We start from the raw sequence: 72,089 nt of genomic DNA, 5'->3' as shown, positions 1-72,089 counted from the left end.
CACATTTTAACATTTCTGCAATCGATATGTGTCTTAAAAATCAGTCCAGCCAGAAAGCAGTTGTGAAAGAATTGTCATTGTCTGCCCATGTGAATCAAAACAAGCAGAAAGGTTATTGGGGTTTGAAAGTCCTAGAAACAATAGAGGAGCACACTTTTTAAGAAATGTTATATCACCAACAGTCTTAATGTCACATAACACAATTGATGTAGAAAAACAAAAACAACTCTGGGCCAAAATACCGTTCAGAATTGTCCAACTTTGAATTTGAAGAAGTTTTACAAATACATTACCTAATTTATTTTACACACACACACACACACACACACACACACACACACACACAGAGGGAGAGGAATTTTAAAAATCTATGTGTAAAAAAATCTAAAAGTCCTTTTTAAGTAAATATAAAATAAGTTGTATAAGTGATAAGAAAGCATTATACATAGTATAATTGACAGCATTTTTTTTTTCTTTTTTAGTGAGAAATAGTAGTGTATCTTTGATACTGCAGACACTTTGGGTACCCATCCCCAAAACTCTTTGACATATTTCTGATTTTAGCTGCAGCTACAGTAGTGGTTTCATGCTCATTGACAATGTTCAACCTAAAGATCCCAGGCTCTATTTTTGGATTAACCCAAACTAAGATAGTACCTTAAACTTGATTCATTATGATAAATGAAATGAACAAGTTTCTTAGACTTGATTCATTATGATAAATGAAATGAACAAGTCTGTTTTTTTTTCTTTTCAAGACAAAGGTAGATACAACAGTTTATAATAAACTAAATATCTCTGAAAATTTTCCATTCAAGTTACTCTCTGCTTATAAAATTTCCTGCTAACAGGAAAATATAAAGCCAGCTTCTATAACCTATTATTTCTACCCTTCTAAATGTCAAAAGTGAACTTCATCTCTGACATATATTACAATCAATATATCCAATTAATGCAATACAGAAGTGATACATAATTTAAAACACTTGAATTTTATACAGCAATAGAATACAGATTTTAAAGCACATTTATATATGTTATAATCACACACGTTTCATCATGAGAAAATGTCTAAAATGGTGAGTCATCTGTAAGAAGAATAAATTCCTAAGTATTGTACATCTTCTTATCTACCTCTACCCTTTCAAACTGGCAAAACATGGAAATCAAAGACTTCTTCAGACATGTTTAGAGTACACACATTTATCCATGGTAACGACAATAAAACATGTGCTGTGCCATTTTCATAATCTTTGCTTAAACAAATATTAAAATCAACAAATTTATTGCACACGTATCATGTTCAATGTACTACCATGTTTCCTGGAAAATAAGACCTAGCCAGACAATCAGCTCTAATGCGTCTTTTGGAGCACAAATTAATATAAGACCTGGTCTTATCTTACTATAAGACCGTGTCTATAATATAATATAATATAATATAATATAATATAATATAATATAATATAATATATAACATAATATAATACCAGGTCTTATATTAATTTTTGCTCCAAAAGACGCTTTAGAGCTGATTGTCCGGCTAGGTCTTATTTTCCAGGAAACAGGTATGTACTTTAGAAACTTCTAAAAAAATGAGGAAGAAGCAGTTCTTATAAGCATTCACGTAGTCCACTGTAGATAAACGGCATAAAAGCTATAAAATGCTACTCTCAAACTACAAATAAAATGTTATCAAAAATCTAAAGTGAAGGTCCAATGAAGGAAGAAATCATGTCTCTTGAGTAAATTAAGGAAGCCTTTCTGGAGAAGACATTTCAGTAGAGGCTTTAAAAATGAGTAGACACTAGCCATGGGAAGATGGGAGAAAATTTGTGCTAGAAAGATGTGAGCCAGGACCCACAGATGATAGCAGCAAACCCAAAGCTGCTCATGTTGCTAAGACATGTAGTGAAGGGAGCACGACATGGTGATGAGGACCTGTCGCAGAGGTCCTGCATGTGGGCTCAGGAGATGGGCATCCTGTAGGTAGGTACTAGGAGGAATGCTGAGCTAATGCAAGATTAAGATGCCAAAGGAGAGGGATATTTGAAGATGAGGAAAATGATAATGTCAAATGCTACAGAAAAAGAGTTGAGGCTAAAGATGCCTGACAAAAGGCTTCTGACTTCCATTGTCAGTGTCCTCTGAGAGTATAATGGATTGTGGAATTTTTAATTTAAGGGGTAAAAGAGTGTGAAACCACCAAAAAAGAAAATAAATCACACTTGCAGGAAGTTTTAAGAAGGAAAAGGAAAAAGGCTAAACCTTGCACTTCCTCATTTTTTAGAATTTTGCTGATGGATTTGTCGGTAAGAGGAACCAGTATCCAATATAAAAAATAATATTAAATTATATTTCTCAGTCCTACCTGAGTTCCATTGATGATCGAAAACAATTTAAGCTTTGGCTTCTCAGTTATATCATTTCTCCAGAACCAAGGACTTTTTAAAACATGTAATTGTACTTTCCTGTAGGATAAAAGGAAAGAAAAAGAGTCAACAAATGATTTGGCCAATTTTCTAATTTACAATTGCTGAATATTTGGAATTTTCTTTGTAAGTAACAAATTTAATAAAAAATAATAACAAATAAAAGTAATAAAAGTTCTTTATAGAAAAAGAAGAATATATAGATTAAAAGAGTAAGAATAAAACACTCATAAACTAAGAATCCCAAGAACACTTTTAACATTTTGAGGTATAGCCTGCCAATTATAGGGAAGAGTTAGTATGCCTAAGTTTTTGAATCCTACCTCTGTGACTTACTAGTAATATCATCTGGTGCAAATTACATAATTTCTCCGAGCCTCATTTTGTTTATTTGTAAAATAGAAGAATAATGCATAAGGCATAAGAGTGCCATGAGAATTAAATGAATCATACCCATAAACTTCTTATACCAATACTTGGCACATACTACTTGATGGAAGCTAGTTATTTTGTTTATGAATATGCATGTTTTGGTATACATGCATAGGTCACAGGAGAAAAAGGACCATATGATACAGACAGTCCACTAAAATACAGATACATTTTTTTATTCTTACATTCATCAAGACAAAGGGTTGGAAAACTTTTCCATAAAAAGACATAAAATAAATATTTGAGGCTTTAAGTTCCATATTGATTCTATGGCAACTACTCGACTCTGCCATTGTAACATGTAAGCAGCTAATGTGCATTCAAATTATGTGCATAAAACTTTATTTATAAAAGCCAGTAATGGGCCAGATTTGGTCCACAGGCTATTATTTGTTGATATTGGACCTGGAACATCATTGTATGACTGTGTAATATAATTTTGTATTTTATTCAGCCAACATTCAACTCTTGAACACATAGATTTTTTGTGTGTGAAATTTGCTCTCACAAACAATTCCCATTCTAGAGTATTTCTTTAAGTAGATCATTCTTTAGGTTAATTCCTACATAAATGTGAAATATTTTGTGTGTGTATGCCTTACCACTCAGAAAACCTGTATCAAATTACATCTACACCACAGTGTTTGAGAGGATCATCTTCCTAACACCCTTTCCTAAACTGCACTTTTATTTGGGGGGGGAGGGTGAAGGGGGACATTTCTTAGGCTTTTAAATTTTGCTAAATTACCATTATTAAATTGTTTAAGATAAAAGGAATAAGTATTAATCTTTTTTAAATTTAAATGCTATTTATAAAACAAGTCATTTCTGTGTATTTCTAAGGAAAAAAGCTTGATTAATAATAATTATTAAAATCTTTCTATAAATTAAAAATAGAAAAAAACAGAAAATGATCTGAAACCCTACTTTTCTATAATAACTGTAGAATGTTTTCTCCGAGAAAGTATGTCTTTTCATTGAAATTTGTAAATTTGACACTTAGAACAGTGCCTTGAACATGGTATCCAATGATATCTGCCAAAGGAATAAATAACATTAATTTTATTGAACATTCTTTTGTAGGTCTTTCAATATATATACATACACATATACATATACATATACACACACATAATATAACAAATATCTTAAGAAATATTTGTGTGGATGCCTTTGTGCCTTCCAGCATGTTGTTCTTATTGTCTACTGCACTCAGCACCTAGAGAACACTACTGTACATGGCCTGGTTAGTCTATTCATATGCACATAGTGAGGAGTATGATTGTTTAGTAAAACTTCTTTTCTATTATATAGGATTCTCAGTGTTTTTAACTTTATTTTGGCTCTTCTCTACTTGTTCCCACTACATGCTAATGTTGTTTTACGTATCTGATTGGTCATTTAAATTCACACATATTCACAACTTTCTTGGATATTTCCTTCTAGCCTCATCTCCACAACCTTCCTGAAGGGTGGATGATGTGAGTATATTTACTTCTCAGTCTCCCAAAACTGCCGCTTTGCACAATCCTAGCACACAACATTGACACAAAACACTGTATGGACCGAGCTCCCAGAGCCATACTGCCGCAGTCATGGATTCACCCTTTCCCTTTGAATTATAAGGTTATTCTGTGGAAGCTGTCTTCGGTCTCCCCCTAAATCTTAACCTCTGTCCCCCCTTATCAATCGGTCAAAATTAAGCACATATTTAAATGAAACCAAAATAACTTTTTTGTTTTTGGGGGCTTGTTTCCACTCTCTGGTTTTCTGTTTGTCTTGATGTTTTGTCTTGGTAAAGATTAAGATCCTGCCAGATATTTGATGATGTGAATAAGATTTAAGTAAGATGATATTTACAAAATGCTCCACATCTATCCTGATTCCTGACATCTCTCTTCTTCTTCTCTCCCCCGCCCCTTTTTTTTTCACTCCTCCACCCCTATTAGCTGTTGCTTGGAATTTAGGAGCCTTAAATTCTCATGATTTATCAGTTTTTCCCTTGCAATTAGTTTTGCACTTGTATTTCAAAAATCTTTATTACAACTATAAACTCACAATCACTTTATTACTATTCACTATTCAGATGTTTTTGAAAAAATGTGAAATTACCAAAAATATTATAACAATCTTCATGAAACTAGTACCAAAATAAATTAAGTATTAAAGAATTAACTATTAAAGTAATTAAGCATAAAATAATATCAATTTCTCTATTTTAAAAAACGTAAATAACACAGGCACATTTGGAATCTGTAATATGACCCTTATAGGTCCAGTCCTTGTCCACTATTTGCAGAATAGCTACTACCATTAATTATCCAGATCATTGTTTTTTTAATTTATATAAGGGTATCCATAAATAATATGTCATTATGTTTTGTATCATATACTATGTAACACTCTTTAATCTGTTCGTTATTTTTTTCTTTTCACTCAACATTATTTGAGCTTTAGCCATGTTATTAAATATAAATCTTATTTATTCATTTTAATTGCCTTGGAGTGTTCCTCATACAAATTTACTATAACTTATACATTCATTTTTTTATTGATGACATTTGAAATGTTTCTCATTTTTCACTGTTATGTGCAGCAAGCTTTCAATAAGAAGTCTTCATAAGTATATTTGCCAGAATTTCTCTTGGATTTAAACCAAGGATTGAGATCACTGGGTCACAGAGTGTGCACATTTTCAGTATTTGTAGCAATGCCACACTGAGGCCCATAATAATACCAAGTATGGTGCAGGAATAACTTGTTTCCCCATCCTTGCTTTATTTGACTTACGTTTTGAAATTCTCATGAGCGTTAAGTGCTTTGTTGATAATTTTTCATGCTAATTATCTTTCAGATTTTCTCTTTTATGAACTGTCGATTCTACGTCTACAGTGACTTTGGGACTTCTAAGTTATTTCTTAGTTATACACATTAAGTCCCATTGGACTATCTTAAATGGATCTTGAATAACATACCTGCTGTCTTGGTCCATTCAAGCTACTATAACAAAATACCACAGATTGGGTAGTTTATAAACACCAGAAAGTAATTCCTCACAGTTCTGGAGGCTGGGAAATTCAAGATCAAGTTGCCAGTATGGTCACAGCCTGGTGAGGGCCCTCTTTCTGGTTCATAACTGATGACTTCTCCCCTTCACATGGTGGAAGGAACTAGGGAGATCTGTGGGGTCTCTTTTATAAGAACATTAATCTCCTTCACGAGGTCTCCACCTTTATGACCTAAGCACCTCCCAAAGACCCCATATCCTCATAACATCATATTGGGCATTAGGATTTCAACATATGATTTTAGGGGGCACACAAACATTCCGACCATAGTACATGTTTTTGCAACGTCAACTATTGAACAATTGGAAAATATTGGTTCACTGAGTTATACTCATTTTTTTCAATTTCAATGTATTGCATTATACAACATAAACAATAAACATACTAGTACTGCAAATTGCCACCAATTATATCATAAAATGCTTTAATTGTGGAGAAGCTCTAGAGCACAAAGTGACAGGAACAAATTTTCCAAAATTCTAATTTTCACTTAAAAGTTTATATGTTATTGGCAAAAATGTCAGTTGTTTTTCTTGAAAGGATAGGTGTACTTTGTTATTTTAGAATTTTGAAGAAATATCTGGCAAATACCAAAATATTCTTATCAGCCACTTTTTCAAGTAAAAATGATGTCCAGTGGGGGGAAAAAAAGGCTAGTTTAGATGACAACTCAATCACAAAAGTACTTTTCCTCAATACAAACCCTGCACTTCACTATACAACAGAAAGGCTCTATGTATACTTTATATTCTGTCATAAAGAATGTCTAAAAGACCTGTGCACTCCAGCGTTGAAATTTAATAATTTAGTATTTTTTACTGCTTCATCAAAGATCTCCTTAAGTGAAAATATTATTTATTACTGTGAATGCATGGCACTCACGAATACAATGACAAGTTCAGTTTGGTGCCACTCGTGGAATTCCAGAGGTCCATGGAACATTCTTTGAGAATTACTGTGCTAGACTGACCACCTCTTTTATTAGAACTCCTATTAATATGCCAAAGCATTGGTTTTCAAGGTTTTGAGAAAATTGGTAAGATGCTAGAGAAAAATCTATAGATATAAATTCAATTCCCTGATCCTTTAGTAACTTTCCTTCTTAAACATAGAGTGTTAATAATTTGAATCCCTTGTTCCTAAGGGCTATGTTTAAATTTTATGTTTACTTCTCCAGAAGTACTGAGGGGTATTTAGCAACATAAACAATCCTTATTCAAAGGTCTTTAAATTTAGGAATCCTACCAAATTGCCCATTTCATATGTGTGTCTCCCTTATATTTAGGGAAAGTTGTGTTCCTCTGTTTTCCAAAATTTACAAAACAAAAATCAAAAGATCTAATAACACTTACTCCATTAGGAGCCCAAATGCAATTTTGTCAGACTGTTGTCATTAGACTGTAAGTTTTATTTGGATCTAGTGAGCTCTTGTTTATAAAAAATTACTTTTAAAAAGGACAGAGGCCTTTCCACTCACTCCATTTGTTGGAGCTCAGAAATTCTCTGCAGAAGTTGGGCCATAAATAGCAGCCACTCACCTTTGACATCAGCTTCCCATCATAGGAAATAAATGCCAACTTAGTCCTTTAACTCTTTAGACAATTGACATTTTTAACCGTGAAGCAGGTGGCTGAAAGTTAACATCCACATATTATTTGGAGGTCGTAAAATAGAAGGAATGAAAGTCAAGGGAAGAACTCTTCAGCAGGTCTTAGACTTTTATGTTTCCTGAAATTCTATACCATTGTAAGTAAACATGTTAGATTATAGTATGTCCTAAGATGGCAGATCTTAAAAATAACAAACTTTTCAGAATTGGGTAAGAGTATGAGCAAAGATGTCAGGTAATTTTTTTTTTTTTTTTTTTTTTTTTGGTTGCAGTGTTTTCAAGGAGAAATGTTGAATATAAAATTAAATTGGGCCAATAAGTGAATTCATTCCATAATTAAATAGTCATTTCTAGTTAAAATTTTGATAATGTGTTTTACTTTTGTTCCAGAACAAAAGTCATAAACAAGCATCATTTAAAAATATAAACTCAATTTTAGACTTGAGTAACCGAAATAAAGGAAGACAGTACCATTTAGATTGGAAAATATGGGGAGGTTCAGATTTAGGATATGTGTAGATAGGGTAAATAGGGGTTCTACCTAAGATGCCTGGAGAAGAAGTGATTGAAAATGATTCAGTTCAGAGAAAATAGGTGATTCCTAGAGATACAGAATTGTAAGGTATAGATAGCATTGCATTCATAGAACTGGATGAGAAGAAAAGCACTGGGGAAAGTTGGGGAGACTAAAGAGGCTCCAAAAAGAAGCCTGAGAAGGAGCAGACAATATGGTCAGTGGATAATCAGGAGAACATCAAGCAAATAAAGAAAGCTTTTGGGGAAGGTAGAAATTATTAGCTAAGAAGTTATATAAGATGAGCATTGACAAATATTCATTAGGTTTGACAAAGTAGAAATAATTGTTGATAGAATAAAAATTCGATTTTAATTGCTTTTTTCAGAATCAAAAGTTTTATTACTAATGTATTCCTTAGAGAAAAAGTGAAAACAAAGAGGATTCAAATGGCTGCTGACCCATAAGTAAAGCCAATGCATTTAACTACGAATGAAGTTAGAGAAAAATATCAGTAATGTTGATTTCAAGTTAACTACAGAGGGTGCCAAAAAAAATGTACATACATGTTAAGAAAGGAAAGAACTGTACTAAAATTGTAATGCTCAATATGTACCAATAACAAAAGATGAATACAAGTCATGTGTATACATTTTTTTGGCACAACCAGTGCTATAACCTCCTATAACAAACATAATTACAATCTAAATCAGCAAAATATTTTTACAGACATATTTTAATAAAAGTCATTTCTTACAACTAATCTTAACAGTTTCAGATATTACGACAGTCTTTAGAAACAATAAAATAACCCTGTTAACATTACTTGAAAGTTTTTTTCCTTCTTTATCAAACACACTTAGAAACTCAACCTATGAAGATACAGAAAATATAAATTTAACTTAAAATTTATAAAACAAAAACATATGCAATGGTTTGCTATTTTTTTTTCCATTGTCTAGTTAAACCAAATCTATAGGCTTTGTGTCAAGAGCTTTCAAACTCTATTCAAGGTCCATCAATAAAATGTTAGCTGAAGTCTGTTGTCTGTGGTTTCAATTATAATTTTTAGTCAAGGATAAATTAATATCACAGAACTTACACAAATTCTTTTCCAGATTGGGGGATTTGCCAAGAGAAGGTTCAGTAGAGCAATGCAAGCAAAAGCCTAACTGAAGAGGGATATGAAGAAATTGGGAGGAGAAGAGGTAGACTCAATGATTATATACATCTTTTGAAGTTTTGCTTTCAAGAGGAGCAAAGGGAAAGTGGGATCAAGGGAGTTTTTTTGTTCTTGATGTTATTGTTTGTTTTTGCTTTTTAAAGATGAAAATATGACACATTAATAGATACAATCATGTAGAGGGGAACACAGGACAAAGACTGAGTGTCCAAGTGGAACAAAGTCCTTGAGTAGGATGGGTTTCTACAGGATGGGTTCCAGTGGGCAAAGGGTGTGTTTAATATGAATATAGAAGTTTGCCTTTGATCAAACAAGACTTTGCAGAACAGGATAAGGAGTTCGAATTTAATGGACTGGAAATCAGGACAAATTTTGAGAACTAATCAGAAAGTGTCATGTCATTTTTGGAAAATTAAGTTATGATGTATCTTTTGGTAATCACAAGTTCCAGAAGGTCACAACCATGGGGATAGTCGAGAGAGCAGAAGAAAATGCCTATGCAATGGGGAAAATAAAGAAAATGAAAAACATCATGCTGGATGGGCCAACCACATGGATGTTGATATTGCCAAGAATGATCGGTGTTGATATTGCCAAGAATGATGGACGTTGATATTGCCAAGAATGATGGACGTTGATATTGCCAAGAATGATGGAGAACATATTTATAAGACAAAAGGTCACATGAATAGGAAGGTTGAGAGGTTAAGAGAATGATTTAATAGATACACCTCAATCTGATATGTATGTTTCAAGGTGGAGGAGATGGAACATGATGGAGGACTTCTTCTGGCTCTGAGTTCAAGGGTTGATCTTTGAAACACAAAATCCAGAGCACTGGAGTGTAAAACAGTCATAGCTTTGGTGGCATATTGGGGCACTTCCGAACTCTAGTAAGAGATCTGGAACAGCGAAGCATGTGCTCATAAATGGAACAGAGTCCACAGTAATTTCCAATGCCTGGTTTTAACAGGCATGGCAGTGACAATGAAGTTTTGTGATATGTAAGATACTTGGGGATGGGCAAAACTGGGGAATTCTTTGAGGTGAATGGAAATCTCAAAAGAGAGACACTTCTTCCTGGTAATAGTGCAAACAAGATCTTTAGTATTAATTTATCTAAATTAATGAGTGTATTTCTAAGCCAATTTTAGTATTGCTTGTTAAAAATCTTATGTATAGATATGTACATGTATATAGATAGATATAGATATAGATAGATAGATATGTACATATCTATGTACCTAAAATAGCCACAGGATCAATAAGCCTTGGCGACTGCACGTCTTTGTCGGACAAAAGTATATCTGTGCTATTTCAAGCAAAATGGTCAAATATTACCCATCATAACATTCATTGACATACCATTCATTATTTTCATTTTTATCAGTTAATCTTAAAGAAATATCCCAATTAACGCTTTTGATTTTCATTTTCCTCAAGACTTAGGGATTACTTATTTCAATTTAGGCCATTTGATACTAATAATATTTGTCACTTATACTTTATTATTCATGTTCTCTTGGTATATCTGGGAGAAAATACATTATGCATTTGCTATGAACTACTTTTCTTATTTCCAGAGAATAATTTTTTTTGGTTTTATTTTGACATATATACCTCACATGCTTCATTTTAGAATGTTTTACTATTTTGTAATAAGTAATATAGTAGATCTAAATTGAACATAATCTCAATATTTACCAAGAATGACAGAATTAAATTTAAAAGATGACTCCTTCCCCACATTAGAGGGACAATGCTATTAATCTTGCTGGCTTTTAAGGAGAGATCTTAAAACGGATTTCACAATCAAGTTTGGAAAACTGGGAAGTAGATGTAACTTTGTATCTTCCCAGGAGAACTTTATTTGAGAACCAAAACTTTGCTGAGCATCATTTCATTGGTAACAAGATGACAATGGAATTAATGAAGAGGACAAAGGTGACAACTCTTAAGTGTACTTAATTTCCTTTAGGAAGCAGACTTTGCCTCTGCAAACATATAAATGTTGGTTTTCATTATTTGTGTAATTGTTAAATATATTATTGTTTAAACTCATCTAATTTTTCTACATGTCAAAAACGATTTGTATTTTTCAAGTAATCACTTGTCACTCAGTTGTAGAAGATGCAATAAATCCCTTCCCCTACCCTCTGTTTTTACAATAAATCCTCTTGTCTTGAGTATCTAAAGATTAAGAACCTTAGAGAGGGTAGATCAGTCTAAAGGGGCTCAGGAGAGCTAATGTTTGGCCATTCATTTTTCTGAGCTTATTTTCTGACATGTTGCCTTTAACATTTCGGAAGGGCAGACCCAAGGCTCTGGCCCATGGCTCAGAACACAGATGGGGCTTCTGCTCCTCTTGTCAGACGTAATTTGTCTCCTAGTTTCCTGCTGTTCTCTTCCTTAGCATCACGTTTGACATTACCCAGTCTGCCTCTCTGGCTCACCCATTTGGATATAATCTATTGCCCTGACAGTTTAGATCCTCAAATTCTCCCAGTTCTCCCAGAGTTTGCCTTCCTTGGCAATAACTCAATTGGAACAATACCAACTTCACTTTTGGCCTCTACGCTCGGCAAACTTGAGTTTCCTGCTTTCTGTAGATGGTTTTTCTGAAACATGATCCTGGCTTGAATGCAGACTTTGTGCTTGTAATTATCTGAAGAGTTTGCTCTCAATAAGGTATGCTACCAACAAACCACGCAGCAGTCTGGTGCCCCTCTGCAGTTGACACAGTCCTTATTTCTGGGCCAAACTAATCAAGATGTGATCTGATGCCTGCCATCTAAAGGGTGTAAAGAAAAACTTTACATCATTTTTTTTTTTCTTGAACTTATATCAGAACTTATCTGCTGACTGACAGACAAAAAGAATTCCTTTTTAAACCTTTAATATATGTGTATCACCCCAGTTTGTAAGGTCTATATCTCTCTCTGCTTCTTTTCTCCACATTCACCCTTTCAACTCTACAGTCCACGTTATGTCAATGAAACTATTTTCTACAAAGCTACCAATAATGGCCTCTGAAGAAACATAATCAATAGTTTGTAGTCCTTACATTCCTTGACTTCTCCGCAGTATTTACCAATTGTTCTTATAAAAGAAACGCTGCAGAGCTCCCTAGACCCTTCCTCCATTTGAGATACAATAGGAAGTCTGCAAGCAGTAAGAGGACACTTATCCAACCATGCTGGCATGATTGATCTTGGACTTCCAGTCTCCAGAACTGTGAAAATAAATGTTTGTTGTTTATAAACCACTCAGTCTGTGGTATTTTGTTATAGCAGCCCAAACAGGCTAAGACACCTTCTTTTTTTTATAAACATTTTAGTCTTCCTCTTATTTATTTACTTATTTTTAATATTTCACAGTCTCCTAATTGTCTTCCTATTTCTGTGGCACCTCCTTACTTTTTCCTCTTTCTATTCGACTATTATTTGGGTTCTTATAGAGTTACACTTATCTTCTCTTATGTTCAAATTTTATACAGAATCTCTGAGCAATCGCATCCATTCCTATGCTTTAAATTGCCATAGTGTTGCTAAATGTGTATCATCTCCCAAACATTCTCCATAGGAAGTATTTATATCCAATTGCATTCTGAACACCACAACTTGAATGTACACAAGAATCTTTGAACTTCTCTTCACAAAACTGCTTTTCTTCCAGCATTTCTGGACGCAGAAATTTGGCCAAATCAGACAACAGGTAATTACTCCTTATTTACTGTTCAGTCCACTAATAAATCACCAAGTCTCGCAAATTTTATTTCCTCAATTCCTGAAATTTATCTCTCTCCCTTTCCTTGACTTTTGTGCACTGCCAAACCCAGGCCCCCATCACATTTTTCCTGAATTACTTCAACAATTTGATAACTTCTTTCACTTATAACCAGTTCTGTAAACAATATGATTTTTCAAAATGAACATTTAACCAGTCACTTTTCAACTTAAAACCTTTTGAATTTTCTGGTAATGGCAGGATACAGTCCTTAATCAGGGAAACATAGGCCCATCCTGCACAGCTTTCCAGTTCCATATAGCTCTCTACACTCCTCCAAACTCCAGAACACTCTACGTTACCTGCATGAATATGTACACTATCATATGTAATCTTTCCAACGTGATGCACTCTCCCACTCGTGCTCACTTCCCCCTTTACAAGCAGCTATCACACACACACACACACACACACACACACACACACACACTCACACACACACACACATACACACACACACACAGCCTCTCTCCCTCCTCATTGTGCTGGTTAACTTCTACGGATTCTCCATGTCTCAACTTGCATGTGACTTCCCTTGAGAAAAAATTCCTTAATTCATTAGAGGCCCTTCCTATGTACTAAATAACCATGTAGTAATGCCTTCATTCATAGAACTTACTTAAATAATTGTGCTTATCTTAAATTGTTACCATCCAACCAGTCTGTTCACTCTCATTTTTTCCGGTTTCTAGCTCAGTTACAGACATATTGAACACTTAACAAAGTCACTTTTTTTTTCTGTAAATGGAAGAATTGATTTACTTTAACAAATAATTATGATTTATATTGAAGTCCACAAAAGTCTTCCCTTCTTACTAAGAAAGCAAAAAAAAAGCCAAAGTCCTTAAATTACAATCTCTTACAAGACTCTACATGATCTGGTCCTCCCATTGTTTATCTATCGCTTTGCTCTTTTTGAATTATTTTCCTAGAACTCCTTCCTTTGCTTGTTCCCAGAGCAGCCTCCTTGCCTTTCTTAAATACACTAGGCAATGATTTTACGGTGGCCTTATCTGTCTTTGTTCGCTCGGACTGGAATGCTGTTCCCATACATGTCCACATAACTTTCTCCCTCGACAACTTAACATCTCTACTCTGATCTCAGGTTCTCAATGAGGTGTTTTCTGGTCCACTATTTAAAATTGCAATTCATCCCCACCAAAAGTTCACACAAATATATACAACATCTCTGATTTATTTTCCACACTGACAATTATAAACCTCTAATTTATTATATCTTGTTTATTTTCTATATTCTACCATTTCTTTTAAAATGTGAGCTCCATGAGGGCAGTGGATTTCCTTTTTTTGTTCACTGCTATATGTCTACATGAAAAGATACTCAATGTCACTAATCATCACGGAAATGTAAATCAAAGCCACAATGAGATACCACCTCATACCTGCCAGAGCAGATACTATAAAAAAAAAAAAAAAAGACCACAAACAAGTGTTGGGGAGGATGTGGAGAAAAGGGAACCCTCATGCACTGTTGGTGGAATGTAAATCGGTGCAGCCATTATGGAAAACAGTATAAATGTTCCTCAAAAAATGAAAACTGGAAGTACCACATGACACAGCAGTTTCACTTCTGGGTATGTAACTATCTGAAGAAAATGAAAATACTAGTTCAAAACAATATATACACCCCTATTTTACTGCAGCATTACTCACAATAGCCAAGATATGGAACCAACCTAAGTGTCCATGGATAGATTAATGGATAAAGAAGATGTGATATATATAATGGAATAATACTCAGTCATATAAAAGAATGAAATCTCACCATTCGTCACAACATGGATGGACCTAGAGGGTATTATGTAAGTGAAATAAGTCAGACAGAGAAAGACAAATACCATATGATTTTACTTATATGTGGACTCTAAAAAAACAAAAAACAAAAAACAAAAAACCACACAAAAAAAACACACAGAAACAGGCTCATAGTTGTAGAGAACAAAATGATGGTTGCCAGGAGTGGGAAGATGGAGGGATAGTCAAAAAAAGTGAAGGGGAGTAAGAGGTACTAACTTCCAGGTATAAAATAAATAAATCACAGACATGCAATGCACAGCATAGGGACTATAATCAATAGTATTGTAATAACTTGTAATGTGATAGATGGTTACTGGATTTATCACGGTGATCACTTCTAAGGTATGTGAATGTTGTACACATGAAACTCATATAATATTGTATGTCCACTACACTGTAACTAAAAAATTTCATCGGTGTCTGCCACATGCTTGCCCTTGTTGAATAAAATGAATAAGTTAACAATAAATAGATATGCTAGGAAAACAAGTAATAAGTTGGTAAAACTAAATAATTACAGGGTAGTTATAGTCAGTATATAGATATGATCTTTAATACTTTTAATACTATTCACTTTTAAATACAATTTGTGCTATTTGACTATTTCAGGAAACACTGCCACAGGCCGTGTGCTAGTTTCTACTGTTTATTATTCTACCTACATTGGTCAATTTTTATTTCTATATTCTATTATCCATAGATCACACTAAGATGCAAGAAATAACTTTACTCATGGTTTACTTAGTGTGTTCAAATGCATTCTTAGTGAGTATCACTATCTGAAATTGCTTGATGGTATTCCTGCTCTTATTTTTGAAAATCTGGCTTTATTGATACATACTTTCCTCTAATTAGAACAGCATTTTATCAAAATGTCTTTCTTAGATCCTAAATAATTTACGCAGACACTGTATCAGAATTTTCCACTATCTGAATATCATCAAATTACTTCCAGTAAAATTGGCCATTCATGAATTTGGCTATTTTTAATGATTTCACATGATTATAATATGCCTGTTAATGTTAGCAGAATAGAGACTGGTCAGCTCTCTTTTCTTCCTTATAATGAAAATATAGAGTTCATCTTTTAACCGGGACTCGCTGTATATCCACTGACCATCATGGTGGGGCCAAAGGAGCCCAGTATATTTCACTAGTACAAGTCTTGCTCTTACTCTGTTCCACACATGGCAAGTAAACAGAGCAATACGGTTTCTAGGTCTTATTGAAACATGATTTAGTTGGGCAATGGCTTGTTTGAATTCATATTTACAACAAATGACACACAGAATTGGCAGCAAAGAACATCCATAGCCCCACTGACATATATTGTCCTTGGGCAATAATAAGTAATAATGCAGTGTTTCAAAGACTAAGAATGCTCCAAAACATCTGATTGGGTCGAATCTGTATTTAACATACATTTGCAGTTTGTTGCTCTGGATTCCTTTGACTGCTGCAGCCAGTGCCTCTGTCCTGCCACATCTGCTTAGCTGATGTTGCCATCAACATTCCAACAGTCAGTGTAACCTCAGGATGGACTTTCTGGGTGCTGCACAGCAGGTGTGTTCCACTTGACTGCTACCATACATCCATCAAGAGGTGAATGATTAATGATTGGACTCCCAGATGACTTTACATGTGTGTTTTAAGTAAATGTGTCTCCTACCTTTGGCCCTGGCACCTCACAGGCTTATAGCTCTTTAATTAACATGCATCAAAAGAGCCCTGAATCTCCATAGGTCCACATGAAGTGTACTACTTAAGTCTGATCGAGCCTACCTCCTTGTTTAGTATTGAAACGTGTGCACATCTGCTCACTAGCCAAAATCATGTAGTTACAGACATGCCCACCAATGTTTACATTTGTAATGCAAGAAGTGACTTCACAGGATTTCTGTCTACTTGGCAGACTCTATACAGGAATTCATATTTTTTTCTGATCTATTTAGATCTTCATATTGGAGAAAAATTGTTAAATTCAAATTGCAGCACTGTACTCTATTTTTGCTAAGTGTGATCCATGGGCCAACTGCATTAAAATCACCCAGGGTATGTCATAAAATTTCAGATTTCTGAAATTGACTCAGTATTTACTGAATCCCTAGATTAGAGTCCAAGAATCAACATTTCTACTAATGACAGATTATTTTAAAGTATACAGCAGTTTGAGAAGCCATGGGTAAGAAATGCTTGCTGGACACTCTACATCAGTTTTTTTCACCAGGTATGTAAGTTTATAATTGTAAATTTTATTTTTGCAACCATTTCAAGGAATAGCAAAAGGCCCTACCAAAAAATTGTTCTTTATTCAAACAAGAAGCTATACAGTTCATTTTGAAAATTCAAGAGAACATTTTACCTAGGAAAGAAAGTTATCTCATGGCCCAAAAAATGTAGCAAAAATTATTCTTAATATTTTTCCATAGTTCTCCTTAATGGATTCCAGTGACTACAACTGGCCATTCCTGTTGGTTACTGCTATATAAATCACAGTTTCTCCAACTTAAGTTCATGTGTGCACACTATTTGTAAACAGACATGCACACAGGTGCATATACCCTTGCATAACTACACAAGAAAACACACATGGACACACAGATGCACTGATACCTTTTACACATACATGTATGTACATGGATAAAAACATATACATGTTCACACACATTTATACATGCACCTGTGCAAATGCATGTATACACATCAATGACTACATGTACAAAACACACACGTATGTACATGCTCTTGTATACATACATATGCATATACATATACATTTGTGACACCCATACTTTATACTGGAAACTTTGAGAATATTATGAAAACCAATGTTTACTTATCTTTCATAGTTTACTTTCTAATTTATGTTCTTTCCTTAAGTCTCAAAGATTTGATAATGTTAGAAATGTCTGTTTACATCTTCCTTATTCCATTTAGTAGCTAAGACCTCTAATGGCTACATAGACTACATATTCTACTTTAAACAGGGTAATAACTAATATGCCAGCAAATGTGTGGGAAGTAGGGACAAAAAAACAAGGGGCAGAATAGAATAAAGAAGTGAATCAGTGAATTGGAGGGATAAACAGAAAGGCAAAGCAGGATAATGAACAAATGTACAGGCTTAAAGCCAAAAGCAACAGACTGACAGTGGAGAAAAGGTCACAAAATATCCTTTTAAGAAGAAACTTGGAGAGTGTGGAATAGAACAATTGTACATAACCCCGATTTTTCTTGGAATTCGTTTTCTTTACTTTGGATACTGATTTTTGAAATCTGTCATTTTACAAATAAATACTCTAAAAAGAGTCAGATCGATCGCCTCCTTTCAGCATATTCTTGTTCATTCATTAAAATAAGAAGACTCTTTATGAGTATATTGTATTGTGTGAATTTATTTTTCTTTCCTCTAACTCGTCTCAACCTAGGGTAGAAATAAAGAAATGGCTTCCTATTCCATGTACTCTTATTTTATTTTGATGAGTTCTTGAAAATATTTGAGTATATTCCTATAAAAATGTTTGAATTCTTAAGTAGAGTGATGACTTTAGAAGATAAAAATCAAGATTTCTTATTCTTCTATAATATCATAATATGTAAACTTTGGCCAAAATATTAAGGGCAATCGATACATTAAGTACCATTAGTTACTATATTGAAAAATGCTATTATTTTTGAAAATTATAACAAAATACTTCCCTATTTACATGTAATTTTCTTACTGTAATATTCTAATTTATTGAAAGAAAGCCCATGGACATGAACTATTATAGGAAATTAAAAAAAAATTGAAAACAAATTGAAAAAAAACTTGTTATCAAGGGTGCTTTCAAATCTACCTCACTGATATAATTTTAACATATCAGTAGTTTAACAAAATTAAAATAGTCTGTAAGAAACCTATTCTTGCCAGCTTTGTGACACTTTTAAAATGAGAAGAGTACTCAGTTACAAATTACTGTAAGTATAATTTTCATTCTACTTATAGTCTTGGCACGTTATATTTTGATATTTGGATAGTCTAAGACCCTTCATACAGGTAATTTCAGAACTAAATTTCACTATTTATTTACCGAACTTGGTAGATATATTTTTATTTTTGTTTTCCTGCCTCAGATTAACAATTTGTCCAGCAAAACAGTAACAGTAACAGAATCAGGCTATAGATTTTTTTCTTTTAATTTTACATTGCTGTTATTTTTTTCTCATATATTTACTTTAACAGAGTTATTTATGATTTGTCTTGTAGTATATATACAAAGCACTACAAAGTCATACATTAAGACATTTACATCTTGTAATCAAGTTAATCCTCCCAATGGAGAGAATTCCATTCATGGGGAAGTGAAGTAACTTTCCCATGGTTACATAGCAACTAGTTAGATCAGCCACGAGATAAACTGAAGTAGTCTGACTTAGGGACATCGTTTTCCTTCTCCTATTCCATAAGCTAGTCAAAGTGGTCTATAAACTCCACAAACAGATTATTATTATTTTGTTTTAAACTGTCATCTAACATTTTTAACTTTATATTTTGAAACGATTTTAATTTACAAAAAAGTTGCAAACATAGTATGGAGAGTTCTTACACCTTTTACCCTGCTTCCCCTAATGTTAACATCTGCATAACTACTATACAGTTATTGAAATAAAAAAATTAACATTGGTATAATATTAATTAAACTTTTTCACATTTCACCAGTTTTTTCACTAATATCCTTTTTCTGAGATCCAAGCCAGGATCTCAGATTGTCTTTATCTCCTGTGTCAGTTCTGCAATATTTCCTTAAGGACCTTACCACTTTTAAAGAGTAATCGCCAAGTATGTTGTAGAATGTCTTTCAACATATGTGTGTTCGATGTTATCTCATGATTATATTGAGGATATGGATTTGGGGAAATAATACCATAGAGGTGATGTCCCTTCCTAGGCATAAAATTGGGGGTGCATGATATATATATGAATATCACTAGTTATGTCAACATTTACCACTTGGTTAATGTGGTATCTGTCAAATTATTTCACTGTAATATTGTTTTTTTTCCCCTTTGTAGTTAATAAATATTTGGGATTAAATATTTTGAGGCTATAAAGTTCTGTTTCACCTTAAACTTTTGTCTTCTTATTTTAACATGCATTGGTAGATTTTGTCATCAATAATTAATGCAGAGTTCTAACAATGATATTATAGATATTTTATTTCCCTCATTATTTTTATATTTACTAATTGGAAATTGTTTGTAATAAAGAGTTGTCCCTATTATCTCTCCCTATTATCTTTAAATGAATTAAACATTACAAAAAAATGCCATCCACATTTTTATCAATATTGGCACTCTCATAGATCCATATGTCCATCTGGAATAGCTTTTCTTCTGCTTGAAGAAAATCCTTTAACATCTATTACAGCACACTTCTGCAGACAACAAATTCTTTTAGCTTTGTTGGTCTGAACAAGTTTTTATGTGGCTTTAATTTATGAAAGGCATTTTCATTGTGCAAAACAAGTCTTAGTTGACAGTTTTATTCTTTCAGCCCTTTAATGATGTTTTCCCCATTGTCTTCTGAAAATGCTCTTGCATAATTCCTGAAGAAAAGTCAACAATGCTACTTTATTTCTTCATACTAGGAGTAAATATTTTAGGTTTTGTGGGCTATGTATTGTCTCTGCTGTATATACTTCTTTAAAAAAAAAAAAAAACATGTATAAAAACTATTCTTAGCTTTTGAGTCATACAAAACAGGCCACAAGTCAGGTTTGTATAGGGGCCATAGTTTATTTAGCCCTGCTTTATGTCTTTTTCTCTTGCTATATTTAAGTTTTCTCTTCATCATTATTATGTTCAGTATTTCAATTGTGAATTGCTCTGGTGTAGTTTCCGTCATGATTTTTTTTTTCTTGGTGTTTGTTAAATTTCTGGATCAGTGGGCTTATATTCATCAAATTTGGAAAAAACTTTGGCCATAATTTCTTTTGTCTTCTTTACCCCCTCTTTTGGACTCCAATTTAAAATATATTATACCATTTTATCTTGTCCCCTAAGTTTATTTTTATCCATATTTTTTTTTCCAGTCTTTTATATCTCTCTATTTTGAACTGTTTTGTTTTTGGTACTATGTTTTCAAGTGAACTAATACTGTTTTTCTGTAGGGTCTAATCTGATAATAATCCTATCCAGTGAGTTTTTCATTTCAGATATTTGTATTTTTTGTCAGAAATTCCTTTAGATTATTTTACGCATTTTCCATTTACCCTCTCATTATGTTCATATTTTCCTTTAAATCTCTGAGCATGTTTAAAATTGATTTTATAGTCCTGTTGACAAATTCCCCCATTCCTATCATTTTTGAAAACGTTTACATCGATTAACATCTCTCCTGGTTATAAGCCTCATTTTTCTCATTCTTCACATGTATAATTTTTTCATTAGATACTTTCATTAGATGTTATTAGTGCTGACATTTGTTCTTTCTTTGAAGAGTGATGGACATTGTTTTGGTAGACAGTTACTTCTTGACTTGTTCAAACCTTTCAAATTTTTATTTATTTATTATTTTTTATTTTTTTAAGAGCAAATCTAGAGCAGTATTTCCTCAAATGCTAACTTAGCTCTACTATTGTTCCACGTATTAATTTCAGTCTCCATTCTAGATAATTAGGACTTGAGTAATTCCCAGTTTTGTGTGATCTTGAAGAACTATTTGGTTCCTGGTAATTGTTTTTTCCTTAGAAGAAGTTCTTTGTCTGCCATTTGGAGTTTCACCCTTAATGAATGGTAATTACATATATTCACTAAATGTATGGAATTTAGTGAATACATTTAGTGAATGTATGTAATTACCATACTGGAAATTCACTAAAACCTGAGGAAGGCCCTTATATAGAGATTGCTGGAACTATGTCTCTGTGTATCTCTCTCATCTCATGTTTTCTATTAATTTCTAGACATCTCAGCATCCTAAAAGTCCAATCCCCGTATTGTCAGAAACTGACCTCCGTTTGGGTTCCCCCTCTCTGTATTGCATTCCAGAAATTTTCTCCAAGCGTAAACTATTGTGATTTGTTTTTGTAATTCCGGGGATAATAGTCCTGTACTTATTGCTGTCTAACAGCTGAAAATGTTTGTTTCACATAATTTGTCGAGTTTTCTAGGTGTTTGTGAACGAAGGATGAGGCCCTTTATAAACCCTATTACACACTTGTATTCTAAGCACTGGAAAGTTTTGAGCAGAATAGTTACACAGCTAATTAAACCTGACCCTTTTTCTGCAAGTGTCCTCTCTCCAGCATGTCAGTGAAATCCAGCACTACCTGCTGTGTTTATGCCCAGGTGCTCTCTGCGACTTTTCTTTCCCTATTCTTTTGATTACAGCTATCATTCAATATTTTACTTTTTTGTGTAAAGAGAGCTGTCGGCCACTCTGTTCCATTTTTTTCACACTCTGTATGACAAATGCATTAAATATGAAATGATATAAATGAATTATCGAGTTTTTACAGCATCCCATAAAACTGATAATCTTGGTATTTATGTAAGTGTACTAAGACTGAGCCTAGAAGACCTTAGCTGAAAAAATTTAACACCATGATGTAATGGAATTGTGGCTGGCACTCAGCGACTCAGTGTGTATCTATAGAACGTATAAATGAATGAATGCCTATAGTCGTTTGCAGATGCTGTAGTACTGCCTCTTACTTACAAACCGTAATTTTCTCTGATTTACAAGTCACCCAATGTTTTGCTTTTTTTCTCTCCCTTTAATATCACATTCCCTTTCTCAAGTCCAGCCGTAGAATGAACTGGATCTATAAAATTCTTGGTATATAACTTAGAAGTTATTTGTCCATTAAAACATGCCATCTTAGTATAGTATAGTGTACTTGCTAGCCCAGATGGACTCTTAAACCAGATTGCTGACAAAATGAAGAAAAACGAGGAAATAGGTGGAGAATGTGAGTGAGGAGATAGAACGTTTTTGGTAGACAAAATTACAAGTACAGATAAGATATGTAAAGCATACATTGTAAATATGTAAAGCAGAACATTTTCATTTTCTGTGTTCCTATAAACATTTTTCCCCCTTTTAAAGCCGCAGAAAGCAATAATCCCTGTAGCCTCAAACCAAGCTTTTAAGTACTGACATCTGTCTTTTTGAATTGAGGTGCTCACAAAATTGCAGTTAGACACATAAATGAGTAGAAACACTCACACGTTCCACCCATAAAGATTAAAGGCAACTTGGTGATTATTATACTCCTTTATTTATCCTGAAAGTCTCAGGAATTTTCCAGTTACAAGTTGTAGATCTTAACATGGTAAGCATGCTCAGAAAAATATGATTAACTTCTGATATTTCTGTTTTTAGTCTTCCTTGGTTATTGAACACATGAATTTCTTGTCCAAAATATTATTTTGCCTCGTTTAATCAGACATCAAAAAGTAATGATAAAATTCACAGAATAAGTTTAATATGTGCTGATCTATTGAGAGAGTCCTGGACCCAAATCTATGCTACTATACTTAGTCACTTAGCAGGATCTTTAATTATTTTGCTATAACATTAACTTTCAAACAGCAGACAGTAAATCAAATGTCTTAATGTCATACTAAAAAGAAAATGTCAGTTAAAATCTTTAATTTTTTGTGGTATGAATTTCACAAACCACATACTTTGATGTCAAATAAATGAAACACACACACACACACAGAGGGTGCCAAAATAATGTTTACATATTTTAAGAAAGGAAAAAACTGTATTAAAAGTACACTGATGGTAACCACTTTGAGCACCTCTTGTAATTGCAGAAGTCAAACGTGACTTGTATTCATCTTTTGTTATTGGTACATATTGAGTATTACAATTTTCATACAGTTCTTTCTTTACTTAAAAAGTATATACATTTTTTGGTACCCTCTGTATATATAAATGTACACCCATATATACGCATATAGAAATCACACACACACACACACACACACACACACACACACCTGAATTTATAATTCTACCTGGTAGCAGAAATCTGAACCTTATCAAAAAGTCCCTTTAAAATTTTCCCAGTAAATTTAGGGTTGTTTCTTATCCCTAACCCAAAACCCAACAGGGTATAAGTTCCAAATTTCAGGGTATATAAGTAGTCTAATAGAAGGTTGTGAAAGGGGTGTAAGAATCTGTTCCTTATAGTGCATCTATCGATAACTTGCAACTGAGAATGACCATTAAAAATAAAAATAACTAACATTTAAGTAACATTCATATAGCTCTATCGTAGGCACTCTATTTATCTACATATCTATCTATCTATCTATCTATCTATCTATCTATCTATCTATCTATCTATCATCTATCTATCTACCTACCTATATGAATTCAGCCAACCTTCATAACATCTCTATGGAGTAAGTACTATTATTAGTGTCCATGTTTTATAAATAGGAGAACATACACACAGCAGTTAAAAAGCTAGGCCAAGTTTATGCAACAATTAATAGACAGGGCTGGGGTTTGAACACAATAGTGGAGCTCCAGAACTTAAGCTTCAAATCATTGTGCTCTGTAGCCTCTCACCGCTGTTTGCTCCTTGGCTGTAATCAACCTTCCACCTCAGCACAAGCTGAGGCTGCCATGTTATATTTGGAAGACTTTGTGCCACATTCTACAAAAGCTTCCTCCTCTCTGCCGCTGTAGATTTCTGGCTTTCCAACGCACAGCTGTGCTATTCAGGGAATTACAAAGGCAATTAAATAATGGGACTGCTCACTCCTGGGACCAATTGGGACTCACAGGGACATGTATCCATCAGGCAAATGACTCAATTCTGTATTCTCAAAACCGCAGTCTGAAGATTTTCCTAAGTCTTAATAGTATCCCAAACAGGAAGTTGCATGTTCTCTCATTCTGTCCAGGGATGCAGCAACCAGAGAATTTTTACTTCAAGAGGGTACTAGTCCATGGCCATCTTTCTCTTCTCACTATCTTATTTATCCTACTCCCAGAATCTTTATGGAAATTCACACGGTAAGAAAAAAATCATTCTAATAGAATATTTGTTTTTCTATGGCAGCTATTTACGTTAGGCCCTTAGCTTTTAATGCTTAAAGATCCCTTATTATGGAACTCAAAAGCTTTTTTTGTCAGGACTAGTGTGTCTCCCTTGAACTTAAAAATATATTTTGAAATTTAGAACATAAGAGCAGACTTATATCTCAATTTTTTTTCTTGTATGTTCCCTTTCCTGAGGCAGTAATCCTAAAATACTCATATTCTCCCTGAAAGGGGGGGGGAAGGGTAATGTGTGTGTGTGGGGGAATTCAAAATTAAAAACACATTGGTGAATACTTCAAAATATTTTTCCATCAAGACTTCAAAGCTCTATAGTTATCTCTCTATAGTTATCTCCAAGTATCTTATATAGACAGCCATGTAGTGTTCTATTCCTTTTGAAAAACCTTGGGGATCCTGGTGCAAACCTAAAGAATCATAATGTCTCCTCTGGCTTTTAAAAGGTAGGAGGAGAAGTGAAAATACTTGAGAGGAGCCAGAAGCCTGTGATTCCGGTCTCAACTCTCCCGGTGAGCAGCTGAGCTGCCAAGGACTAATCACACAAATCTTAGTCTGTGAACTACCCAGCTAACATTTCTGGAGCATCATCTATGGGTAGGATACTTAATGTATGCTATTTGTTAATTAACACAATTTTAGCACAATTGGAAAGTTGAAGTAACTTGTCTAAGATCTTAGAGGAATTAATTGGCAAAATTATGATTGAAGGAAGCTATGTATTATTCCAGTATAATATTTCCTGATCTCTAAAGTCCCATCTAAGTTAAAATACTCTACAATTCTAAGTGGGAGTTGGCAGAAAAGATTCAATCAAAGAAAAGATTTTGTTGGGAGGTTTTACCTGTCATACATATTTCTCTCTCTCTCTCTCTCTCTCTCTGTCCTCCCCCCCCCCATGATTTGATGGAAAATATTATCTTTGGATGACAAAACTGGATGCTTATTAGCTAATACTCTTTCCCAGAGCTCTTCTGTCTTCTTCGCACCTCATTTTGTATCCAGTGCCTGGATTTTATCATGTCTTTTTAAAATTCTTACACATACAAAGCTTACTAAACTCTACAAAATTTATTAATCATATTCATATTCCTAGCAGTGGTTGTCATGGACCCAAAGGGTGGAATTCATCTTTAGCTATCTCTTCAAGGGCTAACGTTCACTGTCATGTTTTCTCACCATGAATGTTGTCAGGCTGACATCAATAGTGAAATATGTGGATTAATACTTACACAAGCTAACATAATTTTTGCATTACAAAAATGTAATTTTAAAAAGGACAGTATATGATAAAAAAACCAACAACAACAACGTGCGGGCCTGTATTGCCAATCCAATAATATGCAGGTTTTTCTAGTTCCCTTGGAGAATATATTGATTAAGTGAACTATATTACATTTGATTTTGAACTGAGATACTGGGTTGATTTGCAAACATTTGCGAATTCTCTTCCAGAACTTGTGAATGATGACTTCTCGGCTAATTGATAGCTGAAGAGATGCTGCACATACTTCAATTTCCCTAAACTCAGAGCTTAGAGATCTGGTAGTTTGTATCTGGAAACTGGGTGTTTTTTTTTGTTTGTTTGTTTTCCCTTATCTAAGTGATAGAGGTGAAAAGTTTAGTTGTGAGTTCTGTCAAAATAAAACAAAAACAAACAAAAACCACTTTTAAGATCCATGAATCCTCTATCTTGTGATTTAATTTTTCAGGCCCATTTTCATTTTTTTAACCACATTTTTCTAATTTTTCTGTCTTCACTGGTGCAGTCTAGAAAATAACGTGGATAAGAATCATGGGTCTAGAGCAATACTGGAGAACCCTAGCAAAACCCCGTCCTCCTACTACACACAAGACTCAGAATACTAATAGGCATGACAACATCATAAAGTTTACAAGGAATGTGTGTCCACATTGAAAAGAGATTATGACAGCTTAATAGCCCCTATTTTCACAAAAGCATGATTTCCAGTCTCCTTTTAGTTGTCTCCTCCCCACGCAGTGCTTATCAAATGTGGCTGCACGCTGGAATCGCTTAGGGAATTTTAAAAGTATGAGTTCCATAACCAGATATTCTGGTATAATAAGGTATTGCCTGGACACCTGGGTCACTAAAAGCTCCCTCAAGTGATTCTAATGTGGAGCCAAGGCTAGGAAACCCAGACTAGTAGCTCTTTATAAATTCTCGAGTCATTCTCACTCATGTTTTTGAGCTGCTGACCCTGCCACCCCTCCCAGCTGGCTGCCTCACTATGCTTTTGTTTTAGGTAATAAACCAGGTGTTACTCTCAAGGCCATGGTGCTCTGTTCTGAGTCTGTTGCATCTGATTTTCTGTTTAAGATATGGTTTATGCATCACTGGTCTACAGTGTTGCCTTGCCCTGGACATTCCAATAACAGGTTCATAGCATATCTGTTTCTGCATATACTTTACCTACATTCCTGGTTTCATTGAAACCCCTGTCTATGCCAGGAGAAGACTGGTACTAGATCTCTTGGCAAGTCAGGAGAAAAGATCGCCAACTATTTTTGTTCCCCTTACTTATCACATCAAGCACAAGCCTGGAGGACCCATCTCCTAGAGTTCCTTCATACGGTAAAAAGTATATCGTAGCTCATTTAAGGCTTACACAGAGTCAGAAAGAAGGATTTAGGATCATAGAATGTATCCCTTTTCTAGAACTAGGGGATATTAAAATAGAAAACAGAGTGAGAGGAAAATGAAACTGCTAACTTTCTCTGGGTCTTTGAAGCTCTTTAGTGGGGAAATTAAATGAGCAAGGATAATATGTACCACAAAGCAAAAGGACTTTAATCCATTTCTGGATTCTGGAAAAAAAGTTTCCTCTTTATCAACCTGGCACATGGCAATTGAGCAAGTTTTGCCCAGATCAAAACAAAGAAAAAAACCAACAAATAGGATGTGAAGCAGGTAATCTTGCCTAATTCACATTCAGTTCCTGGGTCCATGAACTCTAGAGACTGAATAACTGCTTTCAGGCCTCCAAGGGACAACATGATGACCTCACAGCAGAAAGTGGATATGGGTGGCTGAACCTGGGTCCACAGCTGGCAAGAACTGAGTGGAAATCAAATCAACAAAGAGAAATGCCCAGTTCTTCTCAGTACCATGGCCTGAACAAATGAATAAACTTTAAGTTCATCCACTATGGACTTCTGCATCAGAAGCCAACATCACCTGCAGGAATGGACTAATGAACAACAGACAGCTCAGTCCCAAGGACTAACATGACAGCCATTTTCCCTAACTCTACAAGGAGAAGAAGCTCCTGCATTCCTTCCAAAACACATTCAGGTGCCATCTAAGATCACAAGCATGGGAAGGGCTGAGTCATTTTATATAAGATAAACTGAAAGGACTGCTTAAATTTTATGATTCTGATTAAGCTTTCACAGGATTAGGTGTTTAGTTTATTTTTCATATAACATCTGTATGTGAACTCTGGGGAATCAGATCGATAGTAGTTTTTTTCTAAAGAAAAGCACATTATGCTTTCTCTATATACAATCATACTGTATCACGATGGAGTCACTCACACTGAGAAGATAGAGCCATCAAACAGGAACAGGCATATGAATCTCCCTTCCCAAACAATCCTGGGTTTCACCTAGCTTTACCTGCTTCCTTTTCACAATGGAAGACACATCATACCCCCTAGATCCCAATACGGCCTTCACTACCTGGATCTTACTCCTTATCTTCTCCCTCCTGTGACTTCATTCTGTCCTTTTCTATTGGCTCACTCACAATAGCTTTTAAACATGCACAAACATCTCCCACCATTAAAACATTAAGCAACATACATAAGGAAATAAAACACACAGCCCTCCTCAACTCTACATATTCTCAGCTACTACTCTATTTCTACATACAGCTAATATAACTGCATTAGTTCACACTCATTGATTACACTAGATTTCACCCTGAAAATATTTTTTGCCAAAATTGCTAAGGTTTGATATATTCCCAAATCCAAAGACCCTCTGCAGTCTTGTCTTACTTGCCTTCTGCAACATACTCTTTATTTTTTTCTATTTTGTGATGTCTTTTCACTCCTGGTTCTCTTTATCTCTCTTGCCACTTTGTTTTATTCTCCTTTATTAACATTTCTTGTTTAGCCACTCTTTGTAAATTCAGTGCTTCCAGGATTTCTAATTGAGTGGTCCCATCCATTTACATGGCTTGAACACTTTCTTATATATTTTAGTTACTTAAATTAATATCCTCAGCCTTATTCTTATTCCTGAGTGCCAGAGATATTGATTCAAATATATGACTATCTCCAACACTTAACTTCAATGTCCCTAAAAAGAAATCTCCTGAGATTTCAGTTCTATTACACTTCCGGAATCCCACGTGCTGCCTCTATCTTCCTGGAGAGTCTTTAGTTTGTAGTATATTTTACTTCTCTTTCTCAATGGTCCACCCACTCACTCAGTCAATTTGCTCAAAAGCCATTGTATCCAGGCCATCAATATTTTTTACCTTAAGCATCATGAGTAACGTTTGAATTAATATTATTATATGTGTACTGTTAATACCCTATAGAAAACTTATACTCTTATCAAAGAGTGACTGTTTTTAAATGCAAATATAAATATGCTACAGCACTAAATAGTATCCAGATTAAAGAACAATATCCTTAATGTATTACACAAATTGTACCATCGTCTGTTCTCAGCTGTGATGAAATATTTCCACTCTCTGGTCCCACTACATATGTTTTTGTTGTTGTTGTTTTTTCTTGGTGTTTGTTTTTTCCTCAACATAAGAGGTCTTCCTGCCTCCCTGATAAATTCCTTAAACTACAGAACCCATCTCTGGTGTCTCTTCCTCCGAAAAGCTTTCCAAGTAGTAAGTGTAAATTAGGTACCTCAAGCGATAAATGTGAATTTGATGTGTTTCCTTTCTTTTTAATTGAAATTTATTAGGGTGACAATGGTTAGTAAAATTATATATGTTTCAAGTGTACAATTCTCTAATACATCATCTATATATCACATCGTGTGTTCACCACCCAGAGTCAGTTCTCTTTCCATCACCATGTATTTGACCCCATTTACCCTCATCTACCACCCCCACCCCCCTTACCCTCTGGTAACCACTAAACTATTGTCTGTGCCTATGAGTTTCTTTGTCTTGTTCCTTGTTGCTTTCAGTTTTCAATGCACCCAGTTTCTGTTTGTACCGTGATATAAAATGAATCATGGTGTATTTAATGGTTTGTATTTTCCCCCCACTGAACCATAAGCTTTTGAAGGCAAAATACTGTCTTATGCATATTTGGATTCTTATTTCCTGGCAAATTTCCTAGAATGAGCCTAAATAAATGGATTTTGTTTTTCAAAGGAAAGATAAACAAGTACATCTATTTCAGGATTCTGTCATCAATTCCATGTACCTGTTATACACCAGTGTATAACTTTGAATGCATAATACCTATGCATGTTAACTCATCTTTCTATGAAGAGTAATGTTCCTTCAAAACCAACATTAACCCTTCAGAAATATTGCCCCTACATCTTTTTAAGAATGTCAAAGATAACAGCGGAGCCCTGACTTATGTAGAAGAATGTCTGGGATTGATATTTCTTCTTTTTTTTTTTTTTGAGTATAGTTGGTAAGCAATATTATATTAGTTATATTAGTTTCAGGTGTACAATATAGTGATTCATCATCTTAGTTTCGCTTTCTTCCTTCCTGCCTTCCTTCCTTCCTGCTTGTCTTCCTTCCTTATTTCCTTCCTCCCTCCTTCCTTTCCTCTTTTTCTTCCTTCTGACAAGAAAAAAACAATTCTGAGACGTTCTAAATAACATTACCGAGGGCCAGATAATAAGAGACAGATTCGTTAGCCTGTTAATAGCTGAGATCAGCTGACAAAAGACTGATCACATCTTGAATGCATATTGGAGCTTTGAATCGACATCCAGGCATATATTAGCATACCACTAGATGGGCCAACAAATCCTGCATATGCACGGACTTTCAGGACTGTTATCTGTAACCAATCAAAAGTAGTAAATATTTCTTCCTTGCATACCTTGCTTTTACGATAGAACAGACCTCAGTTCATGTTACTCTGCCCCTCCTTATCTGTAGCCAATGTAAATTCTTTCAAAACAATTTACATCTCTCTTGCCCCTACTTGATGTGCGAAAAAAGCCTGTCAACTCCAGGATGATGGACATGTTGCCTTTTCCACCCAGTTCGGATACTGGTGGTTTAGACTTCATGCCCAGGACCTTGTCTTTCATGGTTCAGTAAAACCTTTCTTTCAAAAAGTCTTAATTACGGAAATTAATTTTTTGTTTAACACTTTCTTCATGTTTTTCTTTTCTCTCTTGTCTTCTTTCCTTCCTTCCTTTCTTCTTCTCCTCTTCTCTCCTCTCCTCTTCTCTCCTCTCCTCTCCTCTCCTCTCGTCTCTCCTTCTCTCTTTTCTCCTTCTTCCCCCTCCCCATCCCCAGTTTTATTTTACTTTCTTTGTTTCTGACTCATTGTAAATTCCCACCCACCTAAGCACTACCTGTAAATATGGGGGACAAGAATATTTTACTATAGAATTAGACATATTTATGAGCTCTTACTTCATCTGTCAATTAAGAATAAAGAAGCAGATTAGGAAAGACTGAGATGTCAATTAAGAGGGGCATGAAAAAATCAAGTATATATGGAAGTCACCTGCAGACTCATTTTTTTTACTATAAAGGGAGCATGTTTTGAGGTATATTACGTAATAATATGCACTGCTGGTTTAAAGTCTAAAAGACCAAACATCAAAGCATCAGTGAAGTTTTACATAATTTCACATAAAGTCTTCAGACCATAAATGCAGGGGAATTTGATTTGTATAACATTAGAGACAACAATGAAGTTGAACCATCCTATACCCTATACAAACTTTCACTCTTCATATAAAAGTAAACACCTTACTAAATTAATTTTCAGATAGTCATCTAGGGCCTACTTTATATTCAGCATTGAAAAATGGATAGTAGATTTATTTAGTGAGTTACCCTATAAATATTTACAAAGAGATAATATATTCAAGACACTGTGTTAAGTGATAGTTATATGTAGGTGAGAAACATCCAAACAAAGATTTGATCATAATTGAGAAGCAACAGAAGATAGTTAAAATGAAGATGTTATCATAACAATAAATTACACAATATTTAGACAGATAAATGTAAACCTATTTTTAAAGGACTTTTTAGTCCTCCTGAATACATAAATATAATAGGTGTATAGAGACATGAGCTTCTAGAAAGAAATGATCTGGTTTTACTAATACGTATTTTTTAAATGGCCAGTCACATGAATTAAGGTAATGGAAAAATCAAGCAGCTGAAATTTTGTTTCCTATTTGTTTACAAATCCCAGGAGACCAGAAAACAAAACAAAACAAAAAAAGTGGTGCCACTCACTAACCTTAATCAGCCTTCTGTTTTTTTTGTGTTTTTTTTTTAAATTTATTTATTGCTCAGGAACAGAGCTATTTTATTTATTTTTTCAAATTTTTATTAAATTCATTGGGCTGACATTTGTTAGTAAAATTTTATAGGTTTTAAGTGCACACTTCTATAATACATCATCTATATAATGCCTTGTGTGTTCACCACTCAGAGTCTGTTTTCCTTCTATATATTGGACTTCCTGGAACAGAGCTCTTTTAAATAAATGGTATCAAACTTTCTTCTAAGCATAATTAGAAGGGGGTCTCCTTTGTAATTTTATCAGGTTACACATAATACCATTAAAATTGCTGTTTCCATTTGAGTATGAATAACTATATAGCAAACTATTACTTTTAGCTTGGTTTTCAAAAGAAATATTGCTAAGTAAAAGTATTATTAAATATACACATTTTTTTAAATTTTAGAAATCTATATAAAGTGGTCAAGACACAATCTAGTTGATCATCCTCTGTGCCCTATTTATTTGATTTTGAAAATTTAAACGGACACATCTAAAAAAACAGTGATAATACTTATATAATTCTCATACCAATTAGGTAAAAACAATAATATATGATTTCTGATGGAGTCCTGCTAGCATGGTGGAGTAGGTAAGTGCTGTGCTTATCTCCTCCCATGACATTAAAATTACAACTAAATTATTGAACAATCAACCTAGAGAACCATCTGAAGACTAGCTGAACAGAAGTTCTATAAATAAGGACATTGAAGAAGCCATGGTGAATCTGGCAGGAGTGGTGGAGACATGAAAGAGACGATCCCATACCCACATATGAGAATCTGGAACTTTATCTCAGATGCAGAAGTCCTCCCTGAGGAGCAAGGTGTCCTAACTTCACATTGGGCTCCACATCCCAGTGCACCAATGACAGAAAGAGGAGTCCCCACAACATCTGGCTCTGAAAATCAGTGGGGATTCCATCCATCTGGGTGAGATAGAAGGCTGTGGGAAACCTACATGTCCTCTTAAAGGGCCCACACACAGACTCTCCCAAGCAGGCACCCTAGGCTACAGAAGACTGACAGCAACTTAGAAGGTGACAGAGACATACAAGTAGAGACTGAGTTGTGTGGCTTTATGGTGAAGGCTGGAGAGGGATAGCCACCATTGTCCCTGTGTTGAGCCCTTCTCCTGTGCAGCCCATGGGCAGGAGCCATCTTTCCTGTGTTGAGCCCACCTCACACATGACCAAATCTGGATCTGCACTAACCGGGTGAAATCTGCTGGCTCCACCCTGGTGAATCCCTGGGACCTCACCCTACCCAACTCATGCATCACCAGAGACATTTTCAGCAGCAGGCAGTCAGCTCCAGACCACATTTAAGTCTTCCATGGACAACTCTTGGGTATTCTTGGTCCCAGGCAGGTAGCAGCTGTGCTCTGACCCTTTTACTGAGTGGCCCCAGGCTCAGCACTGGCACCAAATATGAATCTGCATTAACCTAATATACACCACTCACCTCACCCTGGTGAATCCCTGAGAACCCATTTCATCCAATTTCAGTGACTCCCAAGGTTCTTTCAGTGGCTGAGCCTTACAGGAAGCAGGGAGGAGTCAGCAGGCCTCAGGGTACCCTGGAACTTTTGCAGAGCTGCCCAGGCATGGTACTCATGGTAGCTGGTCTTAGTTTGTAGCATGGCCTCTCTCACATGCCTCTAAGTCCAGCACAGGTAGTGACCAACTGTGGATTGCTTTGCAGCTCCTACCAGGTATCACTGGGCTAGTCAAAGGCAGTGGCTGACCTTGGCCAGCATTGGAGCCACATCCAAGATATCCCAGAAACCAAGACACCTGGAAGCCAGCTTCACACAACTTAGCACCACTCAATTAGCCCCACAAGCAGCACACATAAAAGATGGTCTCAGGAGGCACCAGAGCTCAAGGTGGTAAATCCAGCTCCATGAAATCAGCACTCCCTCTCTTCACACACACACAGCAGCCCTTATGCTGTGTGTATGATCAATTCTCACCTCCAGTCAGCCTGAGGATCAATCCCACCCAATGATGTACAAACAGCAATCAAGACTCAACTACAATGGGAGTGCACATACAACTCACACAAGGCACAATCCTGATGCACCTGGGACCAGGGAGACTGTGTCACTGGGCTTCACAGGACACATACAACATAAGTCCACCTGGCAAAAACTGAGAAATGTACAAATCTACCTAGTACATTGAAACAAACACAGAGAGACAGTCAAAATGAGGAAACAAAGAAACATGTCCCAAATGAAAGAACAAAAGAAGCCTCCACAAAAAGAACTAGGAGCAAGGTGTCCTAGTTGAACAGAAGCATAATGGAGGCAAACAACCTGCCAGATACAGAGTTCAAAACACTTGCTACAAGGATGCTCAAGGAACTTAATGAGAACTTCAATGCGAGAGTAAGCATGAAAAGAACACCAAAACCATAAAAAAGAACCAATCCGAATGGAAGAATACAATAACTGAAATGAAGAATATACTAGAAGGAATCAACATCAGATTAAATGAAGCAGAGGATCAAAGCATTTTAGAAGTCAAGGTAGCAGAAAGCACCCAATCAGAACAGGAAAAAAAAAAAAGAATAAAAAGAAATATATATAGTTAAGAAACCTCTGGGACAGCATAACAACATTTACATCATAGGGGTACCAGAAGGAGAAGAGAGTGAGGGATTGAGAACCTATAATATTTGAAGAAATAATGACTGAAAATTTTCTTAACCTGATGAAAGAAATAGACATACAAGTCAAGGAAGCACACAGAGAGTCCTAAACAAGGTGAACCCAAACAGGCCCACACAAAGACACATCATAATCAAAATGCCAAAAGTTAAAAACAAAGGGTGAATCCTATAAGCAGCAAGAGAACGGTAGCTAGTTACTTACAAAGGAGCTCCCATAAGACTGCCAGATGATTTCTCAGCAGAAACTTTGCAGGACAGAAGGGATTGGCACGAGATATTCAAAGGAGGAGACACCCAGCAATGCTATAATTTAAAATGGAAGAAGAGATAAAGAGCTTCCCAGACAAGAAGAAGCTAAAGGAGTTCATCACCACCAAACCAATGTTACAAGAAATGTTAAGAGACTTCTTTAAAAAAGGGGGGGGGATATATAAACATGAATAATAAAATGGCAATAACTATGCATTTATCAATAATCACTTTAAATATAAATGGATTAAATGCTCCAATCAAAAGACACGGGTTGACTGAATATGTAAGAAAACAAGACCTATACATATGCTGTCTACAAGAAACTTACTTTGGAACAAAAGACATACATATTGAAAGTAAAAAGATGCTAAATGATATTTTATATGGATGAAAATGAAAAAAATTTTTGAGTAGCAATACTTATATCAGACAAATAGACATTAAGGCAAAGATTATAATAAATGACAAAAAAGGACATTACGTATACATAAAGGGATCAATTCAACAAGATGATATAACACTTGTAAATATTTTGCACCCAACATAGAAGCACAATATATAAAGCAAATATTGATAGACATAAAAGGAGAGATCACCTGTAATACAGTCATAGCAGGGGACTTTAACATCCTATTGATACCAGTGAACAGGTCTACCAGCCAGAAAATGAACAAGAAAACAGCAGCCATAAATGACACTTGATCAGATGGATTTAAGTGATATTTTTAGAGTATTTCATCCCAAAGCAGCAAAATATACATTATTTTCACAAGCACAGAGAACATGTTCCAACATAAGCCACATGTTAGGCCACAAAACAATTATCAATAATTTTAAGAAGACTAAAATCATATCAAGTGTCTTCTCCAACCACAATAGTATGAAATTAGAAATCCATTACAAGAATAAAACTAAATAACACACAAATACATGAAAATTGAATGACATGATACTAAATAATAAATGCATTAACAATGAGATCAAGGAAGAAATCAAAAGATACTTTGAGACAAATGAAAATGAAAATATAATGACCCTAAATCTGTGGGACATAGTGAAAGGAGTTCTAAGGGGGGAGTTAATAGCAATACAGGCCCATTTAAAGAAATAAGAAAACTTTCAAATAAACAATTGAATTTTACTTAAAGGAACTAAAAAATAGCAGTAAATAAAGCTCAAAGTGAGTACAAGGAAGGAAATAATAAAGATCAGAACAGAAATAAATGAAATAGAGTTTTAAAAAAAATACAAAAGATCAATAAAACCAAGAGTTGGTTCTTTGAAAAGTAAACAAAATTGATAAATCTTTAACTAGAATCACGAAGTAAAAAAAAGAGGACCCAAATAAATAAAATCAGAAACATAAGAGAAGAAGTGACAATGGACACCACAGAAATACAAAATATTATGAGAAAATATTATTATACACCAACAAATTGGACAATTTGCAACTTTACTGTATCCGTACATGGTTTATAAAGTTGCTGGCTACAAAATCAATGCACAGAAGTCCATTGCATTTCTATATACTAACAATGAAATCTCAGAAAAAGAAATTTAAAAAAAAAAATCCTTTTGCAATTGAAACAAAAAGAATAAAATGCTTAGGAAAAAATTTAACCAAGGGAGTGAAAGACCTATATACTGAAAACTATAAGACATTTTTAAAAGAAATTGAACAAGACATAAAGAAATGGAAAGACGTTCCGTGTTCGTGGATTGGAAGAATCAACATAGTTAAAATGGCCATATTACCCAAAGCAATATACAGATTTAATGCAATACCCATCAAAATCCCAATGACAGTTTTTAAAGAAATAGAAAAAAAAAAATCATCAGATTTGTTTGGAACCACAAAAGACCCCAAATAGCCAAAGCAATCATAAGAAAAAAGAACAATGCTGGAGGTATCACACTCCGATTTCAGCTTGTGCTACAGGGCAACAATAATCAAAACAGCATGGTATTGGCAGAAAAACAGACACACAGACCAATGGAATAGAAATGAGAACCCAGAAATAAACCCACATAAATATGGACAGATAATTTTCAACAAAGAAGCCAAAAACATACAACAGAGAAAAGACAGCCTCTTCAATAAATGGTGCTGGGAGAATTGGAAAGACATGTGCAAAAGAATGAAACTAGATTGCTATCTGTCACTATGTACCAAGATTAATTCAAAATGGATCAAAGACCTAAACGTAAGACCTGGAACAATAAACTGCATAGAAAAAAACACAGGTAATAAACTTATGGACCTTTGGGGTCCTTTGACTTATGGTTCAAAGAGTATTTTATGAATTTGTCCTCAAAGGCAAGGGAAATAAAAGCTGAAATAAATGAATGGAACTATATCAAACTAAAAAGCTTCTGCACAACAAAAGAAACCATCAGCAAAATAAAGAGGCAACCAACCGAATGGGAGAAGATTTTTTTCAAGCAACACTCTGATAAGGGGCTAATATCCAAAATATACAAGGAACTCATGAAATTCAACAACAAAAAAACAAACAACCCAATTGAAAAATGGGCCGAGGACTTGAAAAGACATTTCTCCAAAGAGGACATACAAATGGCCAATAGACATATGAAAAAAATGCTCAACATCACTAATCATAAGAGAAATGCATATAAAAATCATAATGAGATATCACCTCACCCCAGTTACAATGGCTATCATCAACAAGACAAATAGTGACAAGTGTTGGAGAGACTATGGAGAAAAAAAGAACCCTTATACAGTGTTGGTGGGAATGCAGATTGGAGCAGACGCTATGGAAGGTAGTGTGGAGATTCCTCAAAAAATTAAGAATAGAATTACCATATGACCTAGCAATCCCTCTCCTGGGTATCTACCCAAAAAATCTGAAAACATTTATTCATAAAGACATGTGTGCTTTAATATTCATTGCTGCTTTATTTGCAGTGGCCAAGACATGGAAAACAACCAAAGTGTCCTTCAATAGACAAATGGATAAAGAAGCTATTTATATATAATGGAATACTATTCTGCCATAACAAATTATGAAATAGTACCATTTGCAACAACATGTATGGATCTTGAGACTATAATGCTAAGTGAAATACTGTGTTTCCTCAAAATAAGACATAGCCGGATGATCAGCTCTAATGCGTCTTTTGGAGCATAAATTTATATAAGACCCAGTATTCTACTATATATATTAATTATATTATATTATATTATATTATATTATATTATATTATATTATATTATATTATATTATATTATATTATATTATATTATATTATATTATATTATACCAGGTCTTATAGTGAAATAAGACCGGGTCTTATATTAATATTTGCTCCAAAAGACGCATTAGAGCTGCTTTTCTGGCTAAGTCTTATTTTCGGGGAAGCATGGTAAGTAAGACAGAAAAATTCAAGAACCATATGATTTCACTGATATGTGGTATATAAAACTGAAAACAACAAAAGAACAAGACAAAAAAATGAAGAAACAAAAACTCATAGACATAGACAATAGTTTAGTGGTTACCAGAAGATAAGGGGGGGTATTCAAGAAGAGGGTAAACGGGGTTAAATATATAGTGATGGAAGGAGAACTGACTTTGGGTGGTAAACACACAATGTAAGATATCGATGATGTCTTACAGAAATGTACACCTGAAATCTATGGGACTTTACTAACAATTGTCACCCCAATAAATTTTAATTTAAAAACCATTGGACTATTTGGAAGAAATGCATAAATTTCTAGAAACATACAATCTTACAAGACTGAATCAAGAAGTAACAGGAAATTTGGACAGACAGATTACTATAAGCGAAATTGTATGCATAATAAAAAACTCACAATGAACAAAAAACTGTAGCCCAGATGGCTTCACAGGTGAATTTTACCAAACATTCAAAGAAGAATCAACACCTATCCTTCTCAAACTATTCCAAAAAATTCAAGAGGGGGAAAGGCTCCTAAACTCATTTTACAATACCACCATTTCCTTTATTCCAAAACCAGTCAAAGACTTTAGAATAAAGGAAAATTATGGCCAACATATTGAAGACCATACATGCAAAAATCCTCAAAAAATATTATCAAATTGAATTCAGCAATACATTAAAAAAATCATGCACCATGATCAAGTGGGATTTATTCCTCAGATGCAAGATTAGCTCAATATCTGCTAATCAATTAATACAATACACCACATAAAATTTGAAGATAAAAATCATATGATCATATCAATAGATACAAAAAAAAAAAGCATTTGACAAAATCCAGCATCGATTTATGATAAAAACTCTCAGCAAAGTGGGAATAGAGGGAACCTACATCAACATAATAAAGGGCATATATGAAAAACTCACAGCAAACATCATACTGAACAGGAAAAAGCTAAAAGTGTTCTCTTTATGATCAAGAACAAGACAAGGATGACCACTTTCACCACTTTTTTCCAACAGTTTTGGAAGTCGTAGCCACAGCAAGACAAGAAAAAGAAATAAAAGGCATCCAAATTGGAAAGAAAGAAGTAAAACTGTAGTTATTTGATGATGACATGATACAATACATAGAGAACCCTGAAGATTCCATCAATAAACTTTTAGAATGATAAATGAATTCCATAAAGTAGCAGGACACAAAATTAATTTTCAGAAATTGGCTGTATTTTTATACACCAATAGTGAACTATCAGAAAGAGAAATTAACAAAACAATCCCATTTACAATTGCATTAAAAAAATAAAATACCTATGAATAAAATCAACCAAGGAGGTAAAAGGTCTGTACTCAGAAAATAATGACATTGAAGAAAAAAACTGAAGAAGACAAAATAAATCAAAGCATATTCCATGCTCATGGATAGGAAAATTAAGATAGTTAAAATATCCATACTACACACAGCTATCAAAAGAGTCAATGCAACTCCTATCATAATACAAATGGCATTTTTCATGGAACTATAACAAATAATCCTAAGATTTATAAGGAACCACAAAAGATCCTGAATAGCCACATCATCTTGAAAAAAAAAACAAACAAAGTTGAAGATGTCACGCTACCTGATATTAAACTATGATACAAGGCTATAGTTGTCAAAATAGCATGGTATTAGCATAAAAATAGACATATATCAATGGAAAAGAATAGAGAGACCAGAAATAAACCCACGCCTACACGGTCATTTAATCTATGTCAAAAGAAGCAGGAATATACAACGGAGTAAAGACAATCTATTTAATAAATGGTGTTGGGAAAACTGGACAGATACATGCAAAAAAATGAAACCAGACCACCTTCTTACACCATACACAAAAATCAACTCAAGATAGATTCAAGATTTAAATGTAAGACCTGAAACCATAAATCTCATAAAAGAAAGCATAAGCAGTAAACTCTCAGACATTGCTCTTAGTGATATTTTTTTTCCCCTAATTTATCTCCTTGAGCAAGGGACACAAAAGAAAAGACAAACACCTTGGACTAAAAAGTTTGTATAGCAAAGGAAACCATCCACAAAATAAAAAGACAGCCTACTGAATGGGAGAAGATATTTGCCAGTGATACATCTCATAAGGGGTTAATATCCAAAATGTATAAAGAACTCTTACAGCTCAACACCAGAAAAACAAACAATCCAATTTAAACAATGGGCAGAGGACCTAAATAGACATTGCTCCAAAGAGAACATACAGATGGCCAAAAGACATATGAAAAGATGTTCAATGTCATTAATTATCAGAGAAATGCAAACTAAAACCATAACGAGGTATCACCTCATACCTGTCAGAAAGGCTATCATCAATAAATCAACAAAAAATCAACTGTTGGCAAGGATGTTGAGAAAAAGGAATTCTCACTCACTATTGGTGGGATTGCAAATTGGTGCTGCCAATATGGAAAACAATATGAATTTTCCTTAAAAAAAATTAAAGATATAACTACTTATGACCCAGCAATTCCACTCCTGGGTATTTATCCAAAGATATCCAAAACATTAATTTGAAAAGATGTATGCACCCCTATGTTCATTGCAGCTCTATTTACAATGGCCAAGATATGGAAGCAACATACACGTCCATCAATAGATGATTGGATAAAGAATAAATGATACACATATACAATGGAATATTACTCAGCCATAAAAATAATGAAATCTTACCATTCAAGATATATCAATGGACCTATAGTGTATTATGCTAAGTAAAATAAGTCAGACAGAGAAAGACCAATACCATATGATCTCACTTTTCTGTAGAATCTAAAGAACAAAATAAACAAAGGAAATAGAAACAAATTCATAGATATAGAGAACAAACTGATGATTTCCAGATGGGAGGGGGTTAGGGGCTGGGTGAAAATGGTGAAGGGATTTAGAAGTACAAATTGGAATTACAAAATACTCACAGGGATGCAAAGTACAGCACAGGGTGGGTACTAGACTAATAATGGGATCACGGCATAAATTATATAAATGTCTAACCACTATGCTGTTCACCTGAAACTAATATAAAATAATATTGAATGTCAACTGTGATGAAAAAAGTTAAATATATATATATGTACATATATACATATATATGATTTTTATGCATATTAGAATTAGAACTAAAAGTAGAACATACATGGTGTAATTTTTTATAAATGAAAGAAAGTCTTTGTTAATCAAAGTAGTGGAAAATATTGCTCTAATTTTAAATTTATTTAAGGTATATTTTTTAATTCATTACATTAACAAGAGGTTTGAAGAAGCAATTATATATATTTTATTATATACTATGTTTTCAATGACCAGAAATGAGTGTATAATCAGATTGATACATACATACTATTACACAAAACATGACATGGATATTTAGGTGAACCTGAAGAATAACTACTGTAAAGTTATAGATTGGATTACCCTTTTTCCACAAGAAGATTTTACTGTCATTTATTCAATAATTTTTTTCTGTCAGAATTATTGACGGAAAGCCCAATTCATAAAGTAAACTCAGAGCACCTGGATGAAGCCATGATGGTTGAGGACCAACTCTGCTTTCTAGTAAACCTGGCTGCACCACTAACTGGGTGCATACATTTGAGCAAGTCTTGTTTCTCTATGTCTTATTTCCCTCATCTGTATCATGGGAGTCATAATAGAACCCAATTTACACTGTTGTTGAATAATACCTAAAATTAAATATGTAAATGGCTAGTGGCTGGCCCTCAATAAATGTTAACTACATAAAGCCAAATGCATCAAAATTTAAATTAATTCTTTAAAGGAGATAAAGCTTAATCAGATGACTAAAGATAATTGAAAGAATTACCAATTGATGCAGTCTGACTTTAGGACTTCATCTGTGTCATCTCTTACTTCAATCCTGTTTCTCTACCCATGATAAATTAAACTTAACAAAAAGTATCTTTTCAGAGTCAACACGAATGAGGCAAAATGATATGGTATAAAGAATATGGACTTTGCAGACATAGTGAGCCTAAATCCTAAATTTAATACCAATTTCAATACTGAAGAATTTTAAATTTCATTTAAAATTTCTGAAGTCATTTGAGATTTAAATGCCTTTCTCATAGAGTGAAAAGAGATTTTGTTGTATTGTCTCCCAGTGATATTTAAGATTTAAATAAAAAATATATATGAGAAGATGTGTAAGTCATTGTTGTTATTAGTTATAGTTTTCCATTAAAATGAAAATTCAGTATATACCTACTACACAAAAGAAACACTAATTTCAAGGTCCTTGAAATACATTTGTGAATTTGTTTTTCAGGTCAATGATAATTTTATATGTTAATTAACTTACACAAACAAAATATTTCTAGTTGTGGGGCTTGCTCAGAAAATTATTGAAGAAAAATTCTACAGTTTAAACTTTTACAGAAAACATTCAGAAAAACTGAGTGACTAAAAATGATGTAGGATGCATATAATTATGATACTTTGAAACAAAGTTTTGCCTAAATACAGATGTCATTATTTTCAATTTAGATTTAAAAGAAAAAAAATATTATTAAAATAAGTAAAATGTGATTTAAGTTTATATAAGGAGAAATCCAAAAAATATACCCACAAAAGTCACTTCAGATGTATAACATATACAATCATTAGTTTATTAGCTCTAATTTACTGAATACAAAATCTATTAAAGAATATTCCAAAGTTCTATTAGAAACATGCTACTTAAAGAAACTCAGTAAAGTTATATTAGTATGTAGAAAATTAATATTTATTCTTTATTTAAACAAAGGTGTTTTTTTGTTGTTGTTGTTTGTTTTTTTGAGTTGTGACTTTGGTCTCTTTTCACCCTTTATTGGGACTACAGAACAATATTAGAATTTTCGATCATTAAATAAAAAAATGTGGTGATACAGTATTGATAACAAGATGACCTGAATTAAGGGAGTAAGAGGTTTTCCAATTCAGGGGGCAGGAGAGAGAATAGGTGCAAGATCTTCAGAGAAGAGAACCATATTACTCAGTCACCAAAGGGTTTTGGCTTCAACTCATTAATGGCTAGAATGAGAGTCAGCCCTGGTCAACCATCAACAATCTTCATCTCAGCAAATCGGAATCTCCCCAGCTTTTCACACTAGTTGTAGGTAGAAGAGAGAACTCCAGACTGACTTATAAATTGATCTGGATGACTATTAAAGTGTCTTCTATTCAGAAATTGGCAAAATCTTCAGTGTAACTGTTGGAGCTCGGAGCCTTTTATGTGCTCCCAGGTATTATATAGTGAGTGCATAGAGGCTAATGTTAGTCCTGCTAGGTGACAGTGTGCCAACCCTGAAGCACCACCTGTGCATTTATACAACATACAGGACATGCTCCAGCTGCTGCTGTATGAGGTCATCTTCATCACTTCGTGTTTTCTCAATGATGACAGAGCAGAGCCAGAGAACCTACAGTATTGGCCCAAAGTGCCCCTTGCCTGGTCACCCTGTTCAAAATCTGTAGATTTCTTGGTTTCCACCAGGACATGCTCTGGGTTTCCTTCATCCTAGCCGTTGACAGGTCATTGCTCCAAGTGCAGCCCCTGTCATACATCCTCCCATGGTAAAGAAGGCCAGTTCAGATCTGCCCTGGGTTTTACTAGCAACTACAGTGTGTAGAATAAACTCATTTGTATCTTGCATCAGATATCATGGACACACATTTGAATAAGGAGACAGAGAGTTCACACCACTTATCAAGACACTGGCCAACTCTGTGACTAAACAGGTCTGCCAAGCTACAAAAAACCCAGCCAAGCCTCCTGTGGTTTTATTTGCACTTCCCCGGGCCCTCCAAGTTGTCACAGCAAGGTCAACTTCTCATAGCTGCCTCAGGGTGTGGTCATCTGAATGGCCGTGGCTCCTCAGTAACAGCGGGGACACCAGCATTACCATGGACCCAGTCACACACTGACCTTCCGGGCGTCTTGCACCTTGAGCCTTGAAAAATAGTCTTTAAATAAACCTATTCCATTCAAAACTGAGAATCTTAATGGATTTAGTACCATTTTTGAAGATTAAATTCTTTTCTCATTTATAGACTTTTTGTTAAAATGTTTACAATGATCTTGTTGCATGCGTTTTTTAGGCAATACTCTTTTTGTCAATGACTAGAGCTAGATATATGAACATATGAGGTCTGACAACTATGTTTGCGAACTTGTTGCAATGATGTTGCTAATCTTTTTTGATATCAGAGGGATTACTCATTATGAATTTGTACCAACTGGACAGTTAACCAAGTTTACTATTTGGAAGTGCTGAAAAAGCTGTGTGAAAAAGACGACCTGAACTTTTCACCAACAATTCCTGGCTCCTGCATCACGACAATGCACCAGCTCACACAGCACTGTCTGTGAGGGAGTTTTTAGCCAGTAAACAAAAAACTGTATTGAAACACCCTTCCTACTCACCTGATCTGGCCCTCAGTGACTTCTTTCTTCACTCGAAGATAAAGGAAATATTGAAAGGAAGACATTTAGATGACATTCATGACATTGAGGGTAATATGACGACAGCTCTGATGAAGAAAGAGAGTTCCAAAATTGCTTTGAAGGGTGGACTAGGCGCTGGCATCTGTGCATAGATTCCCAAGGGGAGTACTTTGAAGGTGACTGCAGTGATATTCAGTAATGAGGTATGTAGCACTTTTTCTAGGGTGAGCTTGCAAACTTAATTGTCCGACCTCATATGCCTTCAGTAAAATAAATGCCAACAATTTATTAACCTGGAAAAAGACAGTGTTCCAGAAGATCTGTGTTATATGAAAGATTTTCAAACTCAAATGTATAATAAGTTATTCTGAAAAACAGAAAGCATTACCCCATAACATCCCTATGTGCTTTTAACATCTCCAACCTTCTTTAAAAAGGTAGAAAGGTTAAACTTAAAAATAAAATTAGACCACCATAGCTCAGTGATGAATCTTAATGGACTTCATATTTATTTAATCCAAACACCCTTTTGTGAAGCAAATGTTGCTATGAGGTCCAATATTTGCAAACGCAAGGTCAGAACTTCTCCAAGAACACTTGTTTGATTATTTGTGTCCTAAAGATTCCAAGTTTTCCTTTCTTCTTTAAATATCACATACTCATTCATTCATTCATTTATTCGATAAGTACTTTTTGAGCACTAACACATGTGAGGATGTGTTCTAGATGCTGAGGTTACAAAGACAAATAAGACACAAAACTTACTCTAAAGTTATCTCAAGGATTTAAAAAATATTTATAATCATCTTACAATATCATGATATGAAATAATTATATCACAAAATAGTATATGCAGTGACCATAACTAATGGAGGCAAAGCCTGAGGTGAAACATAAAGGTAGGACAATCATTTAATTCATCACCCAACTGGAACACCTATTCCGGAACAACTGGCTTGTTCCAAGACTATCTGAAACTAACCAAGATTTATGATCATCCTATTTAAAAGAGAATAGGATTGTGGGGGATGACAGAAGAGGGGTGGCTAAGGAAGCCTGTGGAATGAACTTACAAATGGACTAAGACTATTCCCTACTGAAATAACACAGCAGCTACCAGAGAGCAGAGACTGATTTTTATGACATTATTTACAGATAACGACACATGAGCTGCTAGAGTAGAACTGCTTCACTTTTTAATGAACCTATGAGGAAAAAAATGCATGTAGTTATTGACCTATTAGTGACTTTGAGAACTCTAAATCTATGTCATCCATGCTGTGGCAATTCTGTCTGATATTCTGTTTCCAAGTTGGGATGCTGAATGCTCTATTACTTTGTATGCAGACCACACAGTACAGTCTGGTTTTACCTCAGGGCTGCTATCATATACTGGAAAATCACATTATGAAAACATTGTGTTTTTTATTTGCTTTTCCTTCAGAAGTAACCTAGAATAAACTCAAGTCTACCGTGGAAAAATAAAGAAAAAATGTATTCCGAATCAAAGAATGGAAACTACTTGGAATCTAGGAAACAAAATAAACAGTCATGTTATTTATTATGCTAACATCAGCTTTTTGCTTCTATGAAAAATTTTAATGACATGATAATGTTTGTTATATGTACATATAATTTGCTTCAAAGAATTTTGGGGGGGAAATATATCTAAAGTTGATTAAATACACATTTGATGAGATAATCAAAATGAGTTACCACTGAATCATAATGAAGTTTCATAATTCAAATTTGCATTTGTCAAACATTTTTTTTCCCATCTCAGAGCATCCACACACGATAACAAAGCACAAAAAGAATGTTAGCTATAACTGGTGCACGTTACTTCTATTTATGTTACAATGGTTACTAGCATACCTCACCATGAAGGAGCTTTGGAAAAGACCTTTGGCTGTATGCTCCAGAAGAAAAGGAAAGAGTTGTACAGGAAGCTATTTCAAGCAATCCAGGAGAAAGGAGAGACAAACTTGGACCAAGATGGGTAGGGAAATGGGTGGAATAAATGGAAAATATTAGAAAAGATTAATTGCTAGAGCTTGGTAATTGATTCAATATGAGGGTCAAAAGGAGGAGAAGACATTCAAATTTAGAGGCTGCACATATGGCTTGATATTAAATTAAGAATGCTATTAGTCAGTAACATGAACTCCCAGGCAAAAGTTCTAATGCCTGGGAGTTCTAAAAGTTTTCAAAGTTTTGGGGAGAGGTACAATACACACACACATGCACATACACACACACACACACACACACACACACACACAGGTTTACATAATATGTGTGTTTTCTGTTTTAAAGAAAAAATTGCTATGGAAAATTATTTTTATTTCAAGGCTATTAAATAATATTTGTATTAATAATGCATTTCTAATAAAGTTAACAATGTCCCTAAAGTTATTTCATTTAAATCCCTTGAACTCAATCCAAAGGTTAAACGTATCCCTTGCAGTCCAGGTTAAAATGCAGTAAGTAAATTAAAACAGAACCTTGAATCCTGAATTGCAAAGTTTATATATCTAAGGGACTGTATCTTCAATGAGAACACACCTTAAGTTTAAGCTGCCAAAAATATTTTGGCAAAGCCAGTTTCAGTAATATTATCTCTGGCAAACCACACTTAAACTCAAACTCAGACTTTATCTTTGGCAACGTATGCCTGGGCTAACCACCTAAACTTGAGAGACTTAACCTCTCTGGTAGTGTTCATGCAATATAATTTTTATAACTTCATCTTCAGCAAATTGATTTTAAAACACTGTAGAAATCCTTTACTAAACCAATAAATGTGACAGAAGTAGAAGGAAACCTGCATATTTATTCAGCTTTAGTTTTCCCTCTTTTACTGAATATTGTCTCAGTGTCTAATGAAAGCAACAAGACAAAAACTAGAGGTGAAATAAAACCAGGTTCCATAACTACATAGATTGGAAAACTAGTTATGATTTTTGTATTTTGTTATATGGCTGAATTGTTTTATTAGTTCTATGAATAGTATGAAAAAATAGAACATACCATAATATTAAGAAATGTATTTCTACTAATTGAAAAAAGAAAACCAGAAATATTGTCCTAAAATTTCATTTATCAGCTCTGATTATGCAACTCTCCCTGATGTTAATTGTCTTCACATGGTGATTTATCCTGAATTTCTTGGATAAGGGAGACCTTGAGCAAGATCCGAAGTCATTTTTGAATTGTGGACTCTATTCCAAAGTACAGTAGACACAGTTACCAATAACACAAAGGAAACAAACACGGATATCTTGGGAAGCCATATCTTGAATTTAATTGATCCTTTTTTTATTTCTAGTATTTTTCCCTTAAAAATTTTTTTTAATGAGGATCTGTATTTTTTTTTTAATTCACTTGCAGATTATCATTACATGCAAATTTAACTGACAGTAAGTTACAATTTTACCTAAATTTTGCCATACACTGTTGAGGGTGACATTTAGGTAAATTGCTGCTACATACATTGCTACTAAGAATTTATAATATAGCAAACTATGAGGTCTGACAATTAAGTTCATGCACTCATCCTAGAAAAAGTGCTACATACTTCATTGCTGAATATCACTAGGGCCACATTTGCAGTATTCCTCTTGGGAAGCTATGCACCAATGCCAGTGCCTAGTCCACCCTTCAAAGCTATTTTGGAACTCTTTTTCTGGAATGGACATCAGAGCTGTCATTGTATTACCTCGATGTCCTGAATGTCATCCAAATGTCTTCCTTTCAATATTTCCTTTATCTTCAGCTAAAGAAAGAAGTCATTGGGGGCCAGATCAGGTGAGCAGGGAGGGTGTTTCAAAAGTTATTTGTTTACTGGTTAAAAACTCCCTCACAGACAGCGCCGTGTGAACTTGTGCATTGTCGTGATGCAGGAGCCACAAATTGTTGGTGAAATTCTCAGGTCGTTTTTGTCTTTTTCATGCAGCCTTTTCATCACTGAGAAATAGTAAACTTGGTTAACTATCCAGTTGGTACAAATTCACAATGAATAATCCCTCTGATATCAAAAAAGGTTAGCAATAAGAAATATTGTTTTGACTCATGATTTCGACTGATGGAACTTTTTTGGTCATGGAGAATTGACTGACTTCCATTGTGCACTTTGATGTTTGTTTCATATTGGTACTGTCATGTTTCATTAACAGTGATAACACAGCCCAAAATATTGTCTTGCCTCTCCAAGAGGTCTTGGCAAACTTCAACTCTCCTTTGCTTTTGTTCATTGGTGAGCTCCTTCATGACCATTTTTGCACACACCTTTCTTATGTCAAGATTTTCATTTAAGATCTTCCTAACTGTTCCTTTATTAATGTTTACTTGGTCTGCTATGCTTCTCACAGTCAGCCAATGATTTTGACACACAATTTGACAAATTTTTGCAATGTTTTCATCAATTCTACTTGTTACTGGCCGCCCTGACCTCTCTTCATCAGTGACACATTCTCTCCCCTCAGAAAAACGTTTAATCCATTTGTACACTGCCGTTTTCTTCATGGCATTATCCCCATAAATTTGAACTAACATGTCCTTGATTTCACTTCCACTCTTGCCAAGTTTAACAAGAAATGTAATGTTTGTTCGTTGCTCTAATTCAAACTCAGACAGTCTCACGATGGCACACAGAAACACACAACATTAATGAACGCCACTCAGCAAGACACCACCACACATCGACATGAAGATAGCTGTGAGACACTGATATACCAAGGTTATGAAACCTTACTAAGCTGTTTGTACAGTGCTGCCAATGTCAGCGCACGATGGCAAGTTCACGAACTGAATTGTCAGTCCTCTTATTTGTGAAATAACCTATCTCCCATCTCCCAGCTAAATAAATAGCATTTGTTCTTATTTCGCCTAGAAAATGTAGATGATCAAACAAGAAACAGTACATATCAGAATCTATAAAGTTGTCTGTATTTATTGCTGTGTTTTGCTTTTCATTCTGGTCAAAACAGATAAAATCAGCTTCTATCTAAAACCAACATCTCCACTGAGCTATAACTCGCATCTTATTTAATTATTGTTTTGCTCGTATCATAAATTTTCCTTTTCTGATCTATCATTACCATCAGCTTACAATCATTCTGAAATGTCTCTATCTTAAGATAATAAAGTCCCCTAGGCTCCATATGTTCCTTTAGTTAAAACCTTCTCTAATTTAAAATGCACTAGAACAGAACTCTTAAAGGAGATGTCTATGCTTCTTATTTCCAATTTTTCACCTCCAAATTTCTGCTCTAATTCTGAATTTTTATTTTACTAAAACTAGTTTTGGTAATTATTAATGACCTATCGCTTGCCATATTAGATTATCAATTCTCAGTTCTTTTCTTATTTAATCTGTCACCACCATTTGATACTGTTGACAACTTCCTCCTTTTTGAATAATTTCATGCATGATTTCTATGATGCCATAATCTACTAGGTCCCTCCCACATCAATTTTTGCTTTTTATGTCTCCTTTGCTGATTTAACTCTCTTTTTTACTTTGAAATGATGGATTTTCCTCTGTCTAGTCTATTGTATATCCACTCACTTTTATAGCAGTCCAGTGACTTTACAACATCCATAAACTTAGAGCTCCCAAATCAAGCCATTTTCTTGGGTCCAGAGATAAACGTGTAACTTTCTATTTGGTAAACTTGGAAGTATTGAAGAACGGGGACAAGAGATGTGTGAGAGAAAAATGGGAGACAGAAAATGATTAGATGGCACTAGGTAGTCAGAAGGAATGGAAAAAAAAAAAAAAAAAAAAAAGTCCCCATTGCTGTGGAAATATTCAATTCTCATTACAGAGTTCTTCGTGTTTCTGAGATGTCACACCTCCCCCCTTCCCTCCACTAAATCATGCACTCAGTCTATGCACAAGCACTGTTTTGAGTAAGAGAGATTATCTTTGAACATTAAGAAAATGGCTCGAGCTTCACATCTGGGTCCATCTGAGGCCAAATACAAACTACATATGGGGAAAAGCAAGATAATCTATAAACTAAGCTAATTATGTGGAAGTAGAAAAATAGAGCCAGAAGGGACCAGGATGATGTAAAGTCCTCCTGGGATTTTTCAGAGATGTGGGGAAAGAAATGCATGCACTGTGATTTAAACCTTTAGGGGTAGTGATGATAACTAATTTCCAGATTACACGTGTACATTCCCATCTGGAGGTTGTTGTCAACAAGGAGGATGCGTGATATGAAAACCTGATATGAAATAAAATACGTAAATGTTCCCTTTAATTAGTTTCTATTCAACACCTGTGCAAACAAATGGAATCTGAGTATAAAAGTCAATACGGACAAATGGACATAACTGATTTTTTTTTTTTCATTGTGTATCCTTTACCTGGTACATAATAAAACGTGTTACACAAGAATGAGCATCAAAAGCAGCCATCTGAATAAAAATACATGGCCTCAATCACACTTCACACATACCTGATTTACATAAATTAAGGTACTTTAGCTTAAGGTTGAAGGGAATATAAAAGTATACGAGAAACACTTCATGTGAACAGATTTTAGAAATGAGTACACTGATAAATTAATCAACTTAATCTACCTTAGAGTTGACTTGTGTATTATAATTGCAAGAAATTTTCATAAGGTAAATAAATGTCACGTTAATAAAGTGTTCTGTATCTTTTTCTTTTCTAAAATTCTTTATCAAAATCATATTTACATTCAATGGACTAAAGTAATGCGGCTGTAAATTAAGAACACTAGAGTCACTGTCTTCCTATATACCTGTCATCCCAAGGACAGTCACCACATCTGACATTCCTCAGTTAATAAACTACTCAGAGTTGGTGACGTTTACTAACCACAGGCTCGAAACTATAAAGCCAGCAGCACTCCAGAGGCTATTATTTCATAGATGTATTGATCTAGATTTTGGCTTGCAGCCAAAAAATGCATAAGGGTGTCTTGGCTGTAGTTTCAGATTTCAAACCTTTTCACATCGTTTGGGCATTTCCTATGCAAATGGAATTTTATATTAGAACAACAAGTAAAAGAATCAAAGTAGACTATCTGATCACTTACTTAAATACTACTAAACAATTTAAACTATGTGTACACGAACTGAAGTTAGGCTCCGTTCATACTTTTTTCCAATTATTCTTAATTTCTGTAATTTAAATTTGAGATCCTCTCAGGCTTGAGCAAAACTGACTCTCTCTAAATCATTCTTAAAGTCAAGAAAAGACTGTCATATCTCAGCCCAGATTAGCATGTAGTTTCTACAGTGCTTTTTCCAGACACTTAAAATTCCATTTGCTAGTGCATCATCTGCCTTTGTCCTCATTTATGGCACTGTAAACTATATTCTTATTCCTTGCTGGGCTCTGACGTTGCTGGAGATAAAGAGCTGTGTGACATCCCTTACAGCTAAGAGTTGCATTCATCTCCAGGACAGTTTCAGGTTGTCTTCCTTGCATTCTTCATGAAAATTTCTGAGTGCTCAGGGTTCCACATCCCCCACAGATAGAAGAAAAACCACCGGAATGCTGTATTTGCCATTATGTAATCCTCTTATATGTCTGTGAAATTTTTCCTTACTTTATGTAATTATCAAAATTATTATGAGTAAATTGATTACAGAAACTTTGGACAAAATAGAAATGCATACGGAAAAAAAAATTAAAACCTACTTAGAAACAAGCATTGCACTAGTTTCCTGAGGATGCCAGAATAAATTACCACAGCTTGAAGGCTTAAAACGACAGAAATTTATTCTCTCACAATTCTGGAGGCTAGAAGTCAGAAATTCAGCGAGGCCATGCTCCCTCCAGAGGATTTAACAGTGAATTAATTTCTTTCCTCTCCAGCTTCTGGTTTCTGGCATTTCTTGGTTTCTGACCACATCACTCCAACCTCTGCGTTAGTGGTGGCAGAGCCTCCGCTTTTGTGTCTGTGTAGTCTTCTTTTGTTTCACTCTCATAAACAATCTTGGCAATGGATTGAGGGCTCACCTGGATAACCTAGGATGATCTCGTCATCTCAAGATCCTTAGTTATAAATACATCTTCAAAGACCCTTTTTCCAAATAAGTTAACATTTACAGGAACATATTCCTATTTCATTAAACCCCGTTTAAAACAAAATAAAAAAAGAAGAGGCATGATTGAGAAAAATCCAAAATTGAAATTCTCCTGGAAGGGAAGACATGTGGACAAGGGGATGGGATATATCAGGATCATATATGTACCTAGAACATTAGTAATAACAGACCAGTTCTAAAATTGAGTACTGGCTTCATGGACGTATATTTTATTATGTTCCATAATTTACTTATATATTATATACAGTCTTTAAATTAATAATATATTAGATAGTTGAAGACTTTAAAATAATTTTATAGGACGTCTCCAGAATGGTAATATCAATTTATTCTCCAGTAGCCTCAAGAGCACCTGTTGCACTGAAGAACACCATCCACTTTGAGTGAAGTGTTAAAATACACACACACACACACACACACACACACACACACACACACGGTGCCAAAATAATGTATATCCCTTTTAATAAAGGGAAACTGTATTAAAATTGTAATACCCTATACTGATAACAAAAGATGAATACAAGTCACATTTGAATTCTGCAATGACAAGAGGTACTCAAAGTGGTTACCATCAGCGTCCAGACACTTTTGATTACGGCGAACTACTGCTTGAGAAACGTTGACCAAAGTGTCCACTTGCATACATTTTTTTGGACCCCGTGGTGTGTATATATACATATGCATATGCATATGCATATGCATATACATATACATACTACTTGATAAACAAAAAATATAAATGTGTCATATTTTATGTATTTATACCCCTGCTATTTTGCTTCAGGATTGTCTTGTATTTTCTTAAACATTTATTCTTTCCCGTGTATTTTAGAATAAGTTCATCAAGCTTCTAAATATATTTGCATTTTGATTAGAACTGCATTGACTCAATATATAATTTTAAAGAAAATTAATACCATAAAAATGCTGAATCTTTTTACCCACGTATAAATATAAATTTCCATGTATATAGTTCTAATAACATTTATCAAAAATATAAGTTACTTCTCCATATATGTTTTGCACATATTTAGATAGTTTTATCCTTGTTGCTAGTATACATATTATCTTATTTTTCATAAGCTTTTTAAATTTAATTTATTCTATTTTTCTCTTAAATACTTTTCTACTAGAATAATATGTCATAACTTGTCATTTAATAATCAGAAGATTACATGCTTCTAAGTGTTTACATAAACCTATGTTCTACATATATAATCAGGATTATTTAGTTGTAAGTAAAATAAACCCAACTAAAACTAACTAAAGCAAAGAAGCAATCTATTGATTCACGTATGGTAAATTCCAGAGCTACAACTGGCCATGGAAAGGACTGGATCCAACAAATGATGTTGTTGAGTTCTTTTTTCCTATTTCTGAAATTTTATGGATTTGATTTAATAAAATTCTGTTAAGAATTGTCGTGTCTATTTTAATTCCACAGTATTGATCTAGTAATTTTTTTGTTTAATTCCTGGAGCCAATCCTGGCTCCAGAACATTAGGGGTCCATACTGCCATTTTCTAAACTGTTTTGTCATAGACCCCTGTAAGATTCTTATCTATCTATCCTTATCTACCAAGGAAACCTCTAGTTCTATTAGATTTGTCAGGAGGCAGGGAAGTTTACACTGCATTCTGGGCTTTTTGCAGAGCCCTTCCTTGACACTCTGTTTCACTCAAAATTAGTAGCCTTTGGAATCATACAATAAATAGGTCTCAGAAGCATTCTCAAGTAGAGAATATACTTTTCTAAAATCCAAAGAGGTAAAAAAGTACCGTTTTCCTTTCTTAGTGGTAGAGATTCAAGACACAATAACATGTCATTACTTTAGTATGTTTCTGATCATTCGATCCCTAAACAATTCATTGATGTAGCAGGTCCCTGGATCTTTGAAGGGTTCATCTTCTATGCGCTGACATTTATCTTATTAGCATACTCAGAGTACTTGCTATTTCTTGTCTACCAAGTTAAATTAGCCTAGTGTCATCAACATAGTTGATCAGCATAATCTGCAAAAATAAAAATAATTAAGATCTCTAGATTATATAATAACAGAGAGAAGCGAGGGTTAACACAACACTTGGGGAAAGACAAAAATGTATACTGTTGCCCTTCTCAAATAAAAGCAAACTGCTTCTAATCATTTTATTTTTCTGATTAGATCAAATAAACCAAGTGAAGGCTGCTGTGTTGATATAACCCAGAAAAGATATTTACATCTGGCACAGCAACTTTAATTGGAGCTAACACTTTAAGTTTAGGGTAATCTATTATCATTGTCCATATCCATCTGACTTCTTCCAGGGTGGCAGAGGTGAGTTGGCCATTAATATTCTGAGGACAACTAATCTTAATTCTTTGAGACTGACACCAATCTCTATATTTTTTTCTGAATTTTGCTTCTGGTTTACAATCTGACTGGGGTAGAGAGAAGGAAAATTTTAAGGGCTTTCAGATGAATTGTTTACTATCCTAATGGCTCTTATTCCAGAGGCTAGACATGCAATGTGAATGTTCTGCCTGCTGCTTAGTATAACCTTCCATTTACACACTTGTGTCTGGGAAAATGACAACAGCATGACTCCACCATCCCACTGAAATCACAATGAACTGAACTTGGGATACCTGGCCTTTATAATATCCACTTCTAACTGAGGAGCGTGGTATTATTTGAAGTTCATAGGTAGTGTCAGCTCAAACCTTGTGGGTCACAACCTTCAAAAGATGTGAGTGTCTACATCTAGTACTTTTGGGAAGGTTTGGGGGAATATTGTATATGTTTATAGTTTTGACTAAGATTGTGAAGTCCTTCTTCAAAGGAACCCATATTCCTTTGAGAATAATAGGTTTTGAGTTTGTTACTTGGCTCAAATGTGAGGCAAGGGATTGTGATTTTCCTTTGTGGCAGTGGATATAGGCCTTTGTTTATTTATTTTGCTCTTTTTCTAGTTACACAAGTTTTAGCTTGTTTCTTTGTTTGTTTTCTGGTTGCACAAGTCAAACAATACTCTAGCTGCCAACCCATCTCTCTGACTCCTAGGACTAACCTGATCTATTAGTCATCAACATAAAGCCTTGCAGACTGAAGCTCAGAACTGCCAGTCCTTTACTGTCATCATGGTAATTCTATCTTTTTCTCTGATGGTTATGCATCATCACTTGTTTTTTTCTTATTATGGGAACTTATCACCTCCATGGTTAATATGAAGAACAATGTCTCTTACTATCAACATTCTCGTATAGATAGCAACTAACATTGAGCTTTTTAAAGATGCTGGTGCTTGCTCACTAGTGGGTTTCTAATTGCCTTAGGGAAGAAAACTAATTCTGGGCCACCTGGGTAACATAGTGTCTGGTCTCAGAATAATTCCCTTCTACATGCCCACTTTTTAGAGCCCACTGATAGCTACCTTAATACTTTGATAAGTCAGTCTTGGTTTCTCCTCTTCATTTTCACTAGTCCATCATCATGTCCAGATTTCAAAGAACCATTCCAGTAGAACTGTGGTTCTCAAACCTTATCATATATCTTAAATCACTGATTTCTAGACTGACTCCATCCTCCAAATTTGTTTCAAAAGTTTGGGGCAAGACACAAGAATTTGTTTCTAAGAAATCCCCAGATGATGCTAATACTGCTGGTACAGGGACCACACTTTAAGAACCACTAGTGTAATCAGTACTGCTTTTTCCACCCATATCTCATTCCAACTCAGTACAAGTGAGAGTCTTAGGAAATGGGAAGCTGAAGCATGCCAGGGCTTATTATGGTCCCACTTATCAAATGTGTTATCCTTATTGCCATCTGACTGGTGAGTGATCCAATTGCAAAATCCCAACTTAAAGGGTGGCTTTCTAGGCTCTAAACAACCAGCTGTTCTGGTTTGGGTTCCCTCTGAAAGCCAAACTTCAGACAAGGACTAAGAAGGATACAGTTTATTGAAAAGGCAATCTCAAAAATAGAAGTAAGCACATGGGAAAAGTAAGATGAACAGAGTTAATTGAAAATAAAGACTATGTTACCAAGTTGGTTACAGAGCAACTGAGAGACTCTATCCTTCCAGTGACCATCTGACATATAATATAGAACTTGCCAAAGAATCAACCCACCAGAGGATGAGGAGCCTTGGGCACCTAAGTCCCCAGTCCATTTATTATATTTGAAGATTGTCCCATGAATGTTAACTCCTGAATTTCATGGGGGACTGAGTATTTTTTTTATTTTTTATTTTTTGTGGAAACAGAGCTAGATGGGGAACACTGGCAGACGTGCATGAAAATGCCCATCAGGTGCACTAAGGAGATGTGCGATGGCACCTTGCAAATGGGGCTGCAGCATGTTATTTAGACATATGGAGTGAAGGCTGGAAGGAACAGCTAAAAGAGTGGGAAATACTTGAATCTGGGGAATAGTACTTATAGAGTTGGGCTCTAGGAAGGAAGTGGGGACATTAAAGAGCTTCAGTTTTTATCTTATGCTCTAGGGAGCAATTTGACTTATAAAATTATGCATATGCATTATTTCACTTAAAAATTAAACCAGATAGTTGACAAATGCATGAACTATATGGACTAAAACATGGGGTTTTCGTTAAAGTTGAGCTATTGCAGCATCTCCTTCTTAATTTTTTTTAATGTACTTTATTTTTGTTCTCTTTTCTCCCATTGCTTCAGCTGACACATAATAATATAGAAAGAACAGGTTCTTCTTAATTTCTTTTTAACAGATGGCTCTGGGTTGATTTGCCAAAGACCCGCCCGGGGATCCTGACTCAGTCAAACAGGGTGGAGATTTTCTGAGTTAAGGGAGGTTGTTTTTTCTTTCACCTCTTCTGAGGCAACTCCTGCAGCCAAATCTTAAGGCCAGAATCACATGATAGGAATTCAAAATCTGACTTCACTCTGAGTTACAAGGTCCAAGATCTCCAGCGTCTGCCAGTTTCACTGAGTTACTAATAGTTTAGGAGGTAAACAATATTTTTCTGTTTTGCTTTGATAAAGATTAAATGAGAATTGTTGATATCACATTATAAAATGTGACATCAAGTGCATATTTAGTCCTGAAGATTTTCAGTTGGTGGCAAAAATCCAAGTACCACGTCCAGAAGTAATTTACCACAGTATTATACAGCTCTGTAATATTTTACACATACTTCTTTGTGTATAGCTGAGGCTATACTTGTCCTGGGAAGAGGCACTTTACCTCTTTCATCTCAGTGCACCATTTTCTCACCTCAGAATGTTGGACATTATAATTATTGACAATTCATGTCTAATAATATTAATATCTAATATTTTAGGAAGAGTAATGTTAATCAAAGGCCATGTTTTAAAGACAGGAAACTCAAACTTGCACTCTCCTCCTTATACAGGATTCCCTAAGGCCTTTTAGCAAAGCCCCTTCTTGGGGAAAGGTGCCTTAAAATGTGTTTATTACCATACGTTGATTGTGAGAGTTTCAAGCCAACAGTGCAGTTGGGCAAATGAAGAATCTTATTTTGCTCAGCTGGATCTGTTCCACTCCACACAGCTCACACTACAGTGAATATCGCTTGCTTGTTCACGCTGGTGATCACTGTTTTCGAATGGGATCACTTCTTTGTAATTACATTCTTATATATACTTCAGTACCATTGATTTCAATATATGTCCTTCAGAGAAGAGACTGAAATAGTTGTGTGTTTTTTTGTTGCTATACACCTGCAAATATATATCACATTCATAGAATTTCCAAATTGAAATGAAATTTAAGAACCATTGAATCCAACCTATTACTTTTTAAAATTAAACAATGATAGCCTACTTAGAAAGTAAATTTCCCCACAGGTATAGAGTTGATATTTGAAACGGGTCACCCATAGACATATTTTTTTTTCCTGAATTTAACTGAAATGCATTTACTCACTGATGAACATGACATCAAAGCAGACTAAGTGATCTGTGAATTATATTATTTTGTTTATGGTGAAAACATAAAATGTCAATTTTAGCTGCTGGAAAAGGAAGCCAAGATACCAGCTATTCAAAATATTAGAAATTTTGACAATAATAATTTTAAGAAAACATGTGAAATGCATAATTAGATGAAGACTAGGTTCAATCAAAGACACAATAGCAATAACATTTTTATGCAACAGTTCACATTATAACATACCTTCAAGAATATCACCTTAGTTAATCTTTAAAAGTCTGGGAATATTGTTAGGATTTCTGTGTTTTTATCATTTCAATAACCGGAGTCAGAGGTGTGTGGTGGTTTAACCAAGGCAAACAACTGTTATGTGCCAACTGAAAACTTAAAGTTGAGTTTGCCTCCCACAAAATTTTTGTTTTGTGTGTATGTTTATTTATACGTGTTTCATTAGGCTACTTCCCAACAGTTAAATTTTATTATGTTGCATAAGCCTTTCTTTTTTATTATTATTAGTTTCAGGTGTACAAAGCAATGTACTAGTTAGACATTCACAATATCCAAGATACGGAAACAACTGAAATGCCCATCGATAGACAATTGAATAAAGAAGTTGTGATACATTTAGTCAATGGAGTATTACTTGGTCATAAGGAAGAATGGAATCTTAGCACCTGCAATTGAGAAATGCAGATGCATTTCTTAATTAGAAAAAAATCAAGAGAAAAAAATTAAAATATTAAAAATTACTAAAAACATCTGAACTTTCTAATTTTGAAACATTCCAAACAGGCATAACTTGACAAAATATGATAAATATTTAAAATGTAACATAAAAAGGTATTTAGAAATCCTAGCCTAAATATCTCTACTAGTTCTGTACATTTATTTTCAGTTTGATTTCCCATTTATTCATAAATGTTTAACTATTTTAAAGCAAAAGTTGTGACAAAATAGCCAACTTATATTATTTGATTTTTTCAAAGTTACTGAGATCATTCAGTGAGTGAATATATGTTTGTGTTTTGTTGTTGTTTTGTTTTACTTTGGAAGTTAATTACAACTCTTATTACTCAAGAATATCTTAGTGATTTAAAACCATCATAAAGTAGATCATAAGTAAAGTACTTGGGAAGTAATCATTAGCAAAGTAGGAATTTGTTTTATATGTGCCATTAAGAAGCCAGCAAACAGATGCATGCATGCGGGAATCTGTGTTTGGATCAAGCAGGGGTCTTGTTGTGAGGAATAGAAACTGACATCCACAAACAAAGAAAAAAATAATATATTGATATGAAGTAACTCACAAAATTGATGGAGAGACTTGACAATGTTTTAACAAACAGTCAGGCATCAAGAGAGGCTAGATAAAAGGGAGTACAGCCAAGGCTAGGGCCAATAGTCTAAACAATGTGCTATCAGCAGAGGTGACATTTTTGCCCCTGGGCACTCACTGCCTTGCTGAGTCACAAGGCTACCACCACTGCCTTGAATGGTTTTGCAAATGTGTTTACAACTTAGTCTCACAAATTTAAGATCCAAAGTCTCCAATGAGGATGTAATTGTCCAAGTCTAGGTCACGTGTCCATGCCCTAGTATGTCGTTGGTGGGAAGAGACAGCATTTGTCTCCCTTAGCTTACTTATTTAGTTAAGGAATATTTCTCACCAAGACTCACACCAGGGTGTACTCTCTCTAAAACAAAACAAATGTTCATGGGCCTGGTATAAACAAAAAGACAAATGCTTGCAAAGTGTATCTGTAGTAAGAATTATAGCTGAAACTTCATTAATCTCTATCAAATTAAGAATTATTTTTCTATTGGTATGTGTTATATTATTATTTTGGAAGATTTGTAAGTTCTTCTCTTGACCTATGCCATTGACAAATAACCTTTATTTCTACAAATGCTAGTTAAGAAAACATAAAAATGTTAAAAAATCAGTTTTTAATTAACAATGAAATTAGTTTTAGTAATAAGCCTTATAGAGGAAACAGAAGTACATTTTTATATTTTATGGTATGGAAAGATGTCAAGGAGAGACTCTGCAGTATTTAAAGCCATTAAATATTATGTCTGTATAATTGAGAAACAGCAATAGAGATAACCATACAGTCACATATATTATATAGCATTTCTGTATGTAGCACTTTCAACATATTCATAATATATATACAGTTATTTTGAAATTTCAAAGTGAGTTTATATACATTATATATATTCATCATTGAAACAAATCAGACAGCAAATGGAGGCTCAAGAACATGACAGTGTTAACATTTTTGTTTAGGAAAGAAATATTTCATTGTGTCATTTAGCTTGACACTGTGGAAGCAGAGATTCATCAGGTGCAATTCTATCTACCTTGCCCAAGTTATAACTTCATCTCCTAAGGCTGTAGAGCGTTCTTCTCTGAGGATATCAGAGTTCAAATGGGTAATCGGAAGAGCACCAACATGGCCCAATTCCAGCTGTCCCTGGAATTTAGAGGCCTTCTTCTGTTGTGAACTTTTGCCCCAGCTCCAGAAGCAAGGTTCTGTCCTTCCCATGAAGTGATATCCTCCATCATTCCTCAGCCTCTGCCCCTTTATCTGTTCCTACTCATCAGGAAGTATGTGCTTATTAAAAAACTATGTGGTAGCCATAGAGGTTTTTTGTTTGTTTGTTTCTTTTTGTTTTCCTAATTCCTCTGATTTGAATGAAATTTCTGTCATACCTGACGGTCATCACTAGTCTAGATATGGCCATAACTGCTCTCACCATCCCAATTAAATTCAGAATCGGGTCTGTGACAGATACTGTGGATTGGCTGAACCGAATATTCCAATCCAGCTCCACATGTATTTGTCAGACCCTCTTACAATATGCTGACCAATCAGACATCAAATGGAATATGGCTGGGGAGTTGTGTTAAACTAGGTATTTTTCTGAGGGTGAAGAATGTTTAGCATATACAAAGGAGGAGAAACTTCAGATCTTTGGAAATCTGAAACAAACTGTCTCTCAAACTAATTCTTATTTAGCTGAAATTGATAACATTCTTTGATATAAGCAAACAATCTCTAAGGATGAGGAGTGACTAGTCCAATTTGAATGGAGACATGGTCTACATGCCAACATCACAGTAAATCATATAAACAGCTTGTGCCGATACTGTATTATAGCTGCTCAATTCCGTCAGGAATGTAGGGCTGCTAGAAGGATCAAATACATGAATGCATTTGGAAGTTCATGGAGAACCATCAACCTCCAAATAAAAGGCATAATTCTGGTACTATCTTTTCTTCTGGTCACCCTTCACCTACCACACTTCAACACTTGACTCTACTTTCACCAAGAGGATTTCTCTAAGTAAACATTGACAACTGTTGAATTTCCACTTGATCTAAACACAGCATATCAGTGGTTCTATTTGCCTCTGTGTATCTAGACCACATCTTGGCAAAATTGTCCCTTGGACAGGGTTTGCTATGGGCAGCTCCCACTCATCTGCAATCCTAGATTTTATTCCCTGCTAAGTCTTTAACTAGAAAATTAAAAGGTTGTTTCAAACTTCTCAGAAGCCACATTCAGGACAACAGCAAATGATGGTGGTTGACTGATAAGCAGTCACAAGTTCCCTAAAACTCACCATCTAAGTGAACAGCTCCTATGCTGCCATTTCCCACAGCCAGCCCTGCCTGTTGGGCAACACTGCTAAAAGTCACTCATCCCAGCTACCGAAAATTCCTATTCAACAAGTTCTTCACTGTTTACATTTCCCCCTAGGGAGGAGGCAGCCTGTGGACTCCTGAGATTTAAATTCACCATTAAAATGAGGTTTTTCTTTTTCCCACCTTCGCTGCCAGTGATTTCATGGTGGCGGAGTTGGCACATTTGCCCGCCCCACAAGGCGTACAAATGATTTCTCCATGGAGATGAAATTCTTCATTGTTACCATTCCAAAAATGTATGCTTTGAAAAGAATGTGCTATGTTCTGTAAATACCTCTCCTACCGATACAAGTTTATATATTTGCTACTGGAATTTGAACTTCTTTTTTTTTGTTAATGCAGACACATATAAAGTGACCTCCTGCGGTATAAGTGTCTACATCTGACATGCCTGCTTGCAGACACAGCTGAACTGACCTTTATTTTTCCCCCCTCCTTTAATGATACATCAACAGCTGCTCTCCTAAAGGAATGGGCGAACCCGGTCATATTTTAAGCCAGATTACTTTTCAAAAAATTTGTCAAGTATTTTTGCCAAATGCTCAAACTTCTATTTCTTTAAACCCTTGTGTATTTGTAGAAAAAATTTAATCCATGTGTTTCTGAATAACTTTCCTTTAACTCATCAAAATATTTTATCAGAAAAATTCTATCATCCAAAACAGCATATATATCTTGTTCTTTCAATTAATTGGTTTGTAAGATAAATTTCTATATTATCTTATAAAATTTGGTTTGAAGCTCAAATTGCATTTGGTTCAAGGAAGTTCTAGACTGAAAATAATATATTGATCTGAATGAAACAGGTTTGTTATTCTGAGGGGAGGGAAGCGATGCTATGATGCATGGATGAACAATTTATAGCTTTGTCAGCCCTCCCTACCTCCCTCCCTTCCTTTTCTCATTTTCATTCCATGAAAATGGCATTTCTGTTATGTTATTTAATTTGCTACAGTGCTGCATTAGTTACATAGTTTCTGGGAAGGCATTCACATTCTGTCTAGTTCACGTATATTGCACTCCCTGGAGTTGTGAACCGCACAACCTGCGAAGTCCTGAGATCCACACCCAGGAGAAGCCACTCAAATTCTAAGTGTAAAAGAGTAATGAATTTTAGTTCAGACTAAAGTTACCTTTCTAATAAGCAGTAATATAGCTAAAATGATAATAAATGAATAACAAAGTATCACAGATATTGTTATAGATCTGACACATTTCAAAAGAAGAAAAAAAATCTCAGTACCAAAGACAGTATAGCTTTTCTGGATATGTCTCTCTTAGGAAGAATGTGGAGGAAAGAATAACAGACAGACTCTTGACCTCATGCAGGAATTCTTTGTTTCAGGCAAAAAAAAAAAAGGGGGGGGGTTACCTTATTATTTAAGCATGTGGGGAAAGAGAAGTCAAGGTATTTCATAGAAAATCCTTTTAGGCTGGAGTGATCTTTGACCACTGACCTGCCTTTGATTGTTCTCTAGGAGAGGGAGAAATAGAATTTTGAGAGTCAGTTATAGTTGCATCAAGAGCTTTCTTTTTCTTGATGTTTGTTGTCTTTGGCCAGTAGTGCACAGCTTCTTGTGGAAAATAAATCCCTTGGCAATGTTTATCTTTCTTGTATGTGTGTGGGTCTATTTGGCTCAAAGCAAGTTCAAGCCAAATCAAGAGTGCTGGTGTGTGATGAACCTCGGCAGCCTTTACCTTGAAAATAAAGAACATGGTCCATCAATTAGACTGGCCCTCCCAGCATTTCACCAGTGATGCATGCAGAAATCCATCACAGAGGAATGCGTCACTTCATTTGACATGGATCTTTGCCCAGAAGCTTAGTAAAACCTCAGCCCAAAAATTCATTCAGGAGTGTGTTTGATAAGACACGGGTATTAGTGAATATGAAAGAAAAACAGGGAAGTTAAGCTTACCCGGACCTGCTTTAACTTTCCCTCAGTTTATACCTTCTTTATAAATCACATTACATTGCTTAAAGTATTAAAAGTAAAATTAGCAACCACTAGAACTAATCATGAACTGAAACAATGATATACAGGCTAACAAAGAAAATAGGAAACATGTGAAAGTTAATAAGACATCAGAGTGTTTCATTGCCTTTATATTTTAGTCTTTTCTAGATTCACTGATGGTATCCTTATGAAAGCCCCAATGTGACAATGAAATGACGGAAGTATCTCAAGTGCATTATAAATTAGGAATATGAATTAAGAGAACATATTAAATGCCACATATCCACATATGGATTTTTGTGTGTGATTGTATATAGGTATTAAAATGGGAAAGGAAACAAAGCCAAACTATTTTAAGATAACTTACCAATGAGTATAAAAAAAAGAGACTATATTACAATCTTAATAATGTAATAATAAACGTTTTATGTAGCATTTTCCTCTCATTCAGTAAATATTACTTTTACATAGGAAGTTAATTGCATAATGTATTTTAAGTCCTAAGGGTGGGTTGGGAGGCCCATTTATGGTCTTCATTATTATACCACATGAAGGGTTAGTTTAGAAAATAAAACCTGGGCATCATATGAATTGGTTACAAATGGATCACAGACGTTTGTCTCGTTAAAATGTGTATGTTAGGAGTCAATAGGATGAATCCCCTGGCTTTGGATTGTGATATTAACTATTCATGTGGTAAACTTTCTTCCTCATTTATAGGAAAAAATGTTCTGATATTTCAGAATATCTTCCTTGTTTAAATTTGCATTCTCAGTGCAATTGGTTGAGGGAAGTGGCATAGGAAGACTTGAAGGATCTAAGAATTTAATAGGATTAATAAAAGAGAGCTCTTTGGTCTTCTCAGGAGAGTCTCAGGGATTTATCTACATCATTGAAGTGTTCATGTAATGTCTGCTGCTTTACCTGGTTTGAGGATGGTTTTAAAGCAAAACTGAATTCTAATGGGACTCAGTGAAAGGAGAACAACTAAGTTATGGCTGGTTTTCCCAGAAGTAGTTTCTTAACAGCCCCTAAAATCTTGATCCGTTTGCTAAGTAATAATTACAAATGATCTCTTTAAGAGTAAACACTCTCACTTCATACACCCCTCATTTGCTGAGTTTTTAATATATATCAAGATAGAAGTGTTCAAAATGAATAAGCACAATGCTCAAGTATTAAGAGGTTTCCTCTAGAAAATTCTATATTCAGATATCAATATAATTATTTCCTGTTGTAGAACATTACTGAAATAGATGATATGTTGGCTGGATTCTATTCTAAATTTAGAGACATCTCAAGCCCTACATAGAAGCATATTTAAATGTAATGTTTTAACTTGTTGGAGTTACATTTAAAGCTCTTGCATTTTTAGGTTTTGGAGATACTCAGAATGCCCTGGTTCAATTTATGTACTGTTAGGTTGGTGCAAAAGTAATTGCGGTTTGAAAGGTTAAAAATAATGGCAAAAAACACAACTACTTTTGCACCAACTTAATAGTTTGTCATTGAGAAGATGGTTTAATCTTTACTCTCAGTGTTTACTTTGCAGTGGAAATAATAATGTTGACCATTTACATAATGTTAACCAAAGTCAGTTGTGAAGCTAAAATGTGAGACTAACAGTGGCAAACACAGACTAGTATTTAAATAGGAAGTTGTCTGCTATGATCTGATTAATGTATTACAATACGAGCAAGAAAGTATTGAGGTTTGTGCACAAATGAATTACAATATTAAAACTGACATACTTGAGGATTTTTTTCATTTAAAAATTATTTTAAAACATTTACCAGAAGGATGCAAATATTCTGTAGAAGACCTTGAAATTATATTTTTTTTCAAGTTTTAAATTTTGTGCTGGAAAAAAAAAACACACAAAAAAAACACACCTCAAAAACCAACAACTTGATGGAAGGGAAAAATTAAACCTAGGTTCTGCAATTTATAAATTTTTCAGTCTAACGTACTGGGACTTATCTTTGAAATATGATTGTGGTTGTACAAGACATCACTTACCAGTGTTCCTCCTCTACAAGTTTAGAGGATGGCAGGACAGCCAGTAAGGAGGTGGAAACACTAACTTAGGGAAATCTGACAAGTGGATGCAGGTGCTGATAAAGATGAACAGGAACTTGAAGCAAACATAATCAGTGGGGAGGGTTTATGGGAGGAGCTAGGGCGTGTGGAAGTTCTCCTGCTCTAAGTCATCATGAGAACTCTACATGCAAGAACCCTACAAAAACTCCAGGTTTATAATAGCACTCTATTGTTCTAACTTCCTTTTTGCCTTCCATAAATACCTCTCCATCTTGGCAGGCAGGCTAGAATGCGCACATAGCTTGTCATGTCTGTATACCCTAGGATGCAACCCTTTCTTCTTCCTGAATAAATCCTTTTTGGTTACAAAACACCTAGTTGATATTATTTTTCATTCGATAGTACAAATAGGGGAGGCGGTATTCCTGGCCAGTCTCTGTAGACACAACTATCTGGTGACTTAGGACTTGTAACAAATGGTGTATTTTATGGTGCCTTAAAAGACTCCTGAAGTTTACTGATTTGTAGTAGGGACAGTTCTTGAACTACTAGCTGTTTGGACTGCTACACAAGAAAAATGTGCTAGAAAATGCTCCCATGGAAAAGATGGTATATCAAATAGATCTGAACTTGAATCTCATGTCTCCCATGTGTTATCTGTTACCTTGGGCAAGTGGCTTAATCTCATTTAACTTGTTTTCTCCTTTGTAAAAGAGAATAATAATAGTAACGTATTTAGTTTTTGTGCAGATCAAATGAGGTAATATGTATAATATATAATATAATATATAATATAAACATGGATTTTGTATTCAGGCTATATTAGTGATTGTTATTATTATTTATCTATTAAATAAATCTGCTAACTTGTTTATGTCCATTACATTTTCTCTGTTATAAAATGTGATGGTGATTTCTGAATTCCCTTTGTTAACATGAAAATTTATTTTGTATTTGGCCTTCATACATGGTAAGTAAGAGAGAAACAGATTTAAGCCTTGGGGTCCAATACAGTGCTAGGCTTGATTTCTCGTAGCCACTCCCTCTGAAGTCAGAAATAGTTCTCCCCCCTCACCCTTCACTGTAATTTGCAGAGTTATATATTTTCTTTTTATTTTAGGTATAATTAGCATAAAACATTATATCAGTTTCAAGTATACAACATAATGATTTGATATTTGCAATATGGGGAAATAATCACCACAATAAGTCAAGTTACTATCCATCACCAAAATTATGTTCTTAAGGATGAAGACTTAAAATGTTGAGGAGTCCATTATTCCCCAAATCTACTGTGTCCCTGAGTAGCCACATCTTTTAATACCTGAAGGAACCGAGATAAGAGGTGATGGTAATCTGATGGTGCTCACAGCAAAGAAAAAGTTGTGATAAGAGTGACTTCAGCTCACCAAGATTCATTTCTGATAAATTTCTCTCTTTCCTCTTCCTTCTGCTTATACACATTTATTTCTCACTTTCCCTGGCTCCTGATCTCTCTTAATGGACCACAGTATGGAATTGCAATAGATTTTAAAAGTTAGTGATCTTTTTATTACTTTAAATATCAATTAATTGTCAGGTAGGATAATCCGTACAGAGAACAAACTGAGGGCTGCTAGATGAAGGGCGGGTTTGGGGGATGGTGAGAAAGGTGAAGGGATTAGGAAAGGACAAATTGGTAGTTATAAAATAGTCACGGGGATGTGAAATTCACTATGGGGAATATAATTAGTAATGTAAAGACTATGTAGGTTGTCAGAGGGGTACCGGACTTATCAGGGGGATCACTTCATAGATTATATAAATGTCTGACCACTGTACTGTACATTTGAAACTAGTATAAAATAATATTGAATGTCAACTATATTTAAATATATATATATATACATATATGTATATATATACACATATATATGTATATATATGTATATATATACATATATATGTGTGTATATATGCATATATATATAGGCATATATATAAACATACATATATCTACATATGTAGAGATATAGATAAAGAAATACTCTCAGTATATAAAGTACAGCATAAGGAATATAGTCAATGGTATTGTAATAGATATGCACAGTGTCAGATGGGTAGTAGACTTGCTGGGGTTATGGTGGGGTTATCACTTTGTTAGGGCTGTAAATGTCTAATCATTATTTTGTTTTGTACACCTGTAGCAAATAATAAATAAATAAATAAATAAATATCAATTGATTTTAATGCATTTTAACCGAATTATGTGGGAATGTTTCCCCCCTTTGAGCCTACCAATTGAGAGAAAAATACCCCACAATCTTGAACATGTATCTAAAATTGTTTTCCAGTGATAAATGATGAGTACGTCTTGGTCTTTACTTTTCAGTGAAAATGTGTGTTTAAGTAGGAAAGTTCCCATGGTTTGGATGTGATTCAGAAGGAAAAAAATGTGTACTATTTTATTATTTTGTACCACACATTCATGTTTTAAGATCATTTAAAAAACAAAATACTTTAGCTTTTAATAAAATATAAAACCACAAGTCTTCTAAACAAAAAGAGACCACAGAGGATCATTTGTGCTAACTCCTAGCCTTGAAGCAGGTAAATTTCATTATTTCTATATTAAAAATGAGGAGTCTAAGAAATAAAGTGTGTAGTCTACTTAATTTTGTGCAGTATTCAAAAATACAGCCACTGTATTCTGAGAGTCCATTATCTTATGATATCCTGATACACACCTGATACTTGAATATTCAGTCTGAAGTATTCACAATGCATCAGATGGTTTAGTAAATAAAATATGAACTCTTGGGTGAACCCCATTATACAGTTGGTCAAATAATGGCCCACCAAAAAGACATGGTTACCTGAACCTGTGAATGTGAAATTATTTGGGCAAAAAGGTCTTTGCAGGTATAATTTAGTTAAAGATCTCCAGATCAGATCATCCAGGTTTCTCCCCTAAATCCAGTGGTATCTTTATAAATCATAGAGAAGACACAAATACAGAAGAGAAGACCAAATTAGAGATGCAGAGAAAACAGGCTATGTGAAGACAGCAGATAAGGCCAGGTGCAGACAGAGGAAGAGATTGAAGTTATGTTTCCATAAAACAAATAATACCTGGAAATGCCTAAGGCTGGAAGAGGCAAGAAAGTCTTCTCGCTTAGAGTTTTTGGAGTGGGTGCAGCCCTGCTAACACCTTGATTTTTGACTTGCAGCTTCCAGAACTATGAGAGAATACATTCCTGTTGTTTGAAACCACCAAGTTTGTGCTAATTTGTTACAGCAGCCTTAGGAATCTAATACACCAATCATTTATCTTCTCCAAGTATGTACCTAAACAGCTAGATAAACATGGTTAAAGAAAACCGATGAATAATTCCCTCTTTTCATATACTAGACCTTTTAGTAACTATTAACATGGTTGTCCCATTCCTCTTTTCTTAAAACTCGATTTTCTCTTAATTGCCTTAACACTATACACTAATGGTCTTCCTCCTTGCTTTGTGGTTGGTCTTTTTCTACTTAAGTTCTTAATTTTGATGCTCTTCATGACTCAGTCCTGGCTATTCTTCTCAGAAAAACAAAACAAAACTTTCTTTTTAGGTTATGTCATACATACTCCTATCTTTAAAGTATTGAAAATCTAACTCAAGTTTTTATAACAGGGACAGACTTAGTGTCCGAGTTGGATTCTATCCTCTACTTGACTAGTAGACATCTTCGCTCTGAAGTCCCACAGAACCATCTCCCCAAGATTTAACCTACTTCCAATTTTCCACACTTCAGTAAACAGAATCACTATCTATCCAGCTGTTAAAACTAAACATATAGAAGTCATCATAAATTCCACACTTCCCTTCACCCTCCACATCCCAACCAGCTGAGACCTTGTTTAAAATACTAACGCAATATATTTCAAATTAGTCTATTCTGTTCTTCTCCACTGCCACCTCCCAAACAAGGCCACCATATCTTGTGCCACCATCTCTATCCAAAAGCCTCTGACTAGGGTTCCCATTTCTAATCTTTCCCTCTGCCAATTTATTAAGCCATGTCATTCATTGATGTCATAAAAGCCTTTCAATTATTTCTTCTTATATGCAGAATAACATTAAAGTTAGTTTTCATGGCTATAGACCCTACACTATGTAGCAATTGCCTTTCTCTTTTCCTTTACTGTATATTCTTTTACCTTTTCATTCATTGCAGTCTAGCCTCACTGGTCCTTTTTCAGGTTTTGAACACATAAAATATTCCTTTCTCAGGGGGTCTGTAATTTTCTCCCATAACTCTTTTCACATGAGTTCCTTTTCATCCTCAAGTTATCACCTTAACTGTTATCTAGTCAGACATGCTTTACTTAACCATCCTATATAAATTACTACTTATTTTATTATTATCTATTCTAGTTTCTATTTTGTTTTCTTAGTGATGTTAGTAGTTTGTAATTGTTTAATCTGAACTTTTATAAATAGTCTCCTGCATTAGAATGAAAACTTTACATTAATTAGGGAGAATTTCTCCTTTGCTAAACAGTGAATACCTCTGGGCATAATTTTTGATACATAATAAGTCTGCTTTCTAAGGACAGACAATTTATCCCCTGTAGTACCATCAGAAAATTCAAATTAGATGAACATACAACAAATTATGCTCAAGTGATAAGAGATAAATGATTTTCTAAAGTAATACCCAAGCACTTTATTTATTAGTGTACTTATTTTAAATAATTATTGGTTGTCAACCATATATACAGAACTATGAGCTCTAGATTAGCTCTGGATGAGCTCACAGACCAGTGGACTTATTCTCTATACTACTGTATACGGTCTTTATACAATATCATTACCATTTAATTAAGGGAGGAATGCAGACACAAAGCAAGTTGCAGAGGGGAGCTCTCCGAAGCATAACAAGGCTACACTACTGTTGACCAGTGAAGAATTGAAGGTGAGAGATGAGATCGGATTTCTTCAGGAATATTTATATGAAGAATGAGTCTATAATTCAAGCCTCTAATATTAGACTCATACACTTTTCAAATACAACCTTCTGTTTCTTGTTGTTGTTTTTTTTGGATTACCATAGATCCCTCATAGTAACATTTTGAATGACTGAAAGATTAGAA

General features: G+C 34.6%; 1 pseudogene; it reads right to left on the bottom strand.

Annotated features, from left to right (window-relative positions):
* Positions 1-44,003: 44,003 nt before the first annotated feature.
* On the bottom strand, positions 44,004-61,805 carry LOC109455366 (mitochondrial import inner membrane translocase subunit Tim23; annotated as a pseudogene).
* Between the last annotated feature and the right edge of the window lie 10,284 nt (positions 61,806-72,089).

The sequence above is a fragment of the Rhinolophus sinicus genome, linkage group LG09 (genome assembly GCF_036562045.2).
Source record: "Rhinolophus sinicus isolate RSC01 linkage group LG09, ASM3656204v1, whole genome shotgun sequence".
In the NCBI taxonomy this organism is placed as follows: domain Eukaryota; kingdom Metazoa; phylum Chordata; class Mammalia; order Chiroptera; family Rhinolophidae; genus Rhinolophus; species Rhinolophus sinicus.
This window is presented reverse-complemented; position numbering and strand designations above follow the sequence as displayed.